The 68,649-nt window shown below is 34.5% G+C and overlaps 9 protein-coding genes and 1 long non-coding RNA gene across 11 annotated transcripts; 3 read left to right on the top strand and 7 right to left on the bottom strand.

The window, feature by feature from the left end:
- The first annotated feature begins 8,006 nt into the window (after positions 1-8,006).
- LOC21397537 (syntaxin-71) lies at positions 8,007-11,278 on the top strand. Of its 2 annotated transcripts, XM_024170598.1 has the most exons (9): positions 8,007-8,311; positions 8,451-8,576; positions 9,504-9,666; positions 9,757-9,842; positions 9,997-10,065; positions 10,148-10,192; positions 10,306-10,368; positions 10,498-10,574; positions 10,996-11,278. In XM_024170598.1, exons 1-9 carry the CDS (start codon positions 8,156-8,158, stop codon positions 11,006-11,008), a joined length of 798 nt encoding a protein of 265 aa, XP_024026366.1. In that variant the 5' UTR covers positions 8,007-8,155; the 3' UTR covers positions 11,009-11,278. The 2 variants fall into 2 exon arrangements, with proteins under 2 accessions (XP_024026366.1, XP_024026367.1); XM_024170599.1 differs by lacking the exon at positions 10,498-10,574.
- Positions 11,279-11,726: 448 nt separating this feature from the next.
- LOC21397536 (NAC transcription factor 56) lies at positions 11,727-13,029 on the bottom strand. The gene is made up of 3 exons (XM_010105808.1): positions 12,837-13,029; positions 12,422-12,708; positions 11,727-12,278 (listed from the first exon to the last, which is right to left on the bottom strand). Exons 1-3 carry the CDS (start codon positions 13,027-13,029, stop codon positions 11,727-11,729), a joined length of 1,032 nt encoding a protein of 343 aa, XP_010104110.1.
- Positions 13,030-24,020: 10,991 nt separating this feature from the next.
- On the top strand, positions 24,021-27,035 carry LOC21397535 (protein indeterminate-domain 9). Its single transcript, XM_024170593.1, has 3 exons — positions 24,021-24,375; positions 24,497-24,896; positions 25,181-27,035. Exons 1-3 carry the CDS (start codon positions 24,249-24,251, stop codon positions 26,325-26,327), a joined length of 1,674 nt encoding a protein of 557 aa, XP_024026361.1. The 5' UTR covers positions 24,021-24,248; the 3' UTR covers positions 26,328-27,035.
- Positions 27,036-34,420: 7,385 nt separating this feature from the next.
- LOC112093028 lies at positions 34,421-36,969 on the top strand. Its single transcript, XR_002902881.1, has 4 exons — positions 34,421-34,534; positions 35,187-35,253; positions 36,038-36,264; positions 36,927-36,969. It is a non-coding gene; the product is annotated as an uncharacterized LOC112093028 (long non-coding RNA).
- A 4,850-nt stretch (positions 36,970-41,819) lies between these two features.
- On the bottom strand, positions 41,820-42,938 carry LOC21397534 (fasciclin-like arabinogalactan protein 12). Its single transcript, XM_010105806.2, has one exon. The coding sequence runs from the start codon at positions 42,881-42,883 to the stop codon at positions 42,131-42,133; it is 753 nt and encodes a 250-aa protein (XP_010104108.1). The 5' UTR covers positions 42,884-42,938; the 3' UTR covers positions 41,820-42,130.
- Positions 42,939-50,835: 7,897 nt separating this feature from the next.
- Positions 50,836-51,741, bottom strand: LOC21397533 (fasciclin-like arabinogalactan protein 11). Its single transcript, XM_024170605.1, has 2 exons — positions 51,656-51,741; positions 50,836-51,526 (listed from the first exon to the last, which is right to left on the bottom strand). The coding sequence occupies exons 1-2, from the start codon at positions 51,739-51,741 to the stop codon at positions 50,836-50,838; spliced, it is 777 nt and encodes a 258-aa protein (XP_024026373.1).
- Positions 51,742-53,963: 2,222 nt separating this feature from the next.
- LOC21397532 (fasciclin-like arabinogalactan protein 12) lies at positions 53,964-54,929 on the bottom strand. The gene has a single exon (XM_010105804.1). It carries the CDS (start codon positions 54,927-54,929, stop codon positions 53,964-53,966), a length of 966 nt encoding a protein of 321 aa, XP_010104106.1.
- A 5,583-nt stretch (positions 54,930-60,512) lies between these two features.
- LOC21397531 (fasciclin-like arabinogalactan protein 12) lies at positions 60,513-61,490 on the bottom strand. Its single transcript, XM_010105803.1, has one exon. The coding sequence runs from the start codon at positions 61,488-61,490 to the stop codon at positions 60,513-60,515; it is 978 nt and encodes a 325-aa protein (XP_010104105.1).
- A 2,146-nt stretch (positions 61,491-63,636) lies between these two features.
- Positions 63,637-64,617, bottom strand: LOC21397530 (fasciclin-like arabinogalactan protein 12). Its single transcript, XM_010105802.2, has one exon. The coding sequence runs from the start codon at positions 64,567-64,569 to the stop codon at positions 63,637-63,639; it is 933 nt and encodes a 310-aa protein (XP_010104104.1). The 5' UTR covers positions 64,570-64,617.
- Positions 64,618-67,646: 3,029 nt separating this feature from the next.
- Positions 67,647-68,573, bottom strand: LOC21397529 (fasciclin-like arabinogalactan protein 12). Its single transcript, XM_010105801.1, has one exon. The coding sequence runs from the start codon at positions 68,571-68,573 to the stop codon at positions 67,647-67,649; it is 927 nt and encodes a 308-aa protein (XP_010104103.1).
- Positions 68,574-68,649: the final 76 nt, after the last annotated feature.

Raw genomic sequence — 68,649 nt, 5'->3', positions numbered from 1 at the left:
AGCCAATGGAGGAGGTCCTTGTGGGGGAGCCATTGCGTGAACGGCGGCCGACGGGGGTTCCCGACGGCTCGCAGCGCCGCCGCCGCGGCTCGAGTCATTGTGCAAACGTTTTCATTATGTTGTACAGCTCCGACTCCGGGTCTCCTGCCGCCGCCGCCGGGCCCAGATGCGACGGTGGGGATGGTCGCTGGCAGAGGCTCATGAGAGAGAGAGAGAGAGAGAGAGTGAGGAGAGAAATGATTCGAAAGATGCAAATGGGAGAAGAAGGAAACAAAAACGAAAACTGAGAAAACGATCTTAATTCGTTTTCAGATTTTTAAAAAAAGACAAAAGCGTTTTTGTTTTCAATTTTCAGAAAATTTTACACCAAACGCTTTTTGTCTACCCATTTTCATTTTTAACCTCGAAAAACGGGAAAAACGGAAACAAAAACGAAACCAAATAGGCCCGTAGGTTTCTATTTTTTTATAAATGGGAGAAACGGCTCAAAGTTTTTTTTTTTTTTTTTTTTTTTGAGAAAAGAAAAGCTCTTCGAGAATATTCATGAATCATGATCATGCGAATGAGGTGGCTGATCTCGAAAAGGGAGTGGAGAAAACGATTTGGATTTTTATTCAATTTAGGATTATTTTGTTTTAAAGATTATTTCGATATTAGGAGCATAATTATCTTGTTTAGGATACTTAGTTCTTTTTACAATTTGGGGATAATCTAAAGTTGTTTTCGAATTAGATTGTGTATCGGTTTTGTGCTATATAAATAGGACATTCAGTATTTACCATTCATTATCCACTTAAACAAGTCTTGTTTCCACTATTCTCAGTCCTTCACGTAATTTGTCCCCGGAAAATCACATTCATTTCCTTGCAAATCAATATTCTGCAACAAATACTAATCAATGGCGAGCAAACCATCTCATCCGTCAAAAAAGGGCTCGGCCGTGGCCGAGGGTGGCTCCGCCGCCGCCATTGCCGGAATGCGGCGTCGTCCGCATGCGAAATCACAGTGGGCCGATAGCTCTAGACCCCGTGTTGAGACCAATTACGTGCTGAGTTTCTACACCGACGACTCTGAAGGATTTTTCAAGCTTAGCCGGAAAGGCGTGATCGTGATGTGCTTTTGCTTCATCGGCTTCATCTGCGCTCTTCACATCATCGACAAACGTTTTCGCTCCAAATCTGCACCTGGCCAGTTCTGATTGCCGAATTGCTGATTTCGATTTGGATTGTGTTATATACGCTAGCAAAATAGTACATAAATTAACGACCTTTTTTTTCACCCTCTTTTAAAAGTGAATTTTGAGCCGTAGTTAATGCTACTACTTTTAGGCAAATTTTATTTATTTATTTATTTTTCAAGTTCTTGAGTTTGCGCTTGCTTCTTGATTTTCTGATTGATGGGATAATAAATGATTTGTATCTTCTTCTTTCTAACTTTTTCGTTGATCTTGCTTAGTTATTTGTTTATATATATCTTGTATATATAAGATATATCTTGCTTACTTCTTCGTTGGTGACAGTACTGAGAATAAACGTTTTTAAACAACAAATCATTTTCCGATTTTAACGGCAAGGACATTAAACTATTTAAATGGAAAAAACATGATGGGCGACGCCAGAAAAGTATGCTAATAAACCAAGTTAGAGATTTCACACATATATATTTATATTTTGAAGGAGAGAGATTTCAAATATTATCACATGAGATGGAGTAAATTTAGAATTTTAGAATTTAAAGAAGAGAAACTACCAATTTATCATATTTCATACTTGTAATATTTTTAAAATGTTGCCATGTTCAACTTATTATTTAAATTTTGTAACATGTGAAAAGAGCCCAATTGTATAAGCAGATGTGCTTTCTATGTGTAAACGACAACTACCCTAAAAATTGTTTAAGATGAACACGGCATGTACTTATGGACACATGATTTTCTAATTAAACTAATACGACATGTTGCTTCGGTCTTGGACACAATCTCCACATTAAACCACAACAATATCTTTTGAAAACGGCGTGTCGTTCTTGAAGACGATGACAGCTTGCAGATGGTGTATGTCATCATGTACAAAACATGGATTTAGGAAGTTTTTCTATATCTTTCATTATACTAGGAATACACCATATATACAGAGGTGGAATGTGAACCAGTTAGGAAAAAGTTTTATCTTAGGCTAGTGATCACGTTGACCTGAATACAAGAGATTTACAACAAATAAGGTAACTAAATATTCCTATAATCACTCTAATTACATAGGAAATACAGTTCATGCCAACACTCCCCCTCAAGTTGGTGCATAGATATCTCTAATGCCTAACTTGTCTAGTGAGCTGTAGAAGCTTTTACTTGAAACAACCTTTGTAAGCATATCTGCGAGTTGGTCTTCTGACTTGACAAAAGGAAATCTGATGATCTTTTCTTCAAGGTTCTGTTTGATAAAGTGTCTATCTACCTCGATGTGCTTGGTACGATCATGTTGAACCGGGTTATGAGAAATCTGAATTGTTGCCTTGTTATCACAAAACAAATTCATTTTAGTATTTGGTGCAAACCCAATCTCGGTTAATAGCCTCTTGAGCCAAAGGAGCTCACAAAGTCCCTTGGACATTCCTCTAAACTCTGCTTCATCACTAGACAATGCCACCACTTTATGCTTTTTACTCCTCCATGTAACCAAATTTCCACCAACAAAAGTGAAGTATCCGGATGTGGACTTTCTATTAGACATAGTCCCTGCCTAATCCGTATATGTATAACCGTCAACACTGAGATGGTTATTCTTAGAGAACATGAGTCCTCTACCCGGGGAAGATTTTAAGTAGCGAAGTATCCGAATCACCATACTCATATGCTCTTCACTAGGATTGTGCATGAATTGGCTTACTATGCTAACAGCGTAAGCAATATCCGGACGGGTATGAGATAAATAGATTAGCTTACCCACTAATCTTGGATACCTCTCCTTATTGGTTGGCACCTGATCTGGATATTCTCCAAGTTTGTGATTCTGGACAATCAGTGTATCAGCCGGCTTGCAATCAATCATCCCCACTTCAGATAGTAAGTCCAACACATACTTTCTCTGGAAAAGAAATATACCTTGACTTGATCTGGCAACTTCTATTCCCAGAACGTATTTTAGTCCTCCTAAGTTCTTCATCTCGAATTCGGTGCCTAGATATTCCTGAAGCTTGGAGATTTCTTCTTCGTCATCTCCTGTGATAATCATGTCATCCACATAGATTATTAAAATAGCGACCTTTCCTTGTTGATGTTTCAAGAAGAGGGTATGATCCGAGTTACTTTGTTGAAAACCATATTTTCTCATGGCCAGGCTGAAACGTCCAAACTATGCTCGAGGTGATTATTTCAGTCCATATAATGCCCGTTGTAACTTACACACAACTGCAATGCTTGATGATGCAGTGTAATCTGGTGGAATGTCCACATATACCTCTTCCTCAAGATATCCATGAAGGACAGCATTCTTCATGTCGAATTGGTGTAATGACCAATCTAAATTTACTGCCAAAGATAATAAAACTCTGACAGTGTTTAATTTTGCCACTGGTGAGAACGTCTCTTGATAGTCTATTCCGTAAGTCTGTGTGTATCCCTTGACTACAAGCCTCGCCTTATATCTTTCAATAGACCCATCTGCCTTATGCTTAATGAAAAACACCCATTTACACCCTACTGTTTTCTTCCCTTTTGGCAGCGGAACAAGATCACATGTTTTGTTCTTTTGTAGCGTTTCCATTTCTTCCTGAATTTCTTGAGACCATTTCGGACATGTTAGGGCTTCATGTACTCCATAAGGAACATGGGAAGAGGACAGCTTGTGTACAAAGGCTTTAAGAGGCTCATATAGTCCTTTAGTGGTTACATGATTGGTAATTGGGTACTTTGATCCTTTTCCTTCAACATGTGGTGAGTATCGAACTGAGGGCTTACCTCTATTATGCTTGAAAGGTAAGTGATAACCAGTAGGAGTATCCAAAACACAACTAGAAGATGGTGCAAGAGAACTTACCTCATGGATATTCTCAGGAGAAACATTATCGTGTATAAGAGAGAGATGGGTTTTTTCAGTAGATTCATATTCCTTATCCTCAACAATATCACTATTATCTTTTTTGCTTCCTTCTGCACTTTCTGCACTATCTTCCTTATTTTCTTCAACTGTTATTACCTCATTTCCTCCCCTTATTTCCTTGCCTGATTCAGGTTCTTGACCAATTTCTTAAACTTCCTCAAGTCTCGGACAATCCGACCACTTATGTTCTTCATCCCATGTCTCCCTCTACAGACGAGAAGTGGATACCGAAGAAGAGTAGTAATTTTTAGATTCCAAGAACGTGACATCCATCATGACATAGGTACGTTTGGTGGAAGGATTGTAGCATCGATAGCCCTTTTTGTTTGTGGCATACCCCAGAAAAATACAACGAACAACGCAAGGATCAAGTTTTGTCCGTTGACTTTTATGTAGATGAACAAATGCGACACATCCAAATATGCATCCAAATATGCGTGGTGGAATAAGCAAAATGGATGGCAAAGTAACATGGTTAGACAAGGCCTGTAATGGAGTCTTAAACTGTAGTACCTTTGAGGGCATTCGATTCAGTAGGTGCACGGCGGTAATAACAACATCATCCCAGTGCTGACTAGGCACTTTCGTTCCAATTAACAAGGCACATCTAGTTTCTAAAATATGTCTGTTCTTTCGTTCAGCCACGCCATTTTGCTGTGGAGTTTGAGCACAAGAAGTTTCATGAAGGAGGCCATGTAACTGAAAATAGGCCTGCAATTCTTGGTTGACATACTCCCCTCCATTGTCAGATCTAAGAATCTGAACTTTACTTGAGAATTGATTTTTAATCATAGCATGAAATGCACGAAAAATGCCAAATACCTCATCCTTATGTTTTAATAAATACAACTAAGTCATTCGGGTACAATCATTGACAAAGTCACAAACCAACGAATACCAGAAACAGTTATAATGGGGGAGGGTCCCCAAACATCAGAATGAATCAAAACAAAGGGGATATCACATTTATTTGAACTAATTGGAAAAGGTACACGATGACTTTTGGCTAAAATGCAAGTATCACATTTAAAGTCTGAATAATTTAAATTTAAAAATAACTGAGGAAATAGGTGTTTCATATAACTGAATGATGGGTGCCCTAAACGACGATGTCACAGCCAAATCTGTTTCTCTTTGGCACTGACCGAATGTTGCATGTTATTGACTCTACAGGAACCGAAGTCATCCATGTAGTATAACCGCCCTCTCTTAGTACCACACCCAATGATCTCTTTGGTGAGAATATATTGAAAGAGGCAAAAGGTAGGATATATTAGAGCTACACAGTTTAATTATTCAATAGCTTAACGCACATACATTAACTTATTTAAAAGAGATGGTACTAATAAAGTATTTGACAAAGAAAGTGACTGTGATAAGGCTACTGTTTTAGCCCCTGTAACTGGATAAGTAACCCTATTAGCATTGACGATGCTAGTTCGTTTTGGCTCCATAGTATTGACAAAGTCACTTAGACAAAATGTCATATGGTCCGTTGCCCCTGAATCCACTATCCAACCACTATAATCATCTTCGTTAGAGACAAGCAAGGCAGAGCTACTGTTACCTTGGTCACTGAGAGTGGTTGTTAATTCATTTGGAGATTCAACCTGTGAAACAAGAGATAATTAGGGTTCTGCATTCACCAAGGCTACCCTTCTCGATCCACCAGCGGCTTCTCTCTGTTTCCGTGCCTTGAGTTCCTTCCACCATTCTGGATACCCGTGTAACTTGAAGCATGTTTCATGAGTGTGTTTTATGTTTCCGTAATGGGAGCAGCCACCTCCTCCACCTTCTGTTTGTCCCTTAGTCTTTGTAGATGCACTTGGTTTTTCACCACTCGGAGATGGGAAACCAGATTTGGCCACTTGGAGTGTAGTTGGTTGTTGAGGTCCCATTTTTATTCCTTTAGATGCCATAACAGCAGCTGTTGTAATCTCTGTGCCTGTCAACATTATTGTTTGTCTGATATCTTCCCTTCAAACATGAGCATAAGCTTGTTCAACAGTAGGAAATGGTTGTATCCGAAGTACGTCGCTCCGAATCTTGTCTAGTCTGTCATCTAATCCATCAAGAAATATATAAACTCTATCTTCCTGTAAAAGAGTGTTATATTTTTGTATATCACCAGCGCACTCCATTGGATTTGGAAGACGAAAATCAATCTCCCTCCACAAACCTTGAAGACTATTGTAGTATGATTCAATGGATCCCCCGGCTTGTTTCATTCGAGTCACACGTCTCTTCAAATCATATACCTGAGATGTGTCAGTTCTAGCAAAATAAGTTGTAGCAATTGACTCCCATACCTGTTTGGTAGTTGGAAAACGAATAAAATTACTGATTAAGGATGGGTCCATGGAATTGATCAGCCATCCTTTAACAATAGCATTCTCCATTCTCCATCTTCTAAAGGTTGGATCTATTGGTTCAGGTTGTGGGAGATCACCATTTATGTATCCCAATTTGTCTCTGCCTGAGACATACATCTCAACAACTTGGGACCATAGAGCAAAATTGGTACCATCAAGCTTGATACCGATTTGTGCAGCAGCAGCATCATACGTTGTTGCTGAAGTCTGGGTTTGGTTTTGAGTCAAAACTTGCGTCATTCTAGTCGTCAAGTTTTTGAGGATGGCAGTTGTAGAGTTCTCACCACGCTGCTCAAGCTCTACCAAATCGTTTGATTCGGCCATCGTTTTTGGTTTGTTCTAGCCACTCTGATAACTCAGAGGAAGTTTTTCTATATCTTTCATTATACTAGGAATACACCATATAGGAATGCCGTGAACCAGTTAGGAAAAAGTTCTATCTTAGGCTAGTGATCAGGTTGACCCGAATACAAGAGATTTACAGCAAATAAGCTAACTAAACATTCCTATAATCACTCTAATTACATAGGAAATACAACTCATGCCAACAGTATGCCATCATGTACAAAACATCGATTTCTTCACCACGTCCAACCAGTCTTACAAGTTCAACACTCAGTTGTAGAAGTGAAAGTTCGGGCAGCCCAATCTTAATCTAATGGTGTGAATGGAAATTTTTGGTCAGTCTAGCTCGACCCTAAAGGGTAGAGAGTAGGCTCAGTTCGGTTTTAAAGCCTACCCGGAGTTTTATAAGATATTTTCAAAAAAAATTTTAGAAGGAGAGATTTTGGACTGGGGTCGGCTTAAATAAGCTCTTAGGCTTAAACCTCAGCCCAGGCTAACAGTGGCGGGTCCAAACTCGCCGCTCTACTCAGTTGTCATCCTCTCATGGGACAACAAGGTTAAAAACGACAATCAGCCATAGGAACTAAGCAAACCGACATCTAGCCTTAGGCAAAACATAACAATAACAACAAAACGACAGCACCTGCATTAGTTCGATCAAATATCAGATACGGACTCTTAAAAACCGATATCTCTTTAGGAGAAAGAAGGAAATAGGTCAAGACTTGAGATGAATTAAAATTAATAGGCCAATAGTTTACATAAGTTAATAAATAGACTAAATTATTGTTTTCGTTCATAACTAGTCTGGTTATATGAACCATAACTTGACAAGTTATTGTCCATAATTGTCCATAATTTGTCTGGCTATAAACCATAACTTGACAAGTTTATCCATAACTTAACTGGTTATATTAATTTCTATAACTAAAAATTAGCCTATATACTTTCTTAAACTTTTCATATTAGCCTATTTTCTACTATTTCCAAATCTCTTCTTCATGCATATATATGTCGTCTTTTTACCTGAAGAAAATAACACGCATTTGTATCATAAAGGCATAAACGACGTTAAAATTAAATATAACAATATAACATGCATGTGTACAATACGACATGTCAATTACTGATTTGTTAAACAACCCGCACGTTAAGTGACCACGCTGTCGCGCCATTCCTCTGCTCTCCAAACCGCATTTCAAGCTCCACCGCTCGTTTTCCCTCATCGGCGTTCCGAAACGCAGTTAGAGAGAGAAACATGCCAGGAAGATAGAGAAAGTTACGTTTCTCTCCCAAAACCTCCTTTCTTCTTCTTTTTTCCTGAACTAATTTGTGGGAAAAATGAGCGTGATAGACATTCTGTTCCGAGTGGATTTCATATGCAAGAAATACGACAAGTATGACATCGAGAAGCAGCGCGACCTCAATGCCAATGGCGGCGATCCTTTCTCTCTTCTCTACGCATCCGTTGAACGTGACATCGAAGCCGCTCTTCTCGTTCGTTTTCTCTTCTTAATTTCTCTTCTAGTGAAAATTTCACAGAAATTTCCTGAATCAGAGAAAGGAATCTGTGTTTCTCATTTGTTTTCGTTAATCGTTGAAACTGAGAAAGTATTAGATTTGTTACAATTTACAGAAAGCGGATGTGGCGTCAACGGAGAAGAATAGGGCGTCCGCGGTGGCGCTGAATGCAGAAGTTCGTCGGAGCAAGGCTCGATTGATGGAGGAAGTTACTAAATTGGGGAAATTGGCTCAGAAGAAGGTAGACCATAGACTTACTTGGTTGCCTAGTGATGGCCAAATTTTATATGTTTAACCATTGATCTTATGGTTAATTAATAAACTTTTGGGACTCAGATAAGGGGTAGTTTTATAGAGTTGTGCCACTATAAAAATATATAAAAATATATGTCTACTTAAGAAATTAATTTTTGTCTATTATATATATGATTTGTGTTTACGGAAACAAGTTACAAGTTTTTGACTTATGAACTAAAGTTAATCGAAAAAGTCCAAACGGAGGTGATATCAATAATTCATATGGCGATATCAATAATTCATGTGCTTAGAACGTTTCTTGTTGTTGGAGAAAATGATGTATGCTGTAGAAGAATCTAGAGAAAACTAGATTGTAAATTTAACACTACCAAAATAGAACAAGAAGGATAAAAACTAGAGAGAAGGCTGAAAAGAGACGTACAATAGCTTTGCTTGTGTAGTCAAAATGCTATGTAAATTGAAAAGATATCTTATTTTATTTATGTTCTTAATTCTATGTCATTTAGTATACTCGCCTAACGCAATACCTGAAAACTACAAACCTTAGTAAGAAAATCTTGACAATACTTACTTTAAGTGCTTCTGAGTCCTGACTGGGGCAATTGAAACTAAGAGCCTTCACCTCTTTATATGGGCCTTAGCTCACCCCCACTTTACTTCCTAAGCAATGTGAGAGTTTTGTCTCTCTTTTATTTTGCCTAAGCATGCTACCCTGGGCGTGATGTATATTAAAGGCCAATATCAATGTTTTTGTTCCTGTGAATGTTGATCTTTTGAGTTGATTATCTATCACATATCGTTTTTTAAAGAAGCCTTGTCTTTCATTTGCCTATTACCTCTAGACCAAATTTCGCATACCCAGAATCAATAATGAAAGCTATTGAAATGAATTTACATGGTATCTAATCAGGTTAAAGGGCTTTCCAAAGAAGACTTGGAAACCCATAATGATCTGGTTCTTGCACTACCAGAGAGGATTCAAGCAATACCAGATGGTACAATGAGTTCAGCCAAACAAACCGGGGGATGGGCAAGTTCACCGTCCAATAAAAATATCAAGTTTGATACATCAGGTAATCAGTTCTTTTCCTACTTATTTAAGTTATTAATTCCTCTCAGAATATCCTTTAAGCTAATATGAGCTTGTTTCATTGCTACTTCAGATGGCAACTTTGATAGTGATTTTTTCCAACAAACTGAAGAATCAAGCCAATTCAGACAGGAGTATGAAATGCGAAAAATGAAGCAGGCATGTAAAATTCCTGATTCATACAACTGCCTTGATCTCTTTCTCTCTCTCTAATTTTTTTTTTAAGAGTAATAGGGTAAACTGATTGAATTAATTAAGAAACTACTCTGAGTCCCCAGCAATTCATAAATTTCTTGATTGAACTTTTGCACAGGATCAAGGACTTGACTTCATATCAGAAGGACTAGATGCACTGAAGAATTTGGCTCATGATATGAATGAGGTTGTTGTGGTGTATAAACTGAGTTTGTTTCTACATTTCAGCAGTATATAGAGATTAAGAGCATTTATTTGAATGTGGCCAGGAATTAGACAGACAAGTGCCATTAGTTGACGAAATAGATACAAAGGTTAGAAGTTGTTCCCTTTATGCACACCGTTCTTTTTTAATTTTTTTCCCTCTCTAAACTCTTGTCAAAAAGACAAATGATATCAGGCGATTTATGATTTTGTTCTTTTATAGGTAGACAAGGTGACATCTGATATTAAAAATACTAATGTAAGGCTCAAGCAAACTCTTAACCAGGTAAGCTTACTTATTTTATTTAAATCTCACACAGTCTACGAAAAATGTATTGCTGTTTATACACACACAAGCACACGTGCGCATTTTCATGCTACATGAACCAAATAAGTAACTTTGGTTTTCTTCCAGGTGAGGTCCAGTCGGAACTTCTGTATTGACATCATTCTGCTATGTATAATTCTGGGAATTGTTTCTTACTTGTACAAGTAAGCTCATCTCTCTCTGCCCCCTCTCTTTATCTACCACACAGGCACACACCCGATTTACTAGTCATGATCTTAAGGTTACTGTTTGTTCTTAAGGTATGGATTGAACTTGGATCATGATCATAAGTAACGAATTGATATTTGACGTCATCTTCTGGGTACATAGTGAAAGACTACTAAATGCCACGCTGAGACCTTACAATATTGGAACCTTTTTTTTTTTTTTTTTTTTTTTTTTTTTTTTTTTTTCAATGGACATTGCTTCAAGTGTTTTTAGATCTTTCAATTTTCTGCTCTTGATTTATTCTTAACTGTTGAATAGCAATCTATCACCCATAAAAAGTATTTGCTGATTTGTGATCCTTAAACTTGTTTTCAACATTTCACTTGAATATTGACTGTTATAGTGTTCTCCTTGCAGTGTACTGAGTTGATTTTATCTTGAACATGCCTCTACTGCGAAATGTTGGATCATTACGTTCCTGGTATATTATGTTCTTCCATTTTTTAGTGCTTCCCTTTTATCATTTTAATATCTTTAGGTAAATTGTGTATTCAAATATTCTTGATAGAAAACTAAATTCGGCTACATGAGGATGGGAATTTAGCAGCAATATCTGAATTCATTATGGCCCTTACTCTCACAAAATGTTATAACTCGTAGATACACATTACTTGCCAAATGTGTTTTCTTGAAAATGAAGTTATCAAGCACATTTTTTCTTTACATGTATTGCCATATATGCAATTAAATAAAGGTTGTATTTTACAGTAAGAATGAAAGAAACGTGTTACTAGAAACCTATGTTTTTAAGTTGTCATACTTTTCTGGTTTAGATGTCAGTATAGAAACTTTGCCTTTAGGTAGAGAGGAGTTGTAACCCAACCGTAAACTAGTCGAATGCACCACAAATATTACAAATGCTTCAGTTGAAGTACATAGAATACTGGTTTACATAATGCTGCAGTATGGAGGATTACAATTTTCGCACTCGGGATGTTTTCTTTGCCTCCAAGATTCAGAGTGAATCTTTAAGGCCTAGATCTATAGGCTACTTTTGACAAATGTGTACAAACACACAACTATAGTATCCTGTTTCCGTATGCGATTAATCACCGTGGAGGAAAAAGAGTTGTTGACTTGTTTCAATATCACTGCGAGTATCTCCCTGTTAAGGCCAGTTCATTGAGCTCTTGGAATTTGCCAATGGAATCCATTGGACAATCAGAGTTTATTATGTTGTAGCGTGACTGTTTATGGAAGTATTCATAGATATCAGACTCGGCTAATGTCTTGCTAGATAGACTATTCTCATATTCGCTCTTGCTACCTATGCATTGCTGTTCTTTAGATATTATGCAGTTTAGTAAGCTTAAATTATTGTCCGTGGGAGAAACTATATGGGAATTCAATCGACCGTAATCGTTTAAGCTGTTTCCATTTTCGCTTCCTTCAAAATTCACATTTGAAAGATTGGTGTCCACGGGAGGTAGAGGTTGGCCGGAAAGTATCCAAGCTAGTAGTAAACAGTCTTTAGATATGTAATCACTGATCATGTCACGGTTTGCACGCGCAAGTCTCGTCTTCTCAACATTTGGTTGGCTGCAGAGAAATTTAGTGCTGTGGCTGTCTTGAATATTATCCCCTGTGTTCTTTGTCATGTCGCCTTTGCATCGAACCCGGCACAGAACCCAATCATCGAGCTGTGACCAAAAAGGCTAGATCATTCGAACGACAGTGAATTTTATAAAGAGTGAAAATAAGGAGACTAAGGGGGATAATCCGCGCACTTTCTCCAATTTATTATCGAATGAACATGAAAAAAAAAAAAAAAAATCCAACTCACTCTCATCGAGCCTTTGAGATTTGGGGGCTTGATCGATGAGTCAAGGAGTCTGTACTCGTTCATGTACCAGTCCGTCTTTGTTCCTTTCTGAGGCCGACCAGCGTAGAAGACTAGAGACTTCTTTACTCCGATCTGCTTTGATCCAAAAGAGCTGAAAATAGGCTGGTCACTTCCAGTGGCTTTCCAGTAACCTAATCCCGCAGCTCTATTAGGCCTTTCTCCCTTGGGGTATTTTCTATCCCTGGGGCTGAAGAAATACCACTCCCCTTCTCCAAACAAAGCCTTCTCTGTACACACACATGACCAAAAAAAAAAAAAAAAAAAAAAAAAAAAAGGTTAAAAGGCTGTCCCTGTGACTGCTAAAAAAGAAGAAATGATGTTAATAGATGAAATGAAATTATGGCGCAGAACAAACTGGGTAGCTCCCATGGGTTGTACTTATAGAGATCGATTTCGACGGCGACAGATGCCGGTAAAGGACGTGAAGCCACCTTGTTTTTCAAGTAATGAACGATGAGTTCTTCATCAGACGGATGGAACCTGAAACCAGCAGGGAAGTGGAAATGTTGTGAAGTAGTAGGACTATTAACGCTCAGATACTTCTCCATAATGAATATGGGATGAACAATGGAGAAAAGGGGAGTAAGAGAAGAACAGCGATATATTTGACGGCCTTTTATCGTGTGCTTTCATGCAAATACGGACATTAGTATTGCAATATTAACAATTACATTGAAGAATACCTTGATGATTTTACGGGCAAGTTTAATAAAATTAACAACCTGGAAAGCAACTTCTTTGGAACTACTCGCTTATTTATTTACGTTCATGTTCTTAATTATTTCCTTAGAAACTGATGAATCAATATCGTAATCAACTAATGACATAATAACAATAATGTTACAAACTAGTTATTCGTTTAGCATGGATTGTTTTTTGTAATGGCGTGTTAATGGCATTCACAACGCATGAAAAAAAAAGGGGATAATTATACGATTAAATTACAAAATTCTTGAAAGATTTCTCTGCTGTAAATTGCGCATATATATAAAAATGTATTATGCTAGTTAGTATTACACAATTATATTCTTTAATGTCACTTTCATATCAATTTGGACCCAATTGATCTCGTCTTAGATTATTTGCTTATGAAAGAGAGATTGATTCTTATTTTTATTTTTTTTGGAATTGTTCAGTTAAAAAGAATATTAATTGCCGACGAGATTAAGAAATTCCACTTCAGTCCACATGGATAATGTTACTTGGGGAAAATTGATCTGTTGAATTTCTGCTGAGTTTTGGCCACATTTGTTGTCTCATCATTGTTGATATTTGTGACTTTAGCTTTCCTTTCTCCATCACTCTCGACATGATCGATGTTGAGGTCGTCCGGTACTTGATAGCAATCATATAATTTAGCTGTTATATATCATCGAGTAGGGTTGACAATCCAGGTAGCGACACGACGATACGACTTGAAACCTGAACGAAGTTAGCGGGTTTGAGTTTATCATAAATAGGTTTGGATCAAAATCTGATTGAACCCGTGAAATACAATTAAATAACATGTCGTTTTCAGGTTGACCCGTCAATCCGTAATTGACCCGTAGTAATCCGTTTATTAAACGTGTCATATTTGGATAACACGAATACACAATACAATTACAACTCATTTATTACCTATGTTTACAAATATATATATTTTTAAAAGAAAAACAGGTTGAAAAATAGGTTGACACGACCTTGTTATCACTCATTTTATAAATGGATTAATAAATGAGTTATTAAAAACAGGTTGACACGATACTATTATGACCTATTTAATAAACATGTTAGTCGTGTCGTGTCAACCCGCCAATATACAGGTCATGTGTGAGTTTTATATTTTGACACGAATAATAAATAGGTCGTGTTCGTGTTAGGTCTTACTATGTCAATTGAGGGGATCAACACGACACGAACACAATACAAGAACACAAATTGCCACCCCTATCCTGAAGCATCTAATATAGGCTAATTATATTGTCTATCTACGTTTTAGATTCCAACAGTGATATATATATATATATATATATATAAAATTATCTATATATATATTATATTGGTGTCACTTCGTCTTCATTTCTCTTTGTCAGTTTAAAATTTCAAGGGGTGACAAAAACCAGAAAATTTTTTAGGAGGGCTTGAATTTAACTACAAAAGTTTAAATTAAATTAATTATGTAATAGAATATTATTATAAGTAAAAATTAAGAGTTTAAATGAAAATTTTTAAAATGTTCTACACAATATAGAATTAAAAATCTTTAAAGGGGTAAAATAATATAAATTTTGTATCAAACTTAAAGATATAAATAAAATTCTTTAAAAATTTAAGATAAAACTTAGAAATGGAAAATTTTAGAGGGGCTAAACAAGAAAAAATAAGTACTATATATATATATATTTTTTTTTTTTAATTTTTGAATAACACTAAAGAAGCTAGTTGAGGCTCATGGAGATTGTAGCCTCCTCTGGGCGTTAACTAGCTACATCCCTGCCTTAATGGAACTTAAAATACCTGACCCAATTCTACTGCACATCTTAAATCACATTTAACTTATAATGAAACACCTCAGATTAAGGCATGTTGGTGTCTACGATCCTTAAGTACGTTTGCATTATCCAGTGGAATATTGTTTGACGAAACTGCTCAACGAAGATATATAATTACTTTTGGAAGTGTACATAGTTTTCTCGGGGCCAAGCTTATTGGAAGAATACGTACGTGTACTCGCTGTCTCTAAAGACATAATAAAGCCTACTAGCATGACATATCTGGCTGCTTTTGTAAAGGAACAATTAATTAATAACCGCTAATTAATTTATGAAGGGAATGGAGGAGAAACAGTTTTGTTGGGAACTTCTATGGTAGAGACTATCCTTTTTAACTATCACAGTAGGAATGGTTAATTTAACTGTTTAAGTTTTTAACGGTCAATATCACTAATAGAAATCTGGTATTTAATGATCGTTAATATCCGCCGTTAAAATATTAGACAACGGTTAGAAAAATTGTCGTCTAATCAATAGTCGTTAACCTTGTTGTATTTTTTTTGTTGTATACTCTCTAAATTTCCATTAAAATAAATCTCTTTTGTCCATAAATAAAAGAAGATACCGATGTGATACAATATATTGTCGATACGCCTTTACGAAGCTCCAAAGGCAATGACATCCCTTCCATGCTTCTTTGTTCCTGCACCTTGTTTATTTTACTCTGCAGAGTAACACTTTGAAGCAGAAGTATCTCATGTGTGCCCGCACTTGGATTTCATCAGATCTAGATTTTCTGTCTAATTTTTTACGTCCCAATTAGTGTCTAACTAACCAATCAAATCATACTACTTCATCTCCTAATAAGCACAAAAGAGTTAGTTAAAAAGCAGTTCAAATATTTTATACTATAATGACATGATATAATTAGTTAGAGACTAATTGAAACACTAGGCCTCGTTCACTTCGCGAATTCGAGTTGAGATGTGACATTTTCTGAGAGCTTTTCACTGTAGCAGAAAAAGTTAGATGTGACATTTTTTGAGAGCTTTTTACTGTAGAAACCTAAAACTGAAAACTCGAATCGGTGAAATGAACGAGGCCTAAAATTAGATAGAGAATCTGAGTTTGATTTCATCTCTATTGTTCTTGGTACTACGTACCATCATCTAAGTTAATTAATTTGTATAAGGAAAATATCATTCTAATAGGATGTAGCGCTTTATCAAATTAAAATTAATACCTCCACGTTTGAAAAATTCAATTGGATACCCGTAGTTCAAGCAACATTATTCCCCAAGAAAAAAAGAAGATACATTAAAAAACAACTATACTGAGAATCGAATTAACATCAGATCAAACACCTTCAAAATAACAAAATGAACAAATCAAATTACACTCAAACACCTCTAAAACCTAATAATAATAATGATAATAATAACAAAATCAGAAATTTAAAAGTCAGATCAAACTGAAACAACAAAATTAGTAGATTTACTCTTACTCAAACACCATGAAAACAATAAATCATTTCATAAATGAAAAAAGACCCAAATTTGATGACTATTTATTCCCTGTCGCCCTCACCTTGCGAGACCCAACCCCTGTCGCCCCCACCCCCGACCGACTTGAGTCTCGTTGCCCTATTCCTAAGAAACCTAACGTTTGTTGCGCCCCACACACATTGAGCAACTCAGGCTCCGCCATCCCAGCCCCGAGCAACGCCCAACCCCTTGCGCCCCCAGTAGTGAGCCATCATTTCATGTCCTAAAATATGGGCTCAAGATACCGGAATAATTTTTTTAACAAGTTATTTCAAAAAGTTTTCCAAACAAGATATACGAATAATCTATCAACGTTGTTGTAGCTTCTTCTTTTTCAATGGTGAATTTATTTGATCGAAACAAATATTTGTATTATTATTATTATAATAAAATCGTATAATAAAGATTCATCATAACAAACAACACCAGTGTTTCTATTGAAGAACAAGGAAGAGTTTATTCGTTGTTGTTGTTGGTATGAAGATGAGAAGAGAATTAGGTGACTAGAAGAGATCCACAGTAATTAGGGCAAATATTTCGGTCAAGTTAATTAAAAATTATATTGAGATACATTAATTAATTTACAAGTATTAAGGTTGTCTTCTGCATTTATCTGAGTGCATCATTAGTTAGCAAGCCAAACTCAGAAGTGCAGGACTTAGGTATTCAAGGATAATATATTTATCAGGTTTCACCGAATTCCACCAAAAAAAAAAAAAACAAAAAAAAAAGAGGAAAAAGAAACTCCTCCCGTTGAAACCCAAGTTTTATTTTGTTGTACTCTGTAAAAAATCTAAGGAATGAAGAAAAAAAATCCTGGGTGATCATGATGAATTTCGTTGCAATCGATAATCATTTTATGTCGTTTTGTTGCGGGAGGTCAAGAGAGAATCCTAGATGGCCGGATTGTCTTTTATCACGTGGACCAAATTAAGAGGCTTATCTTGTTATATATAATGAACGTCGTACATGAACGTGGGAACATGTTTCAACAGATAAAATGAAGAATATTTTGAAGAACATCTCACATTCAAATTGCGGATGATTATGGACATATATATATATATATATGTACACATATTATTTATATATATAATATGTGTGTGTTGTTGTTTTTTTTTTTTTTTTTTTTTTTTTTTTTTTTTTTTTTTTAATTGTCTGTTATGCATATAAATATTGTGAATATATTTTAGTTTATTATATCATCATGTCGTCCGAAGCAGTAAAATATATTCTCTACTTTTCAGTACCTAAAAATGCTATTCTATTTTTTAGCTAGTATAAGCTAGCTCATGTTCCTCATGAAATCACTATCTACATATGTCGCATGCATTAGTTTTTTTTTTGTTTTTTTCCTGTCTGGATATTCTAGGTATATTTTCAAGAAATGTTAGACCATTGGAGCTAGCAAAAACACTGATAAATTGTCAACTTTAATCCCTCCCCTATTCAAAACTAGGATAAATTATTTTATTTGGTTTCACAATCACAATACTGATTTAAAGCTCATACTAATGCTAAAACCCCCTAGTTTTAAAATTCATGAACCTCTAGTGATTTCCATATTAGTCTTTTTTTGTAGGGGGAAAATGCTTTAGTATCTTATTATCCAGTAACTTCTCTATCAATAAGACATACATATTTCATGCTTTGTATATCTTTCATTATCTTTACAGCTCAATTGGTTTTTTTTTTTCTTTTTTTTGTGTGTGTTTTATCTGTATAAATGCACATAATTATGTAAAAGACAAAAAAAGTCCACAAAAAATAAAATTTTAAATATTTCAAGATGCTCTCCGCTGTCGGTATATAAGTGTTTCCGCTTGATATGAATAGTTATTGATGCCGATTTTTACCCTTCAAATCTAAAAAATTGTACCCCCAATCCCTCATATAAACTATAAATCTGATAAGAAACCACACATGAAAACACAAAACTAACTAACTAAGTAGGTTATACGACCATATTGAGCTCCAAGTGGAACAAACTTATCGCGACCATATTGAAGGGAGATCTACGTCGTATACATAATATAACATTAGTTATTATATGAAACACATACAATATGCTATAAAAAAAAATGCGTGATGTAGATATTAAAAGCTTGTAACCCTTAATAAATATTAATGGTACTTGATGCTGTTAATTAGCGTTCTAAAAAATTAAAAATACAAATAAAAACTAATTGTTCAATACGCCAAAACGAGGCATATAAATTGACTGTTTAATTTATTTGTGAAATAGAAAAAGCTGTTATTTCTTTATTTTATTTCATTTTTTGATTTTATTTCCTTTAGCCATTTTTTTTTTTGTTTTTTTGTTATTTTTTTTTTCTTTTTCAGTTTCCCTGTGCAACCCTTTGCTAGAGTCCACGTAGTATTAAAACAAATGAGGCATTGGCGAGTGCTGAGAGGAAAACGATCAGAAATGAGATTCCAAAACTTTCAATAGATTTTGAAACAAAAAAATAAAAGGCTTAAAAATTGTATGAGTACGGAGGAATAGCTAGCTAGTATTATATGGTATAATTTATATCTGACATATACCTATACAAATACAATGATAAGGGCCTGCCGTGATTGATGATCAACATATAATTTCTTTTGCCTTTTTTTTTTTTTTTTTGTTGTTGTTGTTGTTGTTGCGATTATCAACAATATTATTGTAACTTCTGTATATATGGAAACGTCCTACGGTCAAATTGGGAAAAATCATATGAGCACCCATTTGTTACGATAACCAGATAATATGATATTTTTTGGAGACTGAGGGATATATATATTTATACAATGTAATTGCCATTAATTTATTAAAGTAAAACATAATATTTGATCTATAAGTAGCGGTTAATGAAAGAGACATAAAATGAAACTGTGATTCAAAAGGCATTTTTTTATTACATTAATAACTAAAAAGGCATTAGGGGCAAGAGGAAAAAGCTTGATAATATTAGTATTGACGAGGACAAAAGTCCGACTTTTCCTTTATATATTAGAGTCAGTCAAACCAAAGAAGTATGAAATCCATAAATGTTACCTGCCAATACGGCTAATCTGTTTGTATATTGGTCCCTTCTATGTGACCTTTTCACTAGCATGAAGCTCAATTTTTAATCTTATATATATATATATATATATATATATACACTCGTGGCTGATATCGTAGATAGCGCTGAACCATAACTTTTTAGTACGTCGTGCACAGATATATCTTGCGACTTGCATGTTCTAATATCATTATATATCTTCTTTTCATTTGAATAAGGTAAATTTTGATCACCTAAAATTTCTATGTTCAAAGCAAAAGTCATCCTGGTTCTTTCTAAAAATTAAATCCGCCATTTTCTTCTTGGCCCCTTTTAAAAAACTAAATCCATGAATTTTAAAAATATATATCTGTTTGTACGTGTGATATATAGTATCCGAGAGTCGTTATTTATACATTGTATAAACACTGAAAATTCAAGGCGGTGGATCAATAATTTGAGAAAAGAAAGGACAAAGGAACAAATTAAATAAATTGTGAAATAAGTGAAATCGGGTTGACATAAAATTTGTTTAGCCTAAGTAAAAGGGCTTTTTAGGCTCCTTGGTTGATTCTTAGGAAGGCATTGTTAGATACTTCTGAAAAACTTTATTATTGTTTTAGTCTCTCATACATATAGGAGGATAAAATGTGGAAAGGAAAAAATTGATTTGAGTACCGTAATATGAAAATAAATATAAACTTATGATTAAGAACATTGGTTCATCCTACTTAACAATTTATGAGAAAATTACATAATATGCCATCAAAATTAATCAACTTTTCATTTATGACATCATTATTCGTTTAAAAAAATATTATCAAAAAAATAAAAATTATTCTAGCAGAAATACTCTCTGAAACTGTCCGACTATCTTTGTCGAGAAGAAAAAATAAAATGATAAGTGGTTAAAAATATTATGATAGAATGTTTTCCTAATAAATTGAATGGCATAAATGTTGTAATATCACGAGTGGCATAAATGTAAAGATGACATTTTTTGGGTGATATATCTGTATGTTAGATGAAATTCAAATCTTTAAAAGTCCAATTTCTACAATCGTGCAACGAGCATGGTTGTTGACCGAATTACTTCTTAATTATGGGCTCACAAAGTACTTGGTTTCTTGAGTTATGTAGTACTTTTATCTTTTTTTTTTTTGTGTGAAAATATATGTAGTACTTTTTTTGCTCTGAAAGTATATATAGTACTTTGATCTTTCATAGAGGGGTTTTGCTTTAATTGCCCCTTAATATCTAGGTGTAATTAAATATCTTTCCTTTTTAATTTCTATATATTCTTCTATGACGTTTCTCTTTAATTTCCTTGAAAAATAAGTAATTGTGAAAAATTTTTATTACCGAAAACTTTTTTTTTCCTTGGATTGGGCTCAGTACTATATTGTATATCAATTTAGTACTGCTCCGGTCAAGATTTCTCTCTGCATTATTGATGCCACGCGAAAAGCGTCTCCCAACATCACATGAATATCTTCCATGATATTGATGAATTCATGTCAATTTGACCTTTTTGTCAAGTGAGCAAGATATAACTTAAAATATCTAACGCGAGTAATTACTAAACACGCCCAAAAATATAAAAGCAAAAGAAACTAACCAATCGTTTCTTCCCATATTTAAAATGGTCTGTGCCTAATTATATATATATATATATATGTATATATATGCACACACACACACACACACACACACACACACACACACATATATATATATATATAAGAACTAGCTTCACATGACTGTCGTTGCGTTTTAAAATTGAGTTTTCAAACCCAAGAATACCAAACAAGAATTCGAAGGAAAAAACAAAACAAAGCACATATATTTTTCTCATTGGAGAGAGCGGGGATTCTACACATATATGCGTTGGAGAGATGTGAAAGAATGCCGTGTCTATCGGATCATTAATTTGAACGAATATAATATATTATTCCCTCATATTCCCAAGAGAATTAGGGTTTGAGAAAATGAAAGAATTTTTTATATGTGTCTTCAGGGATCGATGAGAGGGTAAGAGAGAGAATCCATGTTTTTTGAGGGTAAGGTCCGAATGCATAAAGCCAAAAGTGGTTGAATCAAAATCTTAATTTATTATTCTGTCAAAAAAAATTCTAATTAATTTATTAAGGGAATATATATTTTTCTCTTTTCTTTTTTAAATATAGTCGGACCAGATTAGGTAAATTTATAACGTAAGAGGTTGCTTTTAAAAGTTTTATTGAGAACGACCTAACCGGTTATCCATGTATACTTCATGTAGCCATGTGTTTGATTCTAGTCATACCTAGCCATGAATTTTACATCTCACCAAAGTATATTATTCATTATAACTTGTTTCGAAGTTAAGCATTATATTTGATAAAATGTCATATGCAATAATTATTGATAATGACTATATGTAAGAAAGTTAAACAAGAATTTGACATAGTGTTGAACTTATAATGATATTCGTTTTACCGTTTCTGTTTTTTAAGGTACTTTAAATATGCAGTTTCTTGGATTACATGTGCCGAAACCAGTAAACCAGGAGAATTTCATAAAAGACAAATGGAAAAACGATAAAAACGAATATGCACTATTAAATTGTACATCTCTCTCTGTGACTCTTTTCTCTCTAAATATATATACAGACATATGACGTGGAAAACATATAATGTTTTCCCCGACCCTATCCTTTAATTAGTTAGGTGGTCTTTCATTTTTCCCCTACCTTCCCTAATTCTGCCATGAAGTGTTTCTTAAAAACTATGGAAAACATGACGACAATTTGGACGGGTACAAAAACACGTGCGTCCATAGCCGTTGCCATGAGGCTCTGTATTATATGTAGATTATAACATTGTCTCTATTTCAGATAAATAGAGTTTTCAGTACTGCTCACTTTAAACTAACTCTATTCGTATTATTCGTACAGAATTATCAAAATTCACTCTTTTATCAACTTTTTAAAATTACCGGTGATTTGCAGGTAAGAGTAAACATAAATACTGGTAATTCTATTATTCCCCACTATATATATATATATATCATCTTATAACAGTATAAATCTAATTATATAGTTATATTGAGACGAGTTCAGATATTTGTCTCGTTTGTTGTTAGCATAAGGTTGATCTATATATGTAACTTATTACTCTTTCATGAGATAAATAGAGTTCAATATTCACTTTAAACAAACCATATTCGTACAAAATTATAAAAAAAAAAATTCTCTTTAATTAACTCTCTAAAAGCAGTGAGTGTGAGTGAACATAAAATTAAACTAAATTTTGTAATTTATACTCAAAGGGGTTATTAATTCTTCCCTTTACTAAGTACTAATGATCACATAACAGTATAAGTAAAGTCTATCTAACCTAATTACATAGATGCAAGGACTGCATGGAATTGGAGTAAGTAATTAATATAGAATCATCATAAACATGATATATACTAAGTTGACTTGTAAGATTCTCCAATTTACAATCTATGTGTTTGATTTATAATTTAAACTACTGTTTAAACATTTTTATTATAGTATTTTGTCTCATAAAATTTAAATTTATGTTTAAATTATTCCGTTTAAATTTATGAATCAAAATAGTATAGTGTAGTATAGTAATAGTACTTTTGTGGGAACGAATTTCTAGAGGATCGTGTGGTTGAGTGAGTGTAGAAATGAAAGGGGCGAGTCTCGTGGGAGTGGTGGGCTGGTCGACATATCAAGCGGTACGAGTCATCTCATGTCTGTTTGTATTATCAACTTTCCCTTCTTCACTGTCACTTAATACTGTCTCTCTTTTTCTTTGGGTCCCCCACCTCAGCCAGTCAGGTCTCACGGACGGCACCTCCCTCTTCTCTCCCTCTCTCTCTCTCCTCTATCTCTCTCTCTCCCGTGGTCCTAAGACAATTATGGCATAATGATTTTTACCCCTCATGAATTGGTTGGCTGTAAAAGGCATTTCACTTTTCCCTTCCCCCTCTCTCTCTCTCTCTCTCACACACAACAACTTTTTGAAATCAAGTTTGATTTGATTTGATGTTTAAAACTTTTTACATGCATATATCTTTTTCAGTATGTTAATTAATATATAATTTATTCGGTATTCCTTCTTGATCCCTTAAATATATAATAATTTAAAAAATACAAGTTTGAAACATCTCTGCTTATGTTTGCATATTAGTCACTTTATTAATAGAATATTGTATATTATAATATCAGGCAAGGAGAGAGAGAGTGAAAGAAATATGGCATGTAGTGTGGTCCAGCGGAGTCTATGGCTGACCGACTTTGAGAGCAGCCGTATCAGATAAGGATTGAGAGAGAGAGAGAGAGTTGAGAAATATTATCTCTTCAGCCTCCTTTTTTTCTCTTTGGTTTTTCCTTCCAATCAGCTAGCTCAAGCAAAGAGAAGGACTTACCAGAAAGAGTCAATCGGTATATAGAGTTTGGACCAAGTTCAACTCTCTGGGTTTCTTTTGTTTTCTTCAATCGAACAAAATATTTACGTATCTATATTCTCTCTGAGATCATTTCTTCAATTGTGTTCTGCTGTTAAAGCTTTCATTTTTCTTTTGGTAACTGGACGATTGCCATTTCTAGCAATCTTCTGAGTTAGTTCTCTTGTCCAGTACTTGAATTGGTTATTAACGACATAACCACAAGTATATATATATATATATATATACATAGTTTCTTTTTTAGCCTATCAGTTCATCCAAGATGTTATCTGAAGATGGGCTTTCCAACATCAGAGGGTTTCCTCAAGAGCCCCCAGATCCAAACCCTAACCCTAACTCAAACCCATCTTCAGCCAATAAGAAGAAGAGAAGCTTACCTGGAAACCCAGGCAAGTTTACATCTATACTAAATAAATAAATACATATATATACACACACACATATATCTTCAGCTTATAAATTAATTATTTTTCTGAGTATTTTTTTTATTTTTTTTATTTTTGGTTGCAGATCCAGATGCAGAAGTCGTAGCTTTGTCCCCAAAGTCTCTAATGGCGACGAACCGGTTCATCTGCGAAATCTGCAACAAGGGTTTCCAGAGAGACCAGAACTTGCAGCTCCACCGACGGGGACACAACCTTCCATGGAAGCTCCGACAGAGAAGCAACAAAGACGTTATCCGGAAAAAGGTCTACGTCTGCCCCGAAAAGAGCTGCGTACACCACGACCCGTCGCGAGCCCTCGGCGACCTCACCGGAATAAAGAAGCACTACAGTAGGAAGCACGGGGAGAAGAAGTGGAAGTGCGAGAAGTGTTCCAAGAAGTACGCGGTTCAATCGGATTGGAAAGCTCACAGCAAGATTTGTGGGACTAGAGAGTATAAATGTGACTGTGGAACACTCTTCTCCAGGTGTGTGTGTGTGTAGTCCAGTGTTTGTATATATACCCTCTTCTTTTGTTCTCATAAATTCTGCTATACTTCCTATGATTAGTTAGTTGAGTCAATATAATGCTATATATATTTCTCACGTTGACGCAGCTTTCATGGATTTAATTTTCATCTGAATTTAATGCTAGCTAGGGCAACATATACACACACACACACACACACACACACATATATATATGTATAGTTGATATATAACTAACATATTAACATTACTCAAATGGGGGTTTTGGGGTGTCATAAAACAGGAAGGATAGCTTCATAACTCATAGAGCTTTCTGTGACGCTTTAGCCGAAGAAAACGCCCGGTTTGGCGCAGTGACAACTCCAAATATTCCAAACTTCATTAATATCAACCACAACAGCAACAACAATCCTCAAGCAGCTGCAGCCAGAATCATGCCTCACCTCTCGCCGATCTTCCCACCGGACTTCGCCGCTGAGTCGCCGAACAACTTCGGCAACGCCACTTCGGACCACGGCCAAATTAGGCCGAGAGTTCCACTTTGGCTAGACTCCGCGAATTCTCACCATCATCAGCAGCTCAACTCCAACGCTTTTATGGCCGGAAACTCAACGGGGCTACTGCCTCAGCATGACCTGCTACAGGGCGCAGCCACAGTGAACTTGTTCGGACAACCGTCGTCGACGACTCCGTGGCTCAACAATAATTCGGGGCAGCTTGCTATGTCGTCCTCGTCATCGATGCTGCCTCGGGGACTATTAAAGGAGGAAGATGAAGAATCCAAAGGAATTAATGGTGCTAATAATAATGGAGTATCGGAAACAATGTCTTCTCTGCAGCATCCAAGCATCCAGAACCTCCAACAGAGTCCAGCTCACATGTCCGCCACTGCGCTTCTGCAGAAAGCAGCCCAAATGGGATCCACACGAAGTAGCTGCTCAGCTTTCAATGGAAGCGCTTTTGGTTTGATGTCCTCGTCTTCTAACAATAATAATTCAGCTACGAATAATAGCTTCAGCTCTCAGAACAAGCTATTCGTCAGGTCATCACAATTACCAAATCAGACCAGTACCACAACCGATAGCTTCAACGACTTGGTGAACTCTCAAACGGCAACAAATATTAACGTAGCAGATCATCATCATCAAGCTGCAGCAGGAGGCCAAGTCATGACGAGGTCATCGTCATCAATGTTCTTGGGAAACTCCAAGAGCAATTTGGACCAGCTAAATATGGCTAATAATATGAAGCAGTCCCAATCCAATACTAATGAGAATGAGCACAGTTTGACTAGAGATTTTCTCGGAGTAGGAAGTGACCACCATCATCACCACCATGGGAGCGGGTCATTCTTTCAACAAGAGCTCGCCAAGTTTGCTTCAATGGGTTCGGCCATGAACTTAAGCCAGTACAGCGCAGGGAATCACTGATCATATTTGAGCTTCTGATCTTCTAGAAACAACAGAAAAAAGAGGTACTCCTAATTACATTAGGCCCTGATCAAGTTTGTACTGCTTGTACAAAACAATCCATGTTGATCGAGAAACATTTTTAGCTAGTTTTGGATAGAACAGATACGCAAATTTGGAAGAGTAGAGATTACAATTATTAGGAGCTAGATCAGAAAAGAAAATGATATGCCGAGTTCTCGGTCTAAAAGCGACCGAGTTAACTCTGGAGAAAGAGAGAGAGAGGTAGAAAGATAGAGAGAAAGAGAAAGAAATAGAGGGGTCTCGTGAATGGTCAGAGAAAGAGGGGGCCAGTGCATGTTGGAGGAGACTAAACAAAAAGAGACTTGGCAATCAAGCGTGAGGCTTCGGGACCCTCTCCATGCATGTTGTAGATTTTTGTTTAGTTTTTTTTTTAAGTATTTATTTTCTTTTTTTTTATTATTATTACTTTGTGAAATTTACTTTTGCCTTGACGTTGATGAAACCTAGTGTGTCATACTCGGCTGTGACGTTTTGTCACGGCTCTTTTCCCACTGTCTTCAACAAAAACATTTTCGACCGTGAACTTTAGAATATTAATGGTTTTTCTGACGTGTGGGCCTCTCAATAGTATTGCTAATTAATTAATATGCTTGCCCCTCAGGTTGAGTTAATGCTGGAGATTAAAGAATTTTAGTTACTATAATATTGGAGATTACTACGTGTATATATACTGGTTCTTGAGTACTTTTCTGCATTCCTATATGGCTTAATATTGTAGCTAAATGCATTAAATCGAATGAATCTGAAACCAATTTTACCAAGCCAGTGTTGTCTGAAACATTTTAATTTGCATTTTAATTTTTGCCTACGTGGTTGCCCCGTATTATGTTGGGTATATAGGTACGCATTTTCATGTATAATTTGAACCGTATAACTCATGATGATGTATAACATTTTTTCTGTCAATTGATGAGAAAATTCCCCTAAAAAATGATGAGAAAATTTACGAATCTTAAATGTTTAAACCAATAATTATATATTTGGCATTTATGGTTGGATTAACCTTAGAAAACTTAAGTCAAAGATTTTATTTTGTGTAAAATTAGTGAAGAAAATAATTATCAGACTCATAGCATATGTTAATTATTGTTAGTGACATCACTGTTAACGATTCTCGAAACTGTGATAATTACCTTACCGGACAAGAGTAGATTTTTTTTTTTTTTGGGTGTACAAGGGTAGCTTTTTCTTCAGCTTCTAGCACGTGTTTGTACGTAGTAAACAATCTAACTTTTGTGTAGTAGTGACTCGAATTCAACCTAGACACGATTAACAGAAAAATTGACTTTAATTGACTCAATTTATTAACTGTTTATTTAAAAATATTCACATATATAAACAAATGTTCTGTTGAAGTAATATAATTTTTTTAACATATTTATTTTAAATAAAATGAAGCAGTTAAGATTTGTGGCATAAATTTATAAAGTATGAATAACAAGATATTAAGTACGTAAATTCACACTCAAATTAATTGTAATAAAGTTGACTTATGGATATGAGATGTTTTCACTTATAGATTAACTCGAAACTGACAAAAAAAGTTTGGATTAACACAAACATTACTCCAATTGTTACCCCCTGCTTTGGAGTACATATATATGCCTCTAACTATCCATAAGCTTAAAATATATATGTTGAGGTCCTATATTTGAATATCTCATCAATTTTGTAAACATGCAATTGTATAAATATTTTCTTTTATCATTTTCTTTGAATAACGCCTTACCCTTATCTGAATGTTTCACTTAATAATATTTATTATATTAAACCGAGTACCTTTCATATATCTAAGTTTTATTGTCAGATTCGAATGACTGAATTGTTCCCCACTCTGTTTTTGCTTGTATATTCCCCCCTTTTGACAGATTTATACCATATTGCTAAGAAATGAAATTCCTTATTGCACTACATATTATTTGTTGCACTACATATTATATGCGTACATATTTGTGCACACAGTGTGTGCATGTATGTGTGAATATGTAATATATTGATCAATTAAATCTTATATCATCGAACTGGATTCCTTTGAAAATAATTGAACTGAAAATGTAAGAAAAAGAAATCAGTTACATATATCTATATATGTATATATTCTATTCAAAACCTTTGTATCTGTGCGTGCTCGATTCTATTCAAAACCTTTGTATATATTCTATTCAAAACCTTTGAATCCACAAACCCCACCTCACCCAAATCCTCCACTGCCACAAGACTAAGGGGTCTTAGGCAGACCTATTTTTTTAATTACTGATAAGAATTGTTGTTTGAATGTTATATTAAGTTTTTAACAATTTAATTTATAAGTGTTCATGTTAAAAATTTACAGCGCACGACATAAAATTACTTCAACAGAACCAAGCTTTTGAAAATTTAATCCAACAATTAAAATAATAATTAGAAAGAACATATCCTACAACAAAATTTCTAATATTTTAAATAAAATTATGTGTCAACTTATATCTCGATCTATAGTGATGATACGTTTTGTTTACTTGGATTCAATAAACTATGATTTTATATATTCTTTTAATGTTTTTATGTCGTTTTGTATGGCTTTTTACTAGATATGTAGCTTTTATAAGCCAAATTTTGAAGATTCTAGGTAAATGAAGATGAATAATAATATTAGATTCATTAATGTATAAGGCAAAAGAACCTGTGTTAAAGACGGATGACATTTTAAAACAATAAAAGAATTATTTTTTGTGGAACTCAATCTTATTTCAATTATGGAGTTATGTGCAACTAATTAGAAAAAGTGCACAATGAATTCCTCCTTATTATATAATTGAAGTAATGGTTTTAATATTTTATTTAATGTATAATGATTGTTTTGTTATGTCGATTCTACAATGTAAAATTTGTCTTTGATTTTGAATGAAACCATCACTTTTCATTAAGGATGGCAATAGGGCGGGATGAGGACGGAGGATGATTTTCCATCTCTATCTCTGTCTCTCTAAATTGTTCCTATCCCGTTTTCATTCCCGTTCAAAGAGGGGTAGGGTTGGAATCAAAAATTTTTCATTGAGAAAGTCTTTCTCATACCCGTTTCATTCTCCATCATATAGGATTATATATTTTAAAATTATAGTAACTTAAAATAAAAATAGAATAGAAATTCATTATAAATTTAGACCAAAATTGAAAGTGGCATAATAAAAATTAAATTCTTAATATATTACAATCTAAATCCAAAAGTAATAAAAAAATTTTAAAGACATAAACTCAAATGAGCTTTCCTTGTCTATTCCTAATAGCTTCAATCTTCATTGCATGGTTACACCCTATTTCTTCTTAAGAATCATAGTTCAAAAAAACTTAAATTTTAAGAGATTATGTGTGTATATATATTTGCAATATTAGAAAAATAATACAAATATCAGGGCAGAGGCGGGGTAGGGAGTACTCCCCCGTCCCCACCCCGCAACGAATCGGGACTAAATTTTGTTCTCATCCCTAATAATTATTCCCCATTTCTGTTCTGTTCGGGGCGGGTTCCCGTTTCCTAGAGAATATTGACATTCCTACTTTTCATCAAAGAAAAATAGCTTTGAAATTTAAGGCACCAATAACTACTATTAAATAAAGGAAAAGATCTCTAGAATTCAAGAGAGAAAATTCTGGTAGGGTATGAAAAAAATACCTTACTAGTATGACATAAGTTTTTACTATCAAACTTTTATTAAGTTGTATTAAAGTGTCATATTTCATTCATTTTGATATGATTAATTATTTGGCGATTAAAAACTGAATTGAACTGTCATACTTCTATCAAGTTCTATCAAAATTGTCATATTTTATTCAATTTAATATGATTCTGAGTTAACGATTAAAAACTGTTACGAGTGTCTGTTTTTTATACCTTACAAAAGAAAGTTCTCTATTGGTATTATGCTAGATTTTTATCAAGTTTGGTTAATTGTATATATATTTTAAAAGAATTCATTGAAGAAAATTTCAATTGGTAAGACACAGCCTTTAACTGTAAAATAAAATTAAGTATGACTTTTTCGGTCAAGAAAATAAAGTTTATATCAAATTAGATAAAATATGATAATCTAACAAAAACTAATAAAATTTTGACATATAAATTTTTTTTTTCATATCATATAAAAAAATTCTCCATTTTTTGTTTGAATATATCGTATTGATATAATTCAAACGTATACAAGTTAACGCTATCAATTACATATAATATATTGGTAAGGGTGGTAATTCGTCACGTCGTATTCTTTTGGTGTTTTAATCGTTTCAGTTTAAGACACATAAATTTAAAAAAAAAAATTACAACATGAACATGACACGATCATTTTATGGGTTGATATGAAACAACAAGAAAATGACTCGGGACACGAAATTGAATCATAAATCCGAGATTGACACGAAAAATGTTATATACTTGCATTTTTTACACATTATAAAGAACTTAAAGTTCATAACACGCCAAAATATGATAACATCCACAGAATTAAGTGAATAAAAATACAAGATTTTGAGAACAACTATTATAAGATAAATAGTTCATAACAAAATCTAAAATATATGATGTGAAATATATTTAAAAAATAATAATTTTACGTGTTTTGTGTCGTGTTTGAGTTAAGTGGGTCCAACTTAATATTAAATTATATTTTTCATATCAATTTCAAGTCAATCAAAATCTAACCTGATTTTTTTTTTTTTCAATCCTAACTCATAATTTTTATATTATTTTCGAGTCGTATTATCGTGATTTTTATTGCCGGCCTATATATAGGGTGTGAAAAATGGAAAATTGCGGAATGATCGGAGTCAAATCATGATTGTATGGTTTTCACGTCAACCTTGATGGCTTGCGGTTTCTCTAAGTCAGTGATGCATGTCATCTATCGGAGAGACTCCCAAAATTATACAAGAAAACAAGAAACCAAAAAAAGTTAAGAAAAGAAAAGTCTTCGAAATTAGATACTTAGAGCGAGCTTTCAAACGATTATCCGATGTTGTGATTATATAATTCTCGTTTCTTCCATTATATTTGCGTGTTAGACCGAATAATACTTGCCACGTGAATTTGGATTCTCCTTTCAACTGTATAAGCCATGATTACTGTAAGAGAGAAGAATATAAATACCTTTTAGAGTACGAGTTTAGATTTTTATCTTTTATTTTTTATTAATATATATTTTACTCAAGAATTTATTAGTCAAAGAGTATTAATTAAAAATAAAAAGTAAAAATCCGAATCTATACAGTCTAGCTCAATAATTTTCTCTAATTTTTATGTAAAAGTGAGTAGTATATACGTGGACCACTATTGGGTTATAATCAGTTGTATTAATTTCCTAAACACACCAAACGATGGGATAGGCACAATACTATACGATTCCTTCATAGCAAGACTTACTGTTTAGTTCGCTGATTCGAGTTTTTAATTCGAGTTGAGATGTGACTTTATGCGATAGTTTTTTACTGTAGTAAAAAAGTTAGATGTGACTGTTTCTGAGAATTTTTTACTGTAACAAAACTCGAATAAATGAAATGAACAGGGCAATATTCCTCTCTTTTAAAATATATAATATAAAAATTATATTATTTAAAAAATAATTAGTAATTTTCTTCTTAAGGGGGCGAATTCTATACATAAAATTTAGAAAAAGAAAACAAGGGATGAGTAGAAAGAGGGTAATAATCAGTAGAGGTAAGGTAAGAGCAATTACGAGGTAATTTTTTTAATGGTAAATTAAGGGGTAATTATTTCTATTTTCATTTGGAGAAAGTGATCGTTTACTTTTGTTGAGCCTCGTCGTAGTGAAAATCATATGACTGATAATTATTTCCAAGGAGAATTCATCAATGGGGTAGGAAAAAAGTATTTACTGATAGTATACACGAGTTTTTAACCATTAGATTTTATTAAATTATGTTAAAACAATATATAAATTTGATCTATGGTTAGCTCATATAATTGGTTGCTGTTTTATAATACCCTACCCCAAAATTCTTCTTATTTCAGTGCTACTAACCCCACACCAGTTTAATAGTGGTAATTCTATGCTTGACTCCATTAAAATATAGATTTTGACAAAAAAAGAAATAAAAGGTTAATGCAAAATAATTCTTCAAAGAAAGAGAGACTTAAATTTTCGGACTGATAATTAGCTTGATTACCAAAAAAAAATCTATGAATTCTATAAAATGCCTTTTACGATAGAAAATTTAGCTATTGAATATAATATATATTTAGTGGCTTGATACTACTATCCTACAATAATAAAACTGCACTATACAGAATTAAAAAAAAAAAAAAAATCTTATTCTCCATCTATTCCTTCCAAAAGTTTCTCCTTTTACAATCTGCAGTTGAACTTCTCTCATCAATAATGAGCCCTACTTAATTGTTGCTTTCAATATTTAGACTCTTGAAAAGAGTTATCTAGTTGCGTTTAAAAAAGAAAAGAAAAGAAAAGAATGAAGCAGGAGACCTTTTATATATATACATATATATAATAAGGCTTCTAAATATGATAAAAAAAAAATTATTCCGTCCCATTAATTTTTCATCTAACGACCAATATTTGTTCCATAATTTAGACATTTCAGTGACAATTACACGTTGATATATCTGAACCAAAAGGGGAGGGGAAAGGAGATGAAATAAATGAGGGGGTGAGTATTTTGCTCTCTGTAGCTATAAGGTCTATGTACTCTTTTTTATTCAGCAAAAAGAAAAAAGAACAGAAAAAAAAGGTCTTGAACTCTATACGTGAAAAGAATGCGTTCAATCAAGTTTGGGCTTACTGTACGTTTACTCCACCTTATTCTGAGCTCGGCCAGTACCATGTACATAGTTCAAGAAGGTTTCAAGGACTGTCGGCCTCAAATCTTTTTATTTTCTTAATGGGATAAAGAGTGATATAGGTAGAGTGATTAATAAGATATAATATATTTTTAAAAATTAGTAGATTATAGAATAATTTAAAATTTTAAGTTTTAAATATTATTAAACACTTAAAAATACCCCTAAACCTCCATTTTCACCTCATTTCTTCTCCCTAAACATATATATTTTTCTTTAAAAAATAAACTATAGCATATTTTTTAAATATGTAGATTATAGTTAAGTCCACCATGGCCGGGACTGACAACTGACGGTGGGAGAATCCGGCGACCGGCGACCATTTTCCAGCGATCTTTTTTCGGTGACTGTTTAACATTGTATTTACATGTAAATACCGTAGTTACCAATAAATTATTGTCATGACCGAGAAATTTATCAGAATAATTGTATAGGATGATATTCTTTAGAATCCTTTTTATTATTAATATAAATACTTTTATTATAAGTATTTGCTGGTATAAGTATGGAATAGCAAGTTATAAGCTAAAGTTTAGAAATTTATGAACTACGATGCAATTATTGATTTTCAGACTATATTTAAGAAAGAAGTATGGAATGTTGTGTCAAGCCCACAAGTGGGTAAACACATGAATGATAAGTTTAAGAAATGAAAAAGAATTGAAAGACATCAATTCTAGGGTTTTAGAAACAATCGGAACGAAAAACGGACAAAAAAGGGGTTCAGAAGGCCAAACCGAAAAAAAAATTAGAGTTTCGACTGATTTGAGTTGACCGAGTCAAAGTTTGTTGACTAGAGTCGATCAAAACGTCGCCCTCAAAAGGTTAGTCAAGAATGGTCAAGGTTGACTAAGTTGACCATCTGTCTGAAAAACGCGTATAAAATGCGTACCGGATAAGAATTAAACTGAACTAAAATAGGATAATTATAAAATTATCAATGGTTGAGATTAAAAGTGAAAATGGGAGGAAAGGCTGAGATTATGCCAAGTGGCATTAGTGGTGGCCGGCCAAGAGTTAATGGAGAAGGAAAATGAGAGATATTTGTGGGATATGTTGGGAATTTAGTAAAAAGCTCATGGAAAAGTCAAAATTTCACTTTTGGACTTTTGCTCATGTAATGGTCGGCTCACTTAAGAGGTAAAACGTGAGAAATGCTCATTTTCATGTTAAGAGCAGAGGGAACTCAGCCAAAGAGAAAGGAAGAGAAAAAAATTCATCCAAAGTGAGAAAAGAGTGTTTCGATCGAAATTGACGGAACGACACCGCTAGTTCGCGAAGTTCGTTCTTCATTTCTAAGGTGAGAATTCGAATTTTTCTTGTTATTTCCCTACCATGGATGCACGTGGAAGAATGGTGAAAAGCATGAAAATTTTTTACTTAAGATGATGATTAGCTTGTGATGATTAAGGACTCGAAAATCTAGTGAATTAAGGATGAGATTCTTGATTATTTGACTTTGTTCTAGCCTATTTGGCCATGGAAAATTTTGTGAGAACTTGGGTGAAACCCTAGGAATTGTGATATTATTGATGATAAAATGGAAAGAGAAAGTATGTGATTTATGTTTGGTAGTGTAAACAATGAATAAAACGAGCTAAGGTTAGCTCGGGAAACATGCAGAAATAGGCAAAACTCTGCTGAAATTTAGTTTGAGTTTTTTACTAAAACCGGATTTCAAGAGGAATAAGGGATTTAAGTGTGAAAAGTAAGGTGATTCGATAATCGGTGATGTATAGAAACCGAACACAATAAGAATTCACAGTTTTGGACCGAAACTGAAAATTTGGCCATAACTAAGGAACGTGCACGGTTTTAGTGCAAAATATTGAGATATGAAATATTTTGGGATTGAATACCAAACTTAAGGATTGTAGACCTTCCCGAATTGAATTTTAAATGTATTATTGATCGTAGATTTTGAATCTAATGATCTAAAATTTATGCAATAGGATCGATTAACGACTGAAGTCGGAAAGCGCCAAGTGAGACGAATGACGCATTGTTAGCGAAACCTTTGTAAGTACAATAGTTTTTCTATGGCTATTTCACGAACAAGCTTACTTTTCTATGTTGCACAAAATTGTGCAGATGGTAGAATTTTGAATGTTAGATACAATGTGAATGATAGATACAATGTTAAGCATGTATCTACAAGACTTGAGTAGTCGTAGAACTTTATTTTGCAAAAAGTATGTAACGATGTTAAGTCAAGGTCAAGTTACGAGAAATAGTTAAACTTTAACAAAAAATTAATCTCATGATAAATTGCTCAAAATGAACAAATTCATAAGATTTAACCAAAGTTACCGTTTCAATGAGAAAATTGATAAATGTAAGAGACCAAACATCCTGTTGTACCAGCTTTCGAAGGAAAGGTTATTATGAGACTATGAAAGAAATGAAACCGTGACTGAGCTGGATTGGTTAGCTACCCCACTCCTCACTGGTTATGTGCGCTATGGTACAACAGGACAGGGCTTATAAGAAGTAAAAGACAAGAAAATGAAAAACAGAAACCATTCCATATAAAGGTACAATATCTGTAAAGAAGAATGAAAAGAATGAGAAACGGAAAATGAAAGTCGTTCAGAACGTGAAAATTCGATGTGAACAACTAAAATGAGACGAAAGCAGAACAAAGAATGTAATGAAAGAAGAACATAAGCCATACATGTTTTAGTAGCACAAAATGTATTATGATATGACATGAATGCATATATGGGTATGCATAATTATTGCATCTGTTATGACCTATTGATACTTGCTGAGCGAAAGCTCATTAAGTTTGTTCGTGTTGTAGGAAGCTCGGGTAAGGCACCAGCTCCCTAAAACTTGTTGCTGGGCATGCATAGAGGATGTAGTAGTGGAGTGTGGGCAAGTGGGTTATGGATGCATCACGTGTTTTAGAAACGCTGTTGAACTTTATGTGTAAAAAGTAAATAGTGTTTTATGAAAATAAATGAGTTATGTAATGAAAGTTAAGCTTACGAGACGGTGAGGCTATGCATAGCAACCTCCAGTCACAAGGTATGACTAATGTAACAGAATGCTACAGCATTTTAGGTATGACTAATATAACAAAATGCTATTAGAATACTACAGTATTTTGAGAATGACTAATGTACAAAATGTTGTTAGAATGCTACAGCATTTTACTAATAGTTGAAAACAGAAGGCTAGCTAAATGCTATAGCATTTAGACGTACATGGTAAGAATGAAAAAAATTGGCTTGAATTTTTAAGAGGTTATAACTAGTAAGTAGTAGAGGTTAAGTATGAACTTAGGATGATGATCAAAAGTTAGGGTCGTCACAATTATATTTACCAAAAAATTCAGAGTCTATTTTTCCGGCGACCGTTTAACACTGTATTTACAAGTAATATTGTATTTACAAGTAATATTGTATTTACAAGTAATATTGTATTTACTAGTAAATATCATGTTTACCTGAAAATCCGGCTGTCGACTCCAGCGACTGTTTAACACTGTATTTACAGGTAAATACCGTATTTACTAGTAAATATCATATTTAATCGAAAAATCCGGCTACTAACTCTGTGACCGTTTTGTAACACCTATTTTTCTAAACTAACAAAATTCTTAGAATTAGATGTTAAGAACTAACTTGAATAATGTTATGGTGTTATATTTAGTTAATTCTAACATTAGGTTGAGTTATTTTCTACAGGTAAACGCGACAAGGACTTGAGGTGCCGAGAAGAAGTTCATGCCATTTTATAAAAATTATATATAACTTTATATATTTATATATTTTGTTTTGATGATTTGATAAATGAATATATATTCATGATGTACTTCATGTTATAATGCATGAAATTAAGTGTCTTAGGAAAATTATAAGTTTTTCTTGATTTTTTCTTTTTGGATAAAATAAACATTTCCATGACGTTAATTTTTAGCTCTATTTAAACCTCTAAAATTCTAAAATCATTCCTCTAGTTTATACAAAGCTGTAGAGCCTTTTATAAGCTTTCCAACGCCTTTTTATTTGCACAAATCGAACACCAGAGTAAGAAGATGTGGCCAGTATACCATCCGGATACCCAGCAGTCCTCGACCAGGTTACTGCACGCGAACAAGAACAGAAATTCTAGAAGTTGACCTAACTCTTTTATGGGAGAAAGAGAGAAATATGCCAAGACTTGAGATGAATTATAATTAATATGTCAATAGTTTACATAAGTTAATAAATAGGCCAAATTACTGTTTTCGTCCATAACTTGTCTAGTTATGAACCATAACTTGACAAGTTATTGTCCATAATTCACAGTTTTTGTCCATAACTTGTCTGACTATGAACCATAACTTGACAAGTTTGTCCATAACTTATCTAGTTAAGGACCATAACTTGACAAGTTATGGCCCATTAATTTCTATAACTAAAAGTTGGCCTATATACTTTCTTAAGCTTTTCATATTGGCATATTTTCTACTATTTTCGCTCTTTTATTTGTCTTCCACACGATTTTACACCCTAATGGTAACCATTCCCCCAGCTGTTAAGGGGTTATTTAATCATAGAATTAATCCTCAATTAATGCCAAATTAATCCCTTTAAATTTTATATGATTTATGAGGCAATAAGTATTTTTAACTCTTGCTCTTTGCCTCTCTCTAATGAAATTCTCTTTCTCTCTTCCACCTTCCACACGTTCGGAAAAAAAAAGTCACAAAGAGCCTCCAAGACCAGCCATCAAACCTCCATTCTTTTATCCATTTTGTTAACTTTCGATTCTTCCAACCCAAAATCAAGAGGATTCTTAAGGTATAGTTCTTTCTTGTTGTTTGGTTTTAAATTCCATGAGAGTTTAGATAAATTTACTTTGAGTTTGATTATAATAGCTTGAAATGATGATGGAGGATATTTATTGGTTGATGATTGAGGGAGGATATATGTGATTTAGGTGATGTTTAATGTCCATAGCTACAGGTTTTTATTTTGGATTGGAATGCATGACCAGGTTATTACTTTGGGTGTTTTGGTGTCTTTATAATTTGATAAATTCTAGAGAATCGTGCTAAGAATTATGTTATTTTCTTATATTTTTATTTCTTCTATGTTATAAATTGTGATTTCATAGAAACATGAGTTAGGATGTTGTTTTTGGATTCGAGTTGCAAGATAGGTGAATTTTGGTGGTCATCTTGATGTTTCTAACTTGCTTTGCCACAAGGATTTTTATAGAATGTGTGATTTGAATGTTTTAGGAACATATCTTAGGGCTGGTTAAACGCATGTGGTTGGAGTTGATTTCATCTTTAATGAATTTATTTTGGTATTTTCGGAATTTACAAGTGCTGGAATTTTCCAACTTATGTGATCTGACTTTAAAATAATGTTTGAGGGAACAAATGAATTCCATTTTTAGCAAATTAGATACTGTTGGAAAAATCTGGATGTTTATTTTCAATTGGCACTAGTCTCAGGTTATTTTGAGTTATGTGTGATTTGTTATGAATTTTTAAAGGGGTAAAGGTCATGCTGCCAGTTTTTGTTAAGTTTTGTAATTTTGTATAATTGATGGGTTTTTTTATGTCTTAATGTTAATGAATGTTGGGAATGGTCTATTAGACGTTGTTTAACGTGATTGATGTGTTTGATGAGTTGTTGAGTTTTTTTTACTAATTTTTTTATGATTTATGGCATGAACGGTTTTAGAGGCGATCTCCCGAGAACCTTATTCGTCATGTCACCATTGAGATATTTAAAAACGTTAAGTAAAGCATTCATGTAAGTATACTCTCACCTGCAACATGAATTGACTAATTGAAAAGTATATGATTTCAACGTTTATGATGATGTTATGACACTTTTAATATTTCTCTTATGATGACGTTTTGAAGAAAAATGCATATATGTATTTTTGTGTTTTTAAATGGCATTGTACACCCTTGATGGTGACCAGTGAGTGAATTTATTGTCACGATTAATATGAGATTTGCTATAACCTATGCTTTCTATGACTAGCGCGCTATGACGGTACAACGCAGGGCGCAATATATGATGGATTTTAAAGTTAAAATATGTTCAAAAATATATGTTCTCATGATAACGTTTATTGTTTGATGAATAAAAATGTTCATTTACATTTGTGAGATTTAAGTGACTTACTCAGCTTTTGCTTATATTAGTTAATTCATGTAGCCATAGAGAATCTTGGAGCGGATGCGAGCTATGCGTGATGGAAAAATGAGAGAAACGATCATGGAATGAAATTGTTTAATTTAATTAAGTTTTAATTTTAATTTTTATTGCTTTCGTACTATGGTTTATGATGGTTTTTTATTTGAATAATACTTTAGACTTTTTAAGTTTATTTCAAGGTATAGATTTTAATAAGTATGTTGAACCTAAAGGTTATTTTTCTTTAAGGAAGTTTAAAGTTTTTATTAGTTAAAAAAATATTATAGGAATTCTCTAAGTCATTCATTTTGTTATGCAAAGTAAATTATTTCAAGCTTATCTATTGTTCGCATTCTTTAAGAGGTAAATGTTTGAAAGTTAAGTTACTGCGACGGTCCGTGAGGAATCATTACAGTTTTACAATGTATTGTATTTACGAGTAAATATTATATTTATCTAAAAATCCGGCCAACAACTCCGGCGACCGTTTAACATTGTATTTACAGGTAAATATCGTATTTATCAATAAATACCATATTTATGAGTAAATAGCATATTTATCTGAAAATTAAGATACCGACTCCGGTAACCGTTTGATAATATATTTACCGGTAAATACTGCAAAGGAAAATCTACGTTGATCGAAATCATATAAAATACATCAAACAAACAAATTTAAATATTTCATCATTTTGTTTCTAAAAGACCAGAAACAGCTCTTCCACGAATATATGCTCAGTTTTCCTAACTCAAAAACCAAAGAAATATCCATAAAACAACACACACATATTCTTTTCCAAATTGATACATATAAAGAAAAGAAGGAAATAAAAGAACTAAACAACATATATGGTCGCTGACCACAATATTTGAAATCCACACTGACGGATTTGTCAAGAAGTCGATTGGAACCCTAGGCAGCGGATCTAATATCCACAGCCGCTGCACCTACCACGATTGATTGGGGACAACGAATAAGGAACGTCACCGACATCGGACTAGGAACGAGTAACGAGCAAAGTGTGATATTCTTTCTACGGTTGAATCACGACGGAGAAGAAAAGTTGAATCGGCGCCAGAAAGAAGGATCTTCGTTGTGACATTGAAGCTGGCGCACAGACGACGACGGCGGTGGAGAGAGCATTACGACGACAACACTTGGCGAAGATTGGTGGCGGCGTTGTGCAGCGTTCACCGGCAGCACGAGGAGAGAGAGAGAGCAACGAGAACAAGAAACGACTGGGTGACTAGAGGAGAGAGGTAGAGTGCTCGGAGGAGAGAGAGAGTGGGTGGGGACAGAGGGAGATAGAGAGAGAAATGACTGGGTTGGAAGAGATTAATCTATTTTAAAATAAAAACTAATAATATGTTATAATTTATTATCATTGAAAAAATATGCTATTCACTTTAAATATAGGTATAAAATATGCTATAGGGTGCATTTTCCCTTTCTTAATTTTGTTTTCCGAAAATACATGTTCACGAATCACACTAATATCCGAGGACTTTTACATTTAGAGAGAGGGTTATTTATAGGAATGTTTAAATAGAGCACTTGAATCAAAAAATGTCTACTTATTCAAACCGTTCACAATCAGTGGACCCTTTCCCACCAGGTAGGGCCTACTAATTATGGTAGTAACCCAAATAACCCGTTGGGTTACATAAATATTTTGTTTTAGCCAGTTTATTGCAAGTGGAAACTCAAATAGAACTTGGGCTCAATCGGCGCACTATTAGTTTTCAGCCCAATCACTTCACTGGTTGATGCATAGATAATATCGCCAATATAAAAAAAGCTTAAAATAATATATATGCTTATTTTTAGTTATAAAAATTAATAGGCCATAATTTGTTAAGTTATGGTTCATAACCAGATAAGTTATGGACAAACTTGTCAAGTTATGGTTCATAACGGTTTATAACCAGACAAGTTATGGACAAAAATAATAATTTAACCTATTTATTAACTTATATAAACTATTAGCCTATTAATTTTAATTCATCTTAAGTCTTGGCCTATTTACCTCTTCCATCAAGTTGAGGATTTATATATAAGGTTGTATGCACAAGTTATACGTACGGCTAGCTTCCTTCACCCTAATTTCAAACTTTATTTAGCTAGATAAACCTAAATCATTATTAATTAGAACTTCTAGCCAATTACACGTGTGCTTGTTGTTTTTATCTAGCGGTCTTTAAAGATGAAAACTCAGCTTTGTATTGAAGATATATATATATATATATATATATATATATAAATTTCTGGATCGAAGGTATATATTTATATATATAAGAGAGTTTTATTTTAGTTAATGTATGGTTCCTAATATTTCTTACCGTTAATTCTCGTTGGGAAATCAATAGAATGGCCAAAATTGAACTGACAAATCATAAGCTCGAGGCAACTTTTCTTGGAGAATAATCATACAGGTTTGTCATAATACAAGAAGCTCAAGATATGAATAAGAAAACGGAAAACAGAATACAAAATACAGAAGAATTGCCAAGATCAAAAAAAAAGAAAAAAGAAAAGAAAACATAAAATTCAAATGAAATTAAAAACTGGTTCTGATGATCATCACAAACCGGCATGCATGAAACCAATGGGATCTAACAGAGACAACCATTATTTCAATCCAACACACCACGTCCACCATGACCGCCGCTCAATCCAACTTGCTTCATCACCAAAAATTATGATCCCAACCAAAAAAAATCATGAAAACTCAGTAGTAATTTTTCCGTCACAAGAAAACGGCCACAAGAAGAGAAACTGCAAACGACATGACCATCCCAATAGTAATTCTAACACCGCCACGACCAATAGCGTCGGAAGCATCCACCGAAGCCGCCGGGCTATCGGTGTCCGTCTCCGCCTTCTTCTTAGACTTCGGCGGGGCGGGGGCGGGGGCGGGCGGCGGAGGCCTTGGAGCGAAGATCCCCAGAGGCTGAAGCACTTTGTCCACCTGGTAAACCGCCAGCTGATTGTCGGAGTAAACGGTTCCGGTGATGGTGGTGTTAACGACCCCGGTGGTGATGTTCACTTGGCTGCCGTTGGTGGTGATGTTAAGAGGGTACTCGTAGGTGTCGGCGGCTTGAGTCTGGACGGGGTTGCTAAGAGTTTGGAAGTTTGAGATGGATATGAAAGCCGGAACGAGATGGAACTGGACGAGCTGGACTTTTTGCTGGTCGGAGAGCTGGTTGAGAGTGCCGGTCTTGAGGCTCGAAAAGGCGTTGTCGGGCGGGGCGAAGAGGGTCAGCTCGCTGTTGGTGCTGCTGAGCTGGTTGTTGATCTGGTCGCCCACTTGGGTGCTCCGGAGAAGGCGGAGGAGAACGGTGAATTGCCCGGCTTTGATGAGGATCTTGTAGATGTCGGTGGAGGGGGCGGGGCCCGGCGACTTCGCGGGGGCCGCGGTCTGGGCTAAGGCAGCAGTGATGGCGTGGGAGATGAGGATGAGGAGGAGTGAGAGTGAGGAGATATGCATTTTGTTGGACATGTTTTGTGGTGTGGAAAGGTGGTAGAGAAGAAAAGAGAACAGAAGAGAAGTATTGGACGTCACAAAAGTGTTTGATGCATGGTTTAGGGGGGAAGTAGGGTTTTTATTGATGGTGAGAGGGTATAAAATTAGGTGAAAGGGTTCCATTTTTAGTTATGACTTGTGAAACCTCAGTAGTTAGCATGTCTGACTTTGTTGGGAAGGTGAAGGAATTAATGAATGGAGAGAGAGAGAGAGAGAGAGAGAGAGAGAGAGAGAGAGAGAGAGAGAGAGAGAGAGAGAATATATGACAACAGATTATAGTGTTAGATGGGCTATAGCTAGTTTGCTTGGAAAAACAGGAAAAACAGGGGGATTTCAAGTGGGTGTGGGCTGAAAAAGGGTGTGGATGATTGCTTTGTTTTCACTTATTTGGGTAAAAAGAGAACATAAAAATATTTAATAAATTTGATTTCCATTGCCCACAACACGCATACCTTAAGGAAGAAGTTTGTTTTTACTGTAGTGTTTCACTTGTTGCCAGTGCATATATGATTGTGATTGATGACAATTTTGCAAGTTGTGCCTGACGAGTACTTCCCAACTTTCATGAATATCATGGTAATTAGGGCTGATCCAAGTAATATTATAAGTGGATCAAATTAAGCAGAGACGACCATATGGGCAACCTCACCATTCTATTAAACCAAATCTATCTGATATTCAGTATAAAGCACAGTGACCACCAAAATCAATTATTAATCTAGGTGACTCTAGCTAATTAGCTAGCTTTCCAAATCATTGCATTGCTAAGTCTCAATTAATTTTTTTTTTTTTTATTAATGCTAAAAGTCTCAATTAATTTCTGGCTAGTACATGTAACTCTGGACTGAAAACAGAAATTTGGCCCCGGGAAATGAATCGATATTTGTTATAAGTTGGTTTTAAGTGCCTCGTTGTTCACGTACATATGTTCTTTCGGCACTTGATCATTCAACTCTTGGTTCTTGTATTTATTACTTAAGTACAAAATATATACAATTTCCCGTGGGATCGAAACTATTTTATAGGTGTGGTAACTTAATCAAACAAGATATGGTAGTGGTTGATACTTTTATGTATGTGTTAAACAATCGGTTTCAAACAAGGGACTTTCACTCACTCATCCTATTTGCTAGTTTAAGTCGGATAAGGAAAGAAATGGAGTGTACATTCGAGTCATTTTCAGGTAATACATGTCATATTAAGTCAGCAATGATTTGCAGCCCTACAGCACCAAAAGTGCAAATTCAGGTAATTATTTATAGGCTGTTTAGTTCGCTGATTTGAATTTTTAATTTAAATTGAGATGTGATTTTATGTGAGAACTTTTTACTGTAGTAAAAAAATTAAATATGATTATTTTTAAGACCTTTTTAGTATAATAAAACTTAAATTTTAAACTCAAATCAGTGAAATAAACGGATATATATATCGGCGTCCCGTTCGGTCATCACGGGCCTGGAAAAAAGTAGTATGAGCAAACCCAAACTTGATAGCCCAGCATAAAAGCTTGATAGGCTTTAGTCAAGAAATTACAAGCCCAGATTAAAGAAGTTTTAAAAGCGATCTCGTGGATCAAGGTTTTCCACTTCGCGATCAGTAGTGCCAAAGCTTAGCTCTTAGGAGGCTCGTGGAGATATTGGCATCAGATACATTCCATAGAATTATGGAATGTGCCTCCCTTGATTCACCCTTTAATTTTATGTTATTTTTTAGAACTTTGACTCTCTTAAGGTAACATCTAAAGGGGGAAAAAAAAAAAGGAGATTGTTGTAAATATAGCCTATTGGAAAATCCGCATTACGTCTCTAATATTAAGATTTAGAGTTTAAATAGTTATTGTTTAGAATTTTGATGTTCTTAAGTTAACATCTAAGAGAGAGAAAAAAAAAAAAGAGGTTGTTGTTGATATATTCTATCAGTAAATCTGAATCGCGTCTCTAATATTAAGATTTAGAGTTTGATTCAGTCATCCAAATTAAAAAAAAAAAAAAAAAGAGAATTTCTCTAATAAGATGAAAAAATAAACTATCAATATTTTTCTACAATTGTTAAAGTTATATTAAAAATTGTCTAATTATAAAAGAACCTAATTATAACCTTTCACTTCACTTTGTATTTTCGTACATCTTTAGAAGTTAAATTAGGTTTTATTTGGAATGTATACTCAAAGCATAATTCTTAATATTTATGTTTGAGATTTAATTTTTTTATGAAAAGAAAATACTATAACAAAATTAATGATTTAAATTTGAGTATATGAAACAAACGTGTCCTAATAAATCTCACTTCCATTTGTTAAGTAGTTTTTTTGCTTTTCATTGTCAATGGTTTAGTTTTCTGTTGGCAATTGGGAGGGGCGCCTATATATGTAGTGGGGAGTGGCGACACTCAATTTTTTTTTTAATTCAATTATCCTCTATATTTTATATTTATCATTTTGCTAGTTTGCTCTCACTTATTTATTTATTTATTTTAATTGTGCCCCACTTGATGCTTACATTACTTGATTTCCTTTTTCTTTTTTAAGAATTAAGCCACCACTTAATATTTTTTCTCCTCCTCCTACGTGAATATTTTTCTCTTGATTATGCTGCCTCTTATACACGTGCATGCACACCCATATACAAAGAGGAAGCGAGATAACGAAACACAAGTATGTTTGTGCATCAAAACTCTTGAACTTGAAATAGATCATTGTAATTATATATATATATATATTTTTTTTTTCCTGGAAGAACTTGAAGTAGTTAATGTCTTAATGTTTTAGGACCAGTTTGACTTTGAAGTGTTGTTAAAAATTTCTGTTGTTATTGTGTTGTTATTCAGAAGTTGTTGTGACCAGAAATATGTAGGTGTTTGGTAATTTTTCTCTTCAAAGTTGCTGTAAATACTAGAAGCTTGAATTTATTTGTTCGGTAAACTATGTACAAAATTATTGTGAAGATAAATAATAACTAAAATAGACATACTTTAACACGTACTTATAATTAGTTTTATTTCTATTTTTATAGTCAATATTCATATATTTATACACCAAAATACTAAAAGAATATAATTTTCATTTTGTTAGTTAAAATATAAATTAGTTTTATTTAAGGAGATAAATTATACTATAGAGAAATTAAATAACGTAAAGAACTTAAGGTAAATTATTTTTCAAACTTGCAACATTATAACAAAAATATATTCTTAAAATTTAACATAAGATATTTATTAAAGAATTTTAATTTTCATATAAACATTTAAAACAAAATATATTCTTTAATTTTATTTAAAAGAAGTAAATGAGTTGGTTGAGAATTAAGTTTTATTATTAGGGTTATTTTAATAAATTTAGACAATGACAGCAACTTCTGCCGTGGAAAACAGGCCCAAGCACAAGAACAATGCTCGTGGAAATGATTCTGGAAATGGACCTGCGCCTAAGAAGGCAAAGGCCACCAAGCGCATAAGAGGCAAGCGAGGTGGAAAGGGCAGAAACAAAATGTATCAACTGTGACAAGGAAGGACATTTAGCTCGTGACTGCACTGAGCCGAAAAAGGTACTCCCTGATCTTGACTGTATGTAGAATTGATCTCATTTTTTGAGAAAGAAAAAATAAAACGTTTTTAAAACAGCGTTTGGCGCAATAAAGATAAAAAATAGAAATGAAAACGATTTTTTGGTTTAGTGTAAAATGAGAGAGAAATGAAAAATGAGTTTTAGTCATTTTTTATTTTTTGTTTTCATTTTCTCCTCTCTCGAGCAGAGAGAGAGAAAGAGAGACATTAATGAGTTTTTTACATTGAAAATAATCTCTTGATAAAACTACCAAACGCATTTTTAAAAATGATTTCTATCTGATATTGAAAAACGTTGTCATTTTCATTTTCATACAAAAAATAAAATCATTTTCGAACGAGTTCCAAACGCACCCTTTATTTTTCGCAAAACTTATGTTTATACTCATGTTATGGTTGCTCACTCAGATCCTTATTGGATTGTTGATTTGAGAGTGACTGAACAAGTCGTGAAAGACCGAGTAGAGTTCATTGAGTATCGTCGGATTTCAAAGCAAAGCCGAGGACTTTACATAGGCAATGAAGCTGGCGTGCAAGTGTTGCGCACTGGCACCTACAAGCTAGAAGTGTGCGGTGGGCACACTCTATTGCTACATAATGTTCTATATGCTTCAAAAGTTCCGCGACATTTGTTATCAGTTGTTACTTTGCTTAAGTTGGGTTTTCATGTTAATTTCTGTAGTACTGGTTGTGAGTTTTATTTAGGACCAATTAATTATGGTTGTGGTTTTTCTATGGATATGGTCTTATTGTTTTGGATATTGATTATTCGAATAATAATAACAATATCGTTTCTTACTTGATCACTGCTGCAAATAATGATATGGCATGTTAAGCTAGGTCATATAGGGCAAGACAGAATGATTAGATTGGTTAGAGAAGGCCTATTAGGTCAAATCGCTAAAATTGAATTGTCCACTTAGTGAACATAGACTATAAGATCTCATATTTATAGATGAGGCCTCACGTTCTTCTCATGCAATTGACATAAGCTATAAGGTCTCATATTTATAAATAAGGGTAACATATATAATAGCGTGAGTCAACAAATTTTATAATTGGACTCCAAGTGACATGCTTGCATGTGAAGCTCATGTGCATCACATGGTAAATAATTATAAAAATAATAGAAGCAATAATAAGAAATAATTCAATCATGGGAATGACCAAGAAAGGAAAGCAACGACCGTTCCGATGATCACTTGGCGGAGTTAGTAGTATACCCGCGGATATAAGAGAATAGAAATGAAAATAGCACAAATGGAATGATGTCAACGGGACGCCTGGGAAAAATGCAACTCCGACAGTCTAAAGATCATGCCGACAATTGGAGACGGGACTGCCCCTCTTTACCGAAATGAGGACGAAACCACTTAAAAAAAAAAAAAAAAAAAACGCATCCTCCTTTAGTTGGGTGAGAGATCTATGAATTGTCATATCATCTCCAATGCAAATGCTAATACTAATTGTATATTTACTATAAAAAAATGTGATATAGTATGTTATGTTCATTTTTATTTCAATATAAAATGCTATTTAAAATGTTAAATCTACTTTTTCTCATAATTATTAAGCTTTGAAAGTTATAAAAGTTTGTAAACTTTTATGTTTAAAATAATTAAAAAAATACAAAAGTTATAATAATTACATGAGAAAGTAAACATTTCAACCAATAAAAATTAAATGAAAATTTTCTCATATGCTATACTTGGTGGAAAATTTACCACAAAGTATAACATATATGAAATTTGATACAATAAAAAGCATTGCATTGGAGAGTGTTTTTTACACTCAAATGTTAAATTTGCAATTGACACATCAGGGCCTCTTTTAGTTTGCCGATTCAAATTTTCAATTCGAGTTGAGAAGTGACTTTATGTGAGCTTTTAACTGTAGCAGAAAAAGTCAGATGTGACTTTTTATGAGAGTTTTTAACTGTAACAAAACTAGAATTAAAAACTCGACTCAGTAAAATGAACAAGGCCCAATTATAACATTGCATTGGAGATGCTCTAATATGTATTTGTTATGATTTTGTTGGAATTTTTTGTGTTTTATTTTTGTTATTATTTGGATCAATTTGCGGGAGAATGAATTTGATAGATTATCAATGAGATTATTCTTTTATGGTTGAATAAATAACTATATTAAAAAAATTTGATAGAATGTATACAAATAATTTGTTTGAACCCCTTAAAAAAAATGGTTAAAATATAATTGGTAGATTATATTCATAATACGGCTGATTATTACGAGCACTTGCAAGTGGGTGACTAACCACCCTGGTAAACTGGCAGATTATGAAATATAATTTGTTAGGTTATGAAGCAGAACTTGTCAAATTGTGGAAATATATTATAACGGGTGATTAGCGTATTCTGTCAGATTATGGATCATAATTTGACAGATTATGACCGGCACTAGCGTAATATGACATATTATGAATCATAATCTAACATATTATGACCAGCACTGGTGACCGAAGATTTACTGCCGTGATAATTTGACAGATTATGAACATAATCTATTAACTAATTATGACCGTTGCCAGTGGCAGGTGGTGCCGTGACCAGAGATTTTCTCCGGTCGTGTCTTGTAATTTCCTAATGATAATCTACTTTTTGACCCTTGGGGGTAATTTTAGCATTAGACATGTTGGGTCTTTGACTTATTTTAGTCCAAATGGGTAAAATTTAAAGGTCTAATATTGAGACCCAAAAATTTTTAATGGTACCACATTTTAAGGGAATTTATCAAAATTACTTGTTTTTAATTGATTCGTATTCTAAAGAGAAATATTAGCCAATGCGGAGTAAGAGCTTGTGTCTGGGTTTAGTTGTACAATCATCCAGAGAGAACTTAAGACCCGTTTGCAAAGGGAGCTCAAAATAGGTGAAGTTATGCTTTCTGATGAGGATATTTTCAATAAAGAACATGAGTTCTTTTTGAGAAATCAATCCTTGAGAGAAAAATAACGGGAACTTTTGGAACAGATATTCATCTAAAAAACTATAATCTAAACTACAATCTAATAAAATCGTTTGAATTATAGTTGTATTTATTTACCAAAGAGACTTTAAAAATGAGTTTAAATTCAACAGATAACTGATGAAACAGATGTGAGATTGAGAGAAAGGATGGGTTAATGGATCCTTAACTTTCAAATTATTTCCCTTACTAATCCAACCAAGATCATGTATCAAAAATAAATCAACCAAAATCATACAATTAATGTAGCAAATGAAGTTAAAAATATTCGTTCTTCTCAAAATGTATTTGAAATAAAAAAAGAAGTACAATCTAATGGGCATAATTTATGACCTTATAAAAATGGTGAAAAATAATACAACGATAACCAAACCATAAAGACACTATTAGTACATATATTATTAATAAGGATAAATTTTATTTTTGCCCCTTGAACTTTAGTTTATTTGTCACTTTGCTCCTTAATTTTGAAAATTGGTCAACGTACCCTCCAAACTTTAAAATGTTATTAACTTTGCCCCTTCTGTTAACTTTATTAACGGAATTGATGACGTGGTAATTATTGAAGGGGTAGTTTGATGAATTATTTTAAAAATGCCACTTAAAGTATGTACTTTATTTAAAAATGCCCTTAATCTATGAAAACATATTAAAATTTGTTCTAGGCCAACCTAGAAAGTTGTATCCATCAAATGAAAAAATGATCCAACTTGCAATTTCCATCCTACAACAAAACTTTCTTTTCTTCCCCTTTTAACAAATTAGAAGAGTCGTTTAGTAAAGTCCTAACCGTTTGTGGTCTTAGATATTTGCATCTTATTTCTGAATCAAATATGAAGTGCTTAAAAAGGTTTACATATATGTATACACATCTAGAAGTGTAAATGTAGTGTAGATCGGTTTGCATATAAGCATTCACTATATGCTCCATTCGTGTAATTTAAATGCTTTACGTTTGAGTTTCAATCATAACTAATTAAATCAGACATCTAAAGGAGGGGGATGAAGAAGACCAAATCAATTCAATTCAGAAGTACTCTTTACAAGCATGATACAAAAAGAACATACCTAACTATATATATATATATATAAAACTACTATGAGCCTAATATTATAAGATGTACGATCTTCATTATTGTGTGACATAATCCATCCTTCAACCCACTACCACTGCCATGATTCTCATGTGGTACGAGGAGAGTCTAATGCGTATGCACTATATGCATATGCAAGATATATATATATATATATATATATATATATATAGTCCAATACCAACAGCGAATTATTCCAAACAAGCACTCACCGCAAATCAATGACCACTTACATTCAATCCGGATCAGAATTGTCTCACAATCCAATCGTTCAACTCATCAAACTTAAGCCAAAAGAGAAATCACCGCACCAAACACAGTAACACCAACAGAAAAAAAGCCATTTCTAGCACTGATCATTAGACTAAAAGCACCAGACGCATCATTCAGCAGCGCGGCAACAGCTGGGGCAAGCAATGACGAAGTGGGAAACTCCTTAGGACTAACGGCAAAAGTCGGCGCCGGTGCTTCCGCCGCCGCCGCCGCCACAGGCGCTGAGGCCCTTGTCCGCCGTGGAGCGAAAAGGCCAAGAGGAAGAAGCACCTTATCAACCTTGTAAATAGCCAGCTGATTGTCCTCATAAACCGTCGCGGAAATTGTGGTGTTCACGATTCCTGTCGATATATTCACCCAACTGCCTTCAACCGTGACGTTAAGTGGGTAGTCATGAGTGTTGCTGGCTTGCGTCCGTACAGGGTTGCTGAGAGTTTGGAAGTTCTGGAGGGACACGAATGAAGGGAGAATATGGTATTGCACGAGCTGGACCTTTTGTTCGGTAGAGAGGGAATTGAGAGTGCCGGGTTTGAGGGCGGAAAAAGCGACGTTTGTTGGGGCGAAGATGGTCAAGCTGTTGGAGACGTTGAGCTGGTTCTCGATCTGAATACTGACGGATGTGCTCTTTAGTAGACGGATGAACACGCTGAAGGCGCTGGCTTTTTCGAGAATTTTGGTGACGTTGGTGGGGGCGGCTGCGGCTGTGGCGGCCTTGTGCGGCGGGGCTTGAACAAGGGGTACCTCAGACGGGGGTTCGACGACGGGTTGTGTCGATGTTGGCGCTTTAGCCGGGGCTTGAGGTTGGCTTTGTGACGGAGATTGGGACGGAGATTGGGCTGGAGATTGTGCTGTAGTTTTGGTGCAGTGGAAGAAGAAGAGAAGTAGGAGTGAGAGGGAGATGAGAACTTGTTTCGTCATTTTCTAGTGTATATAATTGCCGATTTGGCTGTGTGCTTATATTTGCTTCCAAAGTATTTTACTGTAACACAAGTCTTTGATGGTTGATATGGAAACTGGGAGAGAAAATCGGCATTTTATAAGTGTTGGGACTTGGGATGGAATAAATTAGGTTAAAAAGGGTGAAATATCATATTTAGTTATGGATGAAAAGCATCGTAGTTAAAATATGTCTGTCGTCTTTGTTTGGGATAAAGGTGAAAGGGAGAGAAATTGTGTCTACTTGTTATGAGAGAGAGGAAGTGTTCTTATCATATCTATTAAGAGAGCAGCTTTCATGCGGGTGTGGAACTGTACGTGGCTTAAATATTTCAATAATATCTTCCAACAAGTTATCAAATATTTCAATAATATCTTCCAACAAGTATAAATATACTTGATAAATTAATAACCTAAAAATTAATACTCGATAAATTAATAACTTTGATTAAATAATATTTTGGTCGATCCTGACTTAGTCCCAAGGCTTTAATTTATCTGAATTAATTTATATCTCGATTAATTAATAGATATGGCCTTAAGGGTATAAATTTAAATAGGTTTAACTGTAATTTAAGACATTTAACACTGATAGTTTAGAAATTAAATAAGATAAGACATTTAGGTAGAGTACCTTTTGTGGTGATTTTAACTACATTAATTTTTGAGGAAATTTCAAGTTTAATCATTACTTTTTCCAACTCTATTATTTATGACTATATAAAATTTTGATGTCACTACGAAAATAACTTGCAGGTTACGAAAAATAATCTGCAAGTTGCAAAAGATAATTTGTAGGTTTTATAAAGATAACCTACAGGTTATTAGTGACGTAAGAAAAATTTAATAACAGTAGCATAAATACAATAATGTTATTTTATTAATAAAAATTTTAAAATTCTCCATAATTTTTATATGGTATAAATGTTTTGAATATTAAGTTTAAGAGTTAATCCCATATATGGTCTCTGAGGTTTACTCTTAATCTCACTTTGGTCACTGATTTTTAAAACGCCTTAAAATTGGTCCTTAAGATTTTATTTTGTTTCAGATTTGCTCATTTGTTAACTAGGTGTTAAATATTTGACAAAATTTATGAAAATTGTGGGTCAAAATTAAAAATGTGTAAAGTTTAAGGATTAAAAAATACAAAAAGCAAAAACTAATTTCTATAGATAGTTCCTAAATTTTAATTATTTTTAAGTTTAATAACTAATTGATGCATATTCCATCAAATATTTAATACTTAGTGAACAGAATGACTGATACTGAAACATAATAAAATCTCAAAGACCAACTGTAGGATGTTTTAAAAGTCAAGAATTAAAATGAGATTCGAGGTAAAATCTCAAGAACTAATTGTGAGATAATCCTAACTTTAAATTGGACAGTGTAATGGGTAACCATGAGTACTTGGATCGTGTGGGAATAATTTCTCCCAATTCTAGAGCCGTCCTCTAATTAGCCAGAAGTTAATAAAAACCCTCACATACCCAAGAAGTCAGCACGATTCAAGTATTTCGAACTCAAACCTTCTCTTGCAGGATTTTTGACCCAAAATAAGCCCTCCAATAAACTTTTAAATCTTGGAAAAATGGAGCAGCAAGACAGAAGCAAGTCTACATGATCTGCGCCCTTTATGGGAAATAGCCAGCCTCTCTAATATATAACCTGTTTCAATCAAACTTTTGTGTCTCTCCACCGCAATTCTCCATGTTGAATTGCTCGTGCTGTGCGCAAGAGTATAATATAGCATTCAACAATTATCTTTAATTATATTGTATTTTTAAATAAGAAATTAGTTCTATTATCATACATTATTGTTATTATTATTTGTATTTGGCAAAGTGTATTTTTTTTGGGATAAATTTGCAAAGTGTATTTTAAATACTATTATTTAGTAGCGTTATGCTTTGTTCTCAGAACAGAAAGGTGATCACGTGTGTACCATGGACTTTTTTTTTTTTTAAAAAATTCTGGATATACTACATGAATTTGTAATTCTGGTCGTATATAATTTGTATATTTCACTTATCAGAGAACAAAAGGTAATTTAATTAATTAAATTCACACAATAATACAGATTCTTACACAAACAGTCATTATTAAAAACAAAAAAACAAAACAAACAAAAACAAATCACTTCGATCACAAGAATGCCTTCCAATCCAATTGATCCGATCACAGCATCATTGATATTCAGCTCAAGCAAATTGATTAAACCGACTCAACATGAAGACTGCAGTAACCAGAGCAAGTCCAACAGACATCACGCTATTTCCGGTAGTCTTAAAGACACCAGAAGTATCCGATTCGGCAACTTGCCCTTCTGGTTCCGCTGCCGCCGCCGCCGCCGCCGCTGCCGACCCTGATGAAGGTTTTGATGACGATGACGACGATGGTGATCCACTACTTGATGCTGATGTTGTCGAAGAAGAAGATGATGACGATGAAGACTCCTTCTTAGGCTTCACTGCTACCGGCCCCGGAGCAGGCGCCGGCGAACTCTCCTTTGAAGCAAAAATGGCTTTCGGGAGTAGAACGCTGTCGACACGGTAAATAGCCAGCTGATTATCGCTATAAACCGTCCCGGAAATGGTGGTGTTGATGACGCCGGTTGATATGTTGACCGAGGACCCATCGGTGGTGATGTTGAGTTGGAAGCCACGGGTGTTGCTGGCTTGAGTGTGGATTGGATTCGTTAGGGTTTGGAAGTTTTGGAGCGCAATGAAGGTGGGAAGGACGTGGTAGCCAATGAGTTGAGTCTTTTGTTGGGGACTGAGGGTGTTGAGAGTTCCCGGCTTGAGTGCCGAAAATCCGCCGTTGGTCGGGGCCAAGATGGTGACACTGTTGGAGGCGTTGAGGTTGTTTTCGATCTGTGTAATGACGTCGGTGCTTCGAAGGAGGCGGATGAAGACGCTGAATCCGCCCGCTTTTTCGAGGATTTCGGTGGCGTTGGTGGGTCCGGTGCGTCTCTGAGCTTTGGCCGGCGGGGCTTGGACCAGTGGGACGGTTGTTGGCGCTTGAGCCGGGGATGTAGTTGTTTGAGAGGGCGGGTGATCCTGAGACGGGGCTTGGGCCGGAGATTGAGCTACGGTTGTGCTGAAGTGGTAGCTAATTATGAAGATGATTAGGAAGGAGAAGGAGATGAAAGCGTTTTTTGATGTCATGGTTTTGAGTGTGTCGGTGAAGATGGTGTTTTGCCAGAAAAGAAGGGTAGTAGGCTTCAAAAGAAGAGTTTGTTTTTTGCTAAGTGTTTGATCGATGCATGATCTTGGAGGGAGTGAGGGGGTTTTATAGTTGGTGCCAATGGAAAGAGAATATAATTAAAGGTGAAAATTTCAATTATGTTCATATTATTAGGTGTTGGTTGGCTAGTTGCCATATCTCTGTGTTTGATGCATTATTCTCGCTAACATATAATAAGCTTATGGTGAGAAGGAAAATGATAGGTTGATATTATTTGCTCGACACAAATAGCAGATCCCAAGATTTGGATTGATGCTGATTTCATGACAAGTTGGGAGCTATATTTTCATTTAAAAAGAAAAATTGTGAGAGGTATATATGTTCTTGTTTTCTTCTTTATAATTTGTTGTTCGTCGAACTTGCTAACGGGTTAGGGATTCCTCCCTCTCAGAGATGATTGCAAAGGTGGGTCCACTCACATCAATCAATTGACAGGATAGGGGGGCAATCTTAATTTTCTTGTTTGATGCTAGGTAAATTTCGTGTTTTAACTTTTGAACATATTACTTTAATATTCCAAAACATATTATAAATGTCTCGTTTAGTTTGCGGATTCGAGTTGAGATGTGATTTTTTGTGAGAACTTTTCACTGTAGCAGAAAAAGTTAGATGTAACTTTTTGTGATAACTTTTAACTGTAACAAAATTAAAATTGAAAACTCGAATTTGTGAAACGAACGAGCTCAAAATATAGTCATCACTATTTTATTTTTCTAAAGAAAGATGACCATCACTAGTTTAACTTAATAACGAACCAAACATCATAAATTGATATATAAATTGACTGTTTACCGCTTATTGTACTGAGTCGTAGCGTGATCAAGGCCAATGCAATAATATATTGTTGGGATTTTGGCAAAATAAGTAAGGTATCTTTATCCAACATCGGTTAGAAAGTAAAAGAGAGGGGGCCTAGAAGCTATATGAGGAGTCTAGAAACTGTTGTTTCACCTCGTTTTAGTTAGAAGTACTTCAAAATTAGTTTGACTCTAATTAAATTTAGTTCAGAGTTTGTAAGTAGTTAGGGAAGAAAAAATTGCACAACTAATCCTTTATGTGCTTTGTTCTTGGTTTTTATTCTTAGTCCATGATTAATGTCCTTTAAGCAACATACTTATGATTAATGTCCTTTAAGCAACATACTTATTTTCACCAGCTATGAAAATTACTTGGATAACTCAGTTGACATATTCTAAAACAACGAACATATCCTAAAACAAGAAACCCTACCTGACAACATCGAGCTATCTTCTCCAGAGGGGATAGATCTAATGTTTTGAAAAGTCACTTACAAAGCATTGAAGGGTTGAAGAAGTTGAAGAAAGAAAGAGAATTTATGGCTTTTGGAATGTCGTATTTTTGTAATATGATATTTCTAAAATATGTATTTTTTATAGAATTCTCGATCTAGTGTTCAATATAAAGTTTTTATGTATTTTTTTAATATATATGGTATTTCTTTTTTTTAATGATTTTTTGTTGTGATTATATTGATGCGTTTTTTTTTTTTTTAACAAATGATGATGTAAATTTTTTTTTAAAAATTTGTAAGACAATTTGGGATTAATATAATAGATTATAAAAAATAATTTATCGGATTACTCTCATGCATCGATTGGTGTAAGAGATTGATATGGTCGGTTATTTCTAGTTAAAAATAATAAATAATTTGGTAGATTACAAGAAATAACCTATCAATTTCCGGTCTAGCGATCAAGCGTTATAGATTGGAGATGAAGAATTATTTATTAGTTGAAAATAAAAAATAATCTATCAGATTCCTCTCTGGTGGCTAACGTCAGTGATCGGAGATTATTTTCTGGTGACATTTAGTAGATTATTAGTCATAATCTTATAGATCACCTTTTGACCAACGAGGGGGGGTGTTCATCAAATCTATTAATTTGTCTAATCCGTATAATCCAATCAATTTCGGTAGATTGAACTGAATGGAAAGAATTTTAAATTGGTAATGAATTGAGATATTCCAATCTGCAAATTCAAATTGGATTGCAATTGAGTTCTCAATCTGCATAATTCACCAATCCGAACACTATATATATTATATTTTTTATATATTTTTTAATAACATATATAACATATTTTTTTTTCAATAATATGATACGTACATGTATATATATATATATATAAATTTAAGTGTATATTATGGAAAAGACTTAGTCTTCTATGGAAATCCAATCCAAGACCTTGAATTTTGTGTTAAAAACTTGAATTTCATGTTAGATCTTGTGGTGTGATGAGTTGGGATTTGCGGAACTATTTTAAATTTATGTTATGTTATATTTATGTTTAATTTTATGATTAATTTTATGAGAATATTGAAGAGAGGGGGCTACAAGAGTCGAGATCCAAAACGTATGCCAATCTGTGAATCTGCATAATCCAATAGGGGTGAACATCGGTTGAAAACTGATTTTTTCAGTCGGTTTTGAAACCAAACCGACCACATCAATTTTTGAAAACTAAAACTGACAACCTACCGCCACAAGTCACAAGTGAAGGGGCGGTCGGTTTCTGACCGTTGTGATCAGTTTTCCGACAGTTGGTTTTCGGTAAAAACTAACTTTTGAACAAAAGTTTAAACTATAGCTTTTTCTACCATTTACATGGGAAAAAAAAGTTTGACTATGTGTTCTCTTTTAATTTTAACCATGTGATAGTTAAAATTAAAAATTAAAACTAATATTTTTATTGAATTCCATTTATAATGGATATTCAAAACTAAATATTAGAGAACGAGGGGCAAAATTGAAATGAAAGCCAGTCTTTTTATAGAGTCATTCAGAGTACACATTCTAATTTTTTTTTTTCAACGTGAGACTTTGTATGTTTGGCTTTATAAAGCTTTAACAAACGTAATAGTGTAATAAATAGTTTTAAACTCGTAATGGCCAGCAACACGTGCAGCTTGGTGGCAAAAGGCAGTCTGTAAACATTTAATGGCCTCATCAGACTTCAATGAGGCTTTTCAACTTTTAAATTTTTAAAAAACCGCAAACAAAATATTAAAGATACTCCGGACTACTGCTGGAACTACGGGTGGCGAACCTGCTCAAAAATCTTTAGGCTCGGTGGGTAGGATTTTATGTCTGTCCGTCTAAGTTTTAGGCCGGGCTCAGGCTCAGACAGCCTTAAAATCAACCAAAAAAAGAAGCATGCCGCCGTTGCAAGCCCAATGCCCGAGTGTCCCGCCCGACTACCTGCCCAAGTGAAGTATTTGATTTAGTACAAATTTAAAAATTAATAAACAAAACTAATTCTTTGAATTGTTTTAATAGTGTTTGTTGATTTTAATGTTAATCATAGTTTTTATATAATTTTTATAGTAAATAACTTAATAATTATTTATGTACAAATACAATTAATAAACAATATCATATATAATATATATACACAATATTATATAAAACTAAAAATTATATAAATATATAAATTTATTTAATTTTCGGGTGGGCTCGGCCAGCCAAGACATGGCCCGCGGCCTGTCCTAGGCAAATCTCGGGCCTGAATTTCTCAAGCAAGCGGGTTCGGGTACCGGGCCCAAGTTTAATTTTTTTGGGCGGTCGTGGGCGGCCCGTCCAAAATTCTAGCACTACTCCAAACTCATTTTTTACACCAACAAAGACGCGTGGGAATGTGGTTGAATTTGATCCCATAGGTTAGGTATGCACCATTTTTTTTTAATAAGTGTAAGTGGTGTTGGTCGTCGGTTCGGTTAACCGACCACCTCCACCACCTAAATTGAGAACAGAATGATTCAGTTAACTTATCAATCAGGTCAGTTTTGCCTAAAAATTGAAATTTTCAATTTTTCGCGGTTGGTTTGTCGGTCGCAAGACGATCAGTGTTAGTTTTTCTTTTTTTTTAAACTATCCTATAATCTAATAACACAAAATCATTTTGTTTTCATATTGAATTGGATTGGATTGGATTGTGGTCTCGGGAATTAGTAACGGATTAAGATTTTTCCAATCTACAATAATGAATTGGATTGCAGATTGACTCCTAATCTGCGTAATCCGATTCGTAAAAACTCTACCAACGGGGTAGCTTTTGTAAACATACCATGTTGATCTTTGACTGGTTTATTAAAGGGATACTCATATATCAAGGGGAAAAACTCTGAAGATTTAGGCCGTGTTTTGAATTGATCCCGTATTTATTTTTTACATTTTTTGAGAAAGAAAAAATGAAAATATTTTCAAAACGGTGTTTGGTGCAATAAAGACAAAAAATAGAAATAAAAACAATTTTTTGGTTTAGTGTAAAATGAGAGAGAAATAAAAAATGACTTTTAGTTGTTTTTTATTTTTTGTTTTCATTTTCTCCTCTCTCAAGCAGAGAGAGAAAAAGAGAGGTATTAATGGGTTTTTTTTACACTGAAAATAATCTCTTGATAAAACTACTAAACGTATTTTCAAAAATGATTTTTGTCTGAGATTAAAAACGTTTGCATTTTTATTTTCATACAAAAAATAAAATCATTTTAAAACGAGTTCTAAACGCGCTCTTAATTTTTGAGCGGTAACATTCCTCACGTTTCCACTTTTTTATACATACTAGCATGATGAACGTGCCTAAGAGGCTAAGACACATCCCCGTTAGTCACAGTTTCTTGTTCTTTGCAATTTACATGTTTTTTTTAATAATTAATGAAAATTTATTAAATATGGTAAATAATTTTTTCTGAAAGTGATAAATAACGTTATTTTTTTTATTGTTTCTCTACAAAAATAAACAAATAAATATGCTAAAATATAAACTTACAATTAAGTTAGACGTGAACATGTACGACATCCCAACAATGTTTTAATTTTTAAAGATAAATAAACATAGCTATTTTTCATTTTTTTTTAAATGAATATAGCATAAAATTTTTACAGTAATAGTATAAACTTATTAGAAAGTTATGGAATTTAACCTAATGAATCTTCTCTACTATAAATAGAATAGATAAGTAATAAAGGGTACGGATACTCGCAAGTAAAAATTTATACCAAAATAAAAAAATTACCAAATGAGGTGTTTAAAGGAAAAATTAATAATAAACAATAAAAGAGTTGTTTATTTATCTTTATAATATCCCATTGGCGCCATTACCCATAATTTCCGAGGAGTTGTTGTTTTTTTTTTTTTTTTTTTTTTTTTTTTTTTTTTTTTTTGTTTTCCGGTTAACCCCTCTTGAAGTTCTTTATTCATCACTACAATTAATGCTTAACAAGACATGATTTATTTCCAATTGCAGTGATACTAATATGCCATTTAGTTTATTAGAGATCTTAAAGAAAGAAAGAATATCAAATTAATTCAATCCACACGCGGGTACAAATTCTCATCACCAAACTGATCATCATCAGACGTATAAAAGACATATATTCTTAGCTACTCTAACATAAATAACCAGCACATTATTCCAGACCACTCATCGTGATCGATCGATTCCCTTCAATCAAAGCACTAGGGCACAAAACACCTTACTCCACTCAAAGAAATTGACCCAACAGAATAACTCCGAAAGCAATGCCAACAGACCTCACATGACCAGCTGCACCGGACTCATCCAACGCCGCAACTGGGCTGATCAAAGCCGACGCCGATGAAGAATTCGTCTTTGGCGATGGTTTCAACGCCGACGACGATGAGTTCGATGGCGAAGATGCGGATGCTGAAGCGGAAGCTGATGCCTCCTTCTTAGGCTTCACTGGCGCCGGAACAGGTGCCGGATCAGGCGACGGTGATGGCGATGGAGAATCAACTTTCGGAGCGAAAATTCCCATAGGTAGAAGCACGCTGTCGACTCGGTAAATCGCCAGCTGGTTATCGGCGTACACTGTGCCGGAGATCGTGGTGTTGACGATGCCGGTGGATATGTTGACGAAGCTGCCTTCGGTGGTGATGTTCATGGGGTAATCTTCGGTGTTACTCGCCTGAGTACGCACCGGGTTGGTTACGGTTTCGAAGTTTTGGAGCGACAGGAACGACGGGAGGATGTGGAATTGCAGGAGCTGGACTTTCTGCTCGGGAGTGAGGGAGTTGAGAATGCCTCCTTTCAGACTTGAGAATCCGCCGTTGGTCGGGGCCAGGATGGTCATGCTGTTGGAGGAGTTGAGCTGGTTCTCGATTTGGTTGATGACGTCGGTGTTGTGGAGGAGGCGGATGAAGACGCTGAAGCCGCTGGCCTTGTCGAGGATATCGGTGACATTGGGGGGAGCTGGCTTTGGGGCCTTGCGCGGCGGGGAATGGACGAGGGGCTCTGCAGACGGGGCTAGGGTGGGGGCAGGGAGGACAGGAGGGGTTGGGGGTTGGACTAGGGCTGGTTTGGCAGCTGGAGCTTGAGCCGGGGTTTGAGGAGCAGGCTTCACCACCGGGTTCTGCGATGGAGATTGGGCCGGAGACTGGCCTGAGGTTGTGGTGAAGAGGAACATGATTAAGAAGGAGGAGATGAGAACTTGTTTCTTCATTTTTCTTTTGTTTTGTTTTGTTTTTTTTTGGTCGAGTGTTGAACTGTATAAGGAGTGAATTGCTTTGTGGGGGAAATGGGTGTTTTGTGCTGAGTGTTTGATGAATGCCGTTGGAGGGAGAGGGGTTTTATAGGCGCTACTAGAAATGATGAATTGGGTGAAATAGTGCAACATACTTTGTTAATTAAAGTGATGCAACATACTTTGTTAATTAAAGTGATGCTTGACATGCATTAATTTATTTCGGTGTTTCGTAGTTTTCATAGGAAAATTAAGAAAGATATGCATGATTTCCTTGACACAAATGCTAGAGCAAAAGATATAGATTGATGTGGATAGTTTACAAATTATGGCCTATGGCCCAAAACCCATTGATATTGCAAAATCTTAGTGATGATTGCTTAGTTGGATCGCTGCCCCATCAATCGATAGAAAAAGGGTTGAGGTTGACTACTTTAGTTATACCCTATAAGATGAAATGTAGATTTCACAATTTTGCTTTTCGAATTATTATTTCACATGAGGGAAACCTAGTTACACATAACTCGATCGCCATAGATTGAGCTATCTTCTCTACCAATAAATTGATTTCTCTCCTTGGAAAGAGACGTGATCAAAAAGTTCGTTTCACCTGCATTAATGTAGTATCAAACAAAGTTTTTAATTTCATTTCATTTTGTGTATGCAATTTCTTATATGAGACGAGAAGTCTATTGTTGGATGTCAAAGTGCAATTAAGTGAAAATTTTGGGAATTGCAAATTAACAAATGGTCATTTAGCATCTCATATTTTCGAAAATACAATAATAGTTAAAATTATGATGATCTCCATTTATGAAAGTAGTAATTCTAATTTTCTTTAATTTAGTGCAGGGTATAATGATTATAAGGAACTCAGATTATGAGGAGTTTTTGGTTTAAAACATCAAATTAATGGTTTGAAATGAAACTTAAAAACTTTTGCGATACACTTAATCATTTGAACCAACTCTATAGTTCAAACCACTTGAACTAGTTTACCAAATGGACTCTAAATATTAATGATGGAGTCTCTCGGAAATTAGTAACTTTTTTATGGCAAATGCAGATCATGGATGTGTAATAATGCTTTGTTAAATTGGTTGATTTCCATATGCCAAACAGTATAACAAATATCCTTATAGGGTTGTAGATGTTAGCCGTAAGAATCAATATTGGACACTCTAATGCTTTTCTATCAAGAGTAATAAAATGCAAAAAACAAAAACAAAAACAAAAAAACAAAACAAAACAAATAAAGCACATATAAGATTTATAATAATTCTCACCCTTTTCTTTGTTCACTTTCAATTATTGTAGAATTTTTACTATGATGAAAAAAAAAAGATTAGAATAAAATCGCACACATTTAATGTGCTCCGTATTTTTTTTTCTCTCTCTAACCTATCACAACCCTAAAATCGAATGTCTAGTGGTCATTTTTTTTTAATGGAGATACTGTGAAAAATAATAAAAGATAATTGTTCAGATAGATATATAGTCACAAGTTTCAAGTATTAATAGGAGCACGAGTAGAATATTTTTCATAATATGGGGTACAAAATTGAAAAGTTTTTGGAAGTTTAGGTTTAGATTTTAAAATTTCAAAAATTAAATGCTCAGTTATATGTGGTCTATCATTATAGGCGCCCCCAACATAAGATCGGTCCATACCTTAACTCTGTCACGCTAACAATCCACAAACGTTACTCTTGAATATGTAACGGCAAAATTATGATTCTTCCCTTGATCAGCGGAAATTGTCCAATACTTCTATCAGATCTCGATTTGCATATTCACATATGCTTGCATTTCTACGTTAATCAATGAGTTATAAGCGTACTGTTCGTAGCAGTACGTACATGCTACAATAGAATACAGCGAGGGACATGCACGTTTAAATTAATTTCCAATTGCGGACAAATCACTGAGATAGGAATACGATCGGTCTCAAATTAATTAAAAAGAAAAAGAATACAACGAAATCATCATATTAATTCAATTCAAACAATGCAGAAAAGCTCATCACAAACCCACATAAACTATACTACTACAACAAGTCCGTTATTGATCCAAGTCCTCCATCATTACTGCACCAGGAGTGATCACCACAAACACAAGAAAATAATTAAAACTGAACCCACATAGAAATCACGGTAACAACGGCAACTCCAATGTTGGCAATTCCATTTTTGTTCAGACCAAGGGCGTCCGACGCATGCACCGCCGCCGCGACCGGGCTGTCCGAATCCTCCTCCGATGAAGACGAAGAAGAAGAAGAAGAATTTGTCTCCTTCTTGGGCTTCAGCAGTGGCGTTGGTGCAGGCGCTAATGGCTTTGGTCTGGGTGCGAAAATGCCGAGAGGAAGAAGAACTTTATCAACCTTGTAAATAGCCAGCTGACTGTCCTCATAAACCGTCCCGGCAATCGTGGTGTTCACGATTCCGGTCGAGATGTTGACATAATTCCCTTCGACTGTAATGTTGAGTGGGTAGTCAAAGGTGTTGCTGGCTTGAGTCCTCACAGGGTTGCTTAAAGTTTGGAAGTTTTGAAGCGACACGAGAGTTGGGAGGATGTGGTACTGCACCAGCTGAACTTTTTGCTCGGTGGAGAGGGAGTTGAGAGTGCCGGGCTTGAGAGCGGAGAAAGCGCCGTTTGTCGGGGCGAAAATGGTCAAGGTGTTGGAGACGTTGAGCTGATTTTCGATCTGAATGCTAACGGATGTGCTCTTTAGGAGACGGATGAAGACGCTGAAGCTGCCGGCTTTTTCGAGGACTTTGGAGACATCAGTTGGGCCAGCGAGGGCTTTGTGTGGCGGGGCTTGAATAAGGGGTACTTCGGATGGGGGCTCGACTGCCGGAGTTGACGTTGGCGCCTTAGCGGGAGTTTCGGCTTTGGCAGCCGGGGGTTCGGCTTTAGTAATAGGAGTAACCGGGGCTTCGGCTTCGGTTTTGGCTTTGGATGGAGCTTTGGCTGGGGAGTGGGCGGCTAAGGTGGCAGCGGTGGAATGGTGGAAGAAGAGGAATAGGAAGGAGAGGCAGATAAGACTTTGTTTCATCATTTTTTTTTTCTTTTTTTGAGTGTTATTGATATATGGCTAGCTAGCTAATTAAAAGTTGTGCTTTGCTAGTAAAGAATGAGATTGCAAGATTGAGTTTTGATGGATGGTGTTGGGAGGAGAAAGAGTTCTTATATAGTGGTGGAAGGATGGGAAAATAAAGTTATCACTTTATTATTATTATTATTATTATTATTTTGGGTTATGTGTAGTCTGTCTTTGTTTGCAAGGTGGAGAGTACACACAGTGGAGATTTTCTTCTTAGCTGTTGAAGTGGTACTAGTTAGCTAGTTTGCTTGGGAAGTAGGAAACTAAACGAAAGGAGCAATTTTTTCAGGTGGGTGTGGGTGTGGGACTTTGGCCTGTGAGCTAAAACGACGGACAAGATTTACGTACTTTTCACTGAGTTATAGATTACAATGGTGTGGTGTGTACATTATTTGTTTTCCAAAAGAGATGATACAGATCACATGTCATCTAAAGAACTTATCATTTGGATTGGCGTAGGTAGGACAATATTGTTGTGGCTTGACAGATTACCTAGGAAAAACATGCATCAATCGAGAGCGATTTGGCCAAATTTATGAGCTAAACTTTAATAAAATATGGACTTTTAACAAAAACAATATTTAATTAATTACAAATATTTTGACTCATTGAAGTATACTATATGATAAAGAACTACATTTAATAAAAAGTGTTGTATCTCAAGCTTACGACTACACATTGATATTCGATCAAAATTTAATAAAGAAATTGGCTGCTAAAAATATTATTCTCCCTTCAAATTAATATTGTAATGCCCTTCCCAAATTAGTATTTTTAAAACTTTGCCATGGAAACATTAACTTAACTAGAATAAATAATATTGCATCATGGATAAATAATATTTATCACAAATATAATCCTCGAATAAAATGCTTAGGGTTATAAATTTCAAATCTTAATATCTCTAAACTCGTCATGCGACTTTGGATTATTTTTGCTCAGTCATCTAGAACTTCTATTTCATATTAGTCTTAGCTTACCTACATCACAAGAACTATATGAGCGCGAGCTCAGTAAGTAGATCATAAATAATTTTCACTTTCAAAATACATCTCTTTAACTCTAGGGCTTTCTTGTATAATGTTAAATCTTGATTGGTGTTATTAGAACCTCTTTCATGTGGTTTCTATCTTGGAATCTATTATTATTCCTCAAAGATTTGGCCATTATCACTTTCTCGTTAGTTCGAAATAAGCACAAGATTTCACATCATACCTAGAAAATACTTTCAAAATCTCATAAAAATCAAATCAACATTAATATATATAAACTGAAAACTTTCATTAAAAACAACGCTGCAGTGTAAGGTCTACTTACAAACTATTTGCTCTAAAATAATAGGCTCTATTTGTCTTTCTCAATCTCTTTTTTCTTGGTCCTCCTTTTCTTTTTGTTGAATTCGCTACTTTTCTTCCTTTTTCTATTTCACTTCAGACGGATTTCTTATTGTAATATAGGCTATAGTTGTCATAAAACATAGCAATCACCTAATATTTACACTTAGGGATAAGACATATGTTGGCGGTAAAAACTTGGGTGGCATACTCTAGCATTCCACTTGATTATTTTCAGGCACTAATTATTAGGATACGTGGAATGATATTATAACCTTCTTGCTCACTAATTACCATTTTAACACCTCATGCTTACTTTTTTTATATTCCCATGACACCACCTATTAAAATTTACTTGCATCATGGTCTCTTTTATATTTCAATAATCCCTCACGCTTTTTTTATCACATTCTTGTGAATATTTATCATGACTTACATAACTACCTCAAAGTTAACCATCACGGTAAATGAAGCTAATGTGACTAGGCTAACGCCTCAAATATTTCAAATATTACAGATACTGATAATATACCAAAATTTGTCGAGTTTTCAACTGCTATAATGTGAGTGTTGCATGCGAATGGTATTTAATCAACAGAAGTTGTAAATATAAATGATACGTGATACCAAGAGTACTATATTATCATCGAAGAACTGTGAAGCTGATCTGTCTTAGCATCGTCAAAGTTTGCATAAGTTTTTTCCATCCGAGAGAGTTTGCATACGAAATTGTCAATGATAATTTAGGGGCTTTTTTAAAAGAAAAAAAGAAAGTTCCTCCGGTGTACTCTGTACTTTTGACAAAAAAAAAATACTAAGAGCCAAATAATTTCTTTTTGCTTTGTGTAAAGAACTTTTGTAAAATTAATTTATCTAGTTTTAGTAGTCTTGAGTATATTGTTTTCATGATGTATGTAATACCATTCATTTTTAGCCAATTATAATTAAAAAAATTCGCACCAAACAAAATTATGGGCACGAATTTTCAGCACCCATAAAATTTAGTGAAAATGATTCCGATAAAACAATTCATCAAGAATCTCAATAACATTTTTTTTTAATTTCTACGAGAAAAGGTAATTTTTAAAAATACCGCTTAAAATGGAGCTCTATTATAATTCTACCTCTTAGCATTGGCCTCTATATTTCTACCTTTTAAATTAGAATTAGTTCAGATGTAGAGTTTTTAAAAATGGTCGGGTACTTAAAAATGTAGAATCTATAAGAGAAATGTATAAAAAAATTTTGAGACTTATTTTTTTTAATATGATTTCAATGAAAAGTTCGTCGTGGAATGAAAAATTCATCATGAAAAAGAATTGTTTACAGATGAACCCTTCGAACACCCCTTTTTGTAGTAATTTTTCTTTCTACCCATTAAATATTTTTAGTAGAAACATTGTTAAACTTAGCATTTATTCATGCATCTCTAGGATTATACCATGGTAATGATCTGTAACGCTGCATCATTATTATGATAAATCACTAAGGAAAATAATATCGAATAAATTAAATAAATTCAAATAGTACAAGTGCCCATCACACACGGCGATCTACTACATGTGAGCAAATATACTATAAAACAATCAAGCGTTATTCAAAACCCAATCACCGTAATCCATCATTTCCTCACAAACCAAAACTCAGCATAACAGTGTCCCATTCACCACATATGTAGCAAATTCAAATCAATTGACCTCACAAAAAAATTGTTGCAACCACAACTCCAACGGTCACCACCCCATTTTTGGCTACTCTAAGACCATAAGATGACTCCAACACGGCGCCAGTAGGGTTATCACCTGACGAGGAAGAAGACGACGATGAAGAAGACGATGACGAGGATGAGGACGAGTCTGGATTAGGCTTGGCCAGTGCCGGTGCCGGCGCCGGTGCCAGAGCCTTAGGCTTCGGAGCAAAAATCGCAAGAGGAAGCAACACCCTATCCACCTTATAGATAGCTAGCTGATTGTCCGCATACACTGTCCCGGAAATATAAGTGTTCACAAGACCGGTCGATATGTTCACCCAATTTCCTTCCGTTGTGATGTTAAGAGGGTACTCCTCAGTGTTACTAGCTTGTGTACGGACAGGATTGCTGAGAGTTTGGAAGTTTGAGAGTGATATAAAAGAAGGAAGAATATGGTACTGAACAAGCTGGACTTTTTGTTCTGTGGTGAGAGAATTGAGAGTTCCGGCTTTGAGACCCGAGAAGGCGCCGTTGGTGGGAGCCAAAATGGTTAAGGAGTTGGAGGTGTTGAGCTGATTTTCAATTTGGTTGATAACTTGTGTGTTTTTGAGGATTCGGATGAAGACGCCGAAGTTGCCGGCTTTTTCTAGGATTTTGGTGACGTTGGTGGGGGCTGGTTTGGCCTTCCGCGGCGGGGCTTGAACTAGGGGAATTTCGGACGGGGCTTGGACCAGGGGAACCCCGGCCGGGGCCTGAGCGGGGGATGATTGAGACGGGGGTTGAGCTTGAACCGCCGGTTTGGTTGGCGCCTCGGCCGGGGTTTGAACAATCGGCTTGTCTTGCAATGGGGCCTGAGCCGGCGACTTAGTTAAAGCCGCGGAACTGTGGTTAACGAAGAGGAATAGGAGTGTGAAGGAAAGGAGAGATTGTTTCATTTTTGTGCTTGTTTTGAGTGTGCTGTTTCGTAATATGGTTGTCGCTTGTCAGAAAAGGATAATGGTTTTAGTTAAG

This window comes from Morus notabilis, unplaced genomic scaffold (assembly GCF_000414095.1).
Source record: "Morus notabilis unplaced genomic scaffold, ASM41409v2 Scaffold710, whole genome shotgun sequence".
In the NCBI taxonomy this organism is placed as follows: Eukaryota; Viridiplantae; Streptophyta; class Magnoliopsida; order Rosales; family Moraceae; genus Morus; species Morus notabilis.
Note: the sequence above shows the minus strand (reverse complement) of the source record. Positions and strands in the feature narration are given on the sequence as shown.

Bases quoted from the DNA above. Each gene is read 5' to 3' on its own strand.
- LOC21397537 (XM_024170598.1), top strand. From the start codon at position 8,156: ATGAGCGTGATAGACATTCTGTTCCGAGTGGATTTCATATGCAAGAAA. The intron at 8,312-8,450 runs GTTCGTTTTCTC...TACAATTTACAG, and splicing joins ACATCGAAGCCGCTCTTCTC to AAAGCGGATGTGGCGTCAAC. The intron at 10,193-10,305 runs GTTAGAAGTTGT...GTTCTTTTATAG, and splicing joins TTGACGAAATAGATACAAAG to GTAGACAAGGTGACATCTGA.
- LOC21397536 (XM_010105808.1), bottom strand. From the start codon at position 13,029: ATGGAGAAGTATCTGAGCGTTAATAGTCCTACTACTTCACAACATTTC. The intron at 12,709-12,836 runs GTTTGTTCTGCG...GTGTGTGTACAG, and splicing joins CAACCCATGGGAGCTACCCA to AGAAGGCTTTGTTTGGAGAA. The intron at 12,279-12,421 runs GTGAGTTGGATT...TTTTGGTCACAG, and splicing joins ATCTCAAAGGCTCGATGAGA to CTCGATGATTGGGTTCTGTG.
- LOC21397535 (XM_024170593.1), top strand. From the start codon at position 24,249: ATGTTATCTGAAGATGGGCTTTCCAACATCAGAGGGTTTCCTCAAGAG. The intron at 24,376-24,496 runs GCAAGTTTACAT...TTTTGGTTGCAG, and splicing joins AAGCTTACCTGGAAACCCAG to ATCCAGATGCAGAAGTCGTA. The intron at 24,897-25,180 runs GTGTGTGTGTGT...GTCATAAAACAG, and splicing joins TGTGGAACACTCTTCTCCAG to GAAGGATAGCTTCATAACTC.
- LOC21397534 (XM_010105806.2), bottom strand. From the start codon at position 42,883: ATGTCCAACAAAATGCATATCTCCTCACTCTCACTCCTCCTCATCCTC.
- LOC21397533 (XM_024170605.1), bottom strand. From the start codon at position 51,741: ATGACGAAACAAGTTCTCATCTCCCTCTCACTCCTACTTCTCTTCTTC. The intron at 51,527-51,655 runs ATCTCCGTCCCA...CAAGGCCGCCAC, and splicing joins ACAGCACAATCTCCAGCCCA to AGCCGCAGCCGCCCCCACCA.
- LOC21397532 (XM_010105804.1), bottom strand. From the start codon at position 54,929: ATGACATCAAAAAACGCTTTCATCTCCTTCTCCTTCCTAATCATCTTC.
- LOC21397531 (XM_010105803.1), bottom strand. From the start codon at position 61,490: ATGAAGAAACAAGTTCTCATCTCCTCCTTCTTAATCATGTTCCTCTTC.
- LOC21397530 (XM_010105802.2), bottom strand. From the start codon at position 64,569: ATGATGAAACAAAGTCTTATCTGCCTCTCCTTCCTATTCCTCTTCTTC.
- LOC21397529 (XM_010105801.1), bottom strand. From the start codon at position 68,573: ATGAAACAATCTCTCCTTTCCTTCACACTCCTATTCCTCTTCGTTAAC.